The sequence below is a fragment of the Miscanthus floridulus genome, chromosome 1, assembly GCF_019320115.1.
Source record: "Miscanthus floridulus cultivar M001 chromosome 1, ASM1932011v1, whole genome shotgun sequence".
Classification (NCBI taxonomy): domain Eukaryota; kingdom Viridiplantae; phylum Streptophyta; class Magnoliopsida; order Poales; family Poaceae; genus Miscanthus; species Miscanthus floridulus.
The window spans coordinates 29887300-29958678 of record NC_089580.1 but is presented as its reverse complement, the minus strand read 5'-3'; the positions used below and the strand labels follow the sequence as shown (position 1 = coordinate 29958678).

The following is a 71379-nucleotide window of genomic DNA, read 5'->3' as shown; positions in this document are numbered from 1 at the left end:
CAATTTAAAAAATATGTTATAGAAAAGAAGAAAAAAATACTGAAAAAGAAACTTAATTTACCGAGTGCCTCACTTCTGACACCCGACAAAAAGGGGTTTGCCGAGTGCCAGATTTTGCACACTCGGCAAACCCCCACTCGTATACCCCCGCATCCGGCCGCACACAGCCACACACGCGCACACCCACCCGTGCCGCACACGCACACAGGCACACCCGTCCCCGGCTGCCGCCGCCGCCCCTACCCCCGGCCGCCAAAACTGAAGTGGCTTGTAATCCGACATCTTGAGCTAATCCCAGGATCAAATTCGTGCACCACTTGTTCCCCTCTCCAAAACTGAAGTTTTTATTTTTGTGTGATTTTCGGAGGCATTTTTAGTGATTTTTGGTTCGTCGAATTTGGTTGTGATTGGGGTGAAACTTCTTGAGGGATTTTGGTGCTAGGACATGTGTGATCAAGGCTAGGGTGATCCCCTAACAAATCCTTCACTTGAGCACCACGATTTTATTTTTGGGGATTTTTCGAGTTCTCGCACGTGATCTGGATTTTCTAGAGTTTGAGCACGAATTGAGCGATGATTTCTTAGGAATAGCTTACCTACTCTGTGGTGATTGCCTGTGCAAAGTTTGGGGATGAATCGTATTGTTTTGGTCGAGTTCCCGTCGAATTTTTGGCGCTCGCCCGTGTCTGTTTCTTGCGCTCGGTCCCAGTTCGTAATTCTCAGGTGCAGCTCGCAGGCGCCGGTGCCTTCACCGGTCAAAACCTGTGTGTGCTCGTGCAGACCCGAGCCTGCTCCATCCCTCTGTTTGCAGTTCGGCGCGGCAGTGTCCAGTCCTCGCCGAAGCTCACTCGCCTCTGGTTGGCCGTGCTCAGCTTCCAAGCACCAATCGGTGCTCATCCAGAACCCGTGCATGCACAGCACCAAGAGCAGGAGCAGCAGTTCACATTAATTGGATTTTCAGCAGCAGTAGGCTTTTGCTAATTCCATTTTCAATCGGCAACTTGGCTGGCTTCTTTCTTTTGCCACAGGGTGCAGGTTTGCAATGCTTTGGATTCAGAGCAGCAGCTGGACATGGATTCAGTGCTTGTGCAATATAAGCACCTTGCTGTGAATTCATCAGTTTGAGCAGGTAAGCAACAAGTTTCAGTTCTCAAACTGTCAATTGTTACTTTTGTGCTTCACCGACCAATCATCCAGTAATTGTGACATGTTTGCCTGCAGCTCTAATTAATTATTCTAGTGCTCGGTTCATACATGCTTGGAATTAAATACTTGTTTAATCCTTCCTAGCTTTGAAATAGGATGCATGTGTGTCGGCAGTAGAACTGCTTCTGTACCTTGTTAGTTCTCTAGATCGATTCTCTGTTTTGAAGTATTTCTTTGTACTGAACTTAGCATATCTACACTGTCATCTATTTAACCTTGCACATAATCGAAAGGACATGGATTACAGTACATTTGAACTATTTAATTGCAATTTATGCAACCTCTGGGCTGTTTAATTGGGCGTGATGATGTTGGTGTAATTTACATTTTTGTATATATGCTCCTAGACATTCACTAATTTGCTGCTTAATTGCAGCAGTATTGTAGTATTAGGTGAGTGTGTTTAAGGATAAGTTACCTTTTGCTGCACTTTATAACCAGAAACGAAATGGTTGTAGTAGGTGAGTGTGGCTAATGATTTGTGCTCTCTGAACTATACATTTTCTTTCAGTTCCACACATTTTATTCACACTCTCATGGTATTACAATTAAACTGAAATGATTTGTGCTATCTGAACTATGTGTCTTACCATATAAAAATTATGTGTTATGTTTGTGAGGACTCTGGGCAGTCCAGACTTCAGTACATGTTCCAGCACAGGACGTCGGTGTCGCAGGCTGAGTGGAGCATGGCGTCCAACGAGTCGCTCTTCAGCATCCAGGGCGCCAGCGACCTGTACCCCGGCAGCAGGTCGCACTTCGACTTCTACTACTACGAGGCCATGGCGGAGGCGGCGGACTCCAAGCTGCCGTCCCAATGTACTGCACTGCACCGTGATGCCCGTTCTTGATCTTGTCTTGTCGGCAACGACCGTGCAAATTAAGCAATCCATGGCTGGAACAGTAGTATATGCTGAGAAAAAAAATATTTTTTTTCTTTGGAAAATAGGTTTGCCGAGTGTAATATCAAAAAAACACTCGGCAAACAGTAACAGTACGCTGAGAAAAAAATATTTTTTTTTCTTTGGAAAATAGGTTTGCCGAGTGTAATTCCAAAAACACTCGGCAAACAATAATCCTTTGCCGAGTGTATTTTGGAAAAACACTCGGCAAACCACTTTTTTTTGCCGAGTGTCAAATTTGACACTCGGCAAACCATTTGCCGAGTGCGCGATAAAAAACACTCGGCAAATAGCTGTTTGCCGACAAAACAATGCCGTGTGCGGTTTGCCGAGTGTTACACTCGGCGAAGCCTTTGCCGAGTGTTTTTTGGTCTTTGCCGAGTGCCTGTGGCACACGGCAAAACTACTGTATCCCGTAGTGTATCGTATAATGCAATATTGGAGACCTGATGTGCCATGGAATAACGCTGGGGCACAATTTTCAATTTTGGATACCCTCTTCAGTTACATGCACTGTTACTGACGAACCACATCAGATCAGAGTTACTAGTTTCTCTATATTCAGCCATCACTGTTTCTTAGTTTTATTTACCACCCACACACGTCTTGTATGTCTTTCACTGTGTGTTGTTGTACTCCTATATACCTTTGTGTGTAGCTAGTAAGAAAGGGAGATTCATACAACTAAGGCCCCGTTTAGTTGAAGCCAAAAACCAAAATTTTTTTGCATAGTATCCGTCACATCAAATCTTGCGGCGCATGCATGGAGTATTAAATGTAGACGAAAAAAAAACTAATTTCACAGTTAGCTGAGAAATCGTGAGACGAATCTTTTAAGCCTAATTAGTCTATAATTGGACAATTTTTGTCAAATAAAAACGAAAGTGCTACAGTAGCCAAAAGCCAAAAAATTTTGGAACTAAACGGGGCCTAAGCAAAGTACTATACCTAAGCTCGTTTAGTAGGCATATACAGTTAGTGGTTGGAAATTGGGCCGCACGTGTGGTGGTGGATGAGCGGTGCAACCTGATCACTGGCTAATAAGTCAGGGCTAAAAATATGGCTTATTTATTGTGAGAGAAAAATATTGTTTGTTGACTAAAAAATACGGTTTATAAGCCAAACGAACGGAACGATTATGGGTCTCCAAATAAATAGCGGCTTCAGTACTGTTCGAGATAGATAAATGTACTGTTGCTATACTGTTTGCTTTGTCTCTTGATCTACTCCTACAGTAGGGTACAAGAACCCAAGCTATGACACACTTGAGTACTTGTCATATGTATGGTTGCTTGCGTCCTTCCTAGTCATTGGTAGCGCCGCTATTTCTTTCAATAACCATCTGCTCATGTAGTACTATAGTGATACATATAATAACAGTAATAGTAAATATAATAGTAATAAAATTAAGGAACCCAGGTTAATTACACGAAGATGTAATTAATGATAAGTTGATTTATCTTGTATTATAGTTCTATAATATTCTAGAACAGCTATGTTTGATATATACATGATACATAAATTACTTGTAAAGTTCATTCAAAATGACATTTTTTGTGACCATAGTGTTTACACGAAAAAAAAACAGTGGTAGTTATGCATTAGAAAAAGAATCCTGTCCGATTTTTTTTTCTTCTTCTACACATGCCTTTGTACTTCGGAGCATACATATGGTTTGCTGCTGCCCGCGCACTCTGACATGGTTTTATGCTTTGCCGATGGATAAATTCTTAAAAGAGTTAAATACACCGGTGGCCCTTGAACTTGTGTCTGCGCATATGGGTCCATGAACTTGGAAAATGTATTTCTGAATCCCTAAACTTATTAAGCGGTGCATCGCATGCCCATGCCAGTCACGTGGACATTTTTTACTGACATGGCACGCTAGCCCGGCATGTATTTTTCAATTAACCCCTCACATCAGTTATCCTTATTAAAAATAGACCCTTCTCTCTCTCTCTCTCACCGTCCCGCTTGCTGGAGCAACGCGCTGTCGAGACCGTGGCCGCATGTCGCTAGCGCTCGCCGTCGCCCACCTCACCATGGCATACAGCACCTCCTGCCACATGTCGCTCGCGCTCGCGCCGTCGCTCACCTCGCCAACCAAGGCCGTCGTCGTGTTCTGCATCGCCGGTGCCAGACTCGAGTGGCAGGGGAAGGGCCACCTCGTCTCCGTCGAGGCAATGTCTTCGTGTTTTGCATCGGCGTCACGTACGGCTTCCGCTCCCACTTCCTGCCCGGGCGAGGCACGTCGACGTACGACACCGCCGTCGCGTCCTCCTTCGAAGCCCCTGTCTACCTGTCGCCCTGCAACCATCTCGCCCACGTGATTGGCTGCTGTGGGAAGAGAACACGCAGCGAGGAGCTCTGGATCGGACGCCGAGGGTCCCCTGCATTTGTCAGACGTGCGTGGCGGCGCTAGAGCTGAAGCGGCATAATGTCGAGCACCGAACGCCGTGGGGGAACATGCTCACAAGAACGACGGACAACGACGATGCGGGACTCCTTGTGTGCGTGCATGACCGCGCAGCACGCGCCGGAGGCGGGCGTGGCCACGGTCGGGTACTCGGGTGCGGCTACGACCTGACGGGGGACCTCCGCCTGGGCCACGCCAAGCCTGGTGGCCGCCTCGTGGACCTCGACACTGCCGGTGCGGGCAGTGACACGTCCTCGCGGGAGCTGGCGGGCGTGCCGGCCTGGGTCGTTGCTGACAAGGGTGAGCGCACATGGTTCCGCACTTCCACTCCGATGTGCTCCCCTTCGTCGAGATGGCGGAGCAGGTGAACCGATAGCTGTCACAACGGTTGCAGCCACGACGCCTCTGCCACACGCAGCCTCTGCTTCGACGCCCGCCTCGTCGAGCTCTACAGCGTCCTCAAGGACCGAGTCAACCAAGCAGAACCTTCCGCCCTTCGAACGCGTGCAAGAAGCTAGCTAGCTGGCAAGACTCCAGAGGCCATGCATCTGGTCTCGCCGTACAACCCGCGTGCCCGACTGGCTACGCGCGGTGCGCCCTACGGCCAGCGCCCTGCGACCGTGCTCGCGCTCGCGGCAGGCAGCCCGCGCAACCTCCTAGCTGCAGCCCTGCGCGTCCTCCGCGCCTGAGTGCCTGCGTCCTCCCTCGCGCGACCTCCGTGCCCGTGGCTGGCGGCCAGCCCCGCGCGGCCCCCTGCGTCGGCGACCGGCGGCCCGGGGGCAGGTGACTTGGCCAGCGGCGGCGGCCGTGCTCCAGTCGGCAGCGGAGGAGCTCGCGCGGCAACTGCGGTGCCGGGAGGCTTGGCCGAGGGGCGTGGAGTAGCCTGCGGCCACGTTCTCGACAGCGTGCTCCAGCAAGCGGGACGGTGAGAGAGAAAGAAGGGTCTATTTTTAATAAGGATAACTAACGTGAGGAGTTAATTGAAAAATACATGCCATGCTAGCGTGCCACGTCAGAAAAAAAAACATCCACATGACTGGCATGGGCCTATGGTGCACCGCTTAACAAGTACAAGGACCCAGAAATGCATTTTGCAAATTCATGGGCTTAAGTGCCGCTGGTGTATTTAACTCTTCTTAAAATAGATGGCTTCGTTATAGGGTATGCAGTATCATGCATATTTTCTGGAGCACTTTTGTAGTATCACGTTGTTTTTTGGATCATTCAACTTTAGTCATGACGAGATTAGATCTAATATAGTATTTATAGTATTACGTAGATTAAAAAAAAATCCTGGATGCACATAATTTAGCAGTTCATATCTACACAGGGCAAAATAGCAAGTGTCTGAATTGTACGATGCACAGCCCTTCCTCCATCTGCTACTATACAATACAATCACATGTTCTCTACAATGTATTACAACTTTACAGATCTCATCAATTCTCATTACTTGCTTGCCCCCAAATCAAATATGGAACGAAATCTACATTATGTTTTTGCATGCTGCGTGAAAACTGAATGGCAATTGGGCCATGGCTTCAGGATAGGTGCCCAAACATTCGTCAGAACATATGTACATATACAACATTACTTGCAATCTGCATGTAGCTAGGCTTCTTCCCACAGTATTTTATTTGGTGAATAGAAGCATACTATATATGTTCTCTGACTGTATGGTTATTAATCTGCACTCGTTGGAGGCATATGGATGAAACGGAATAGTTTGTGAGACTGTTCTCCCATGTATGATTGCTTGATCCACAGTGAATGGCCCGTAATAAGAGAAAAGAAACACCTGGAATCAATGAACTGTTTGTTTACAACGATGGCACACCTAATGACCCTACCAAATAAGGATATGCACTTCCTTTATACAATAATAACTAGAAGGATACCCATGCATTGCATGCATGAGCTGGACCTGCATGTTATTGTATAGGTTCGGATCAAAACTGGGCAAGCTAATGGTATAATCCAATAAGAAAACTAATGGAGTACCAGACTGATTTATAAGACGATGGGATGGCAAATGCAAACAAAAAGCATGATGTAGATGCATGTCTTGTATTTTGATAGACTAAAAATAGTAATTGCACATAGCGGGGATGATGTGGACTGTTTTAGCCATTGGTGGGGGATGAAGTGGATTTTTTGCATGGAGAGATCGAAGGCGGCTAGTGGGGAATGACGTGGATATATTGCATGTTGAGATTGAAAGTTAGTATGGTTTGCTTTTATAATAGATATAGATATAGATATAGGATAGAATGCAGATTTTTGACAAATTGAAATTAGTAATTGTACTTAGTGAGGATGGTGTGGACAGTTTGAGCATTTATTTGTGGGGGATGAAGTGGATTTCCTGCATGAAGAGATCTATAATAGATATATGTATTATCTAATCAATAGTTTGCTTTTATAATAGATATAGATATAGATCTAGATTGAAAGTTAGTGGAAGATAATGTGGCATTTAGTAGGAAATAACATGGATAGCTTGCATGTTTAGATTGAAAGTTAGTAGAATTTGCTTTTATATGAATGATTATAGTATAATTTTTTGATAAGGAATGTGTAAATTTATATGTTATCATTATTAAGGCCCCAACTACTAGTGATGTTAAAACCAGTACATATCGTATAAAATCTTTCATAGGCTACCGGTTTATCCATATATTGGCTAATAATTGTTAACTGGTGAGTTGCTATGAATCAACCTTCATCCTAAAAACATTATTCGAAACAAAAAAATCAAAATATTAATCATTATTTAATGTTTTGCTATAACACTGTGTACCACTACCTTATGAAAGTGGGACAATATAAATAACGCTAATATTGGATGATTTGTATGAAGTCTAGGCTATTTATATAAAGTACAAGGCGGCTTGATGATCTCAAGCAAGTTCAGAGATAGAGATGGAAACCAATCCTATCCTACTATATCAATGCATGGGATCCTTTCAAATCCATGTCATATACTCTAGCATTCCCTCCTCCCCCGCTGTCATAGTGTGAGCAAGGCAGACGCTTAGAATGGAGGGGAAACCAACAAAGTAGACGATAATAGCCCTTTTGTTGCCAAGGTAGCCGAGAACAGTGCATTGTGGACATCGCCATGGAGGAGAGAGTTGCAGGTCCAAAGCACCAACACTAGCATACTCGTGCATAGAATTAGTGTAATCTGGTCAAACGCCGGCTTGACTAGTAGTGCGGTGATCTCAATGGGACAACTTTGGTAGCTAGAGAGCAGGAATGTGCTAACTCAAATCAATACCTTGCACGATGAAGAGGACTAGCGGCATGAAGCACGACTACTGCCCAATTGGGTAGCTATCGTGTTGATAATGGCATGGTCACATACCGTTGGTTCTCGGAGGTGCGATGGTTTGTATTAGTCATCGACGACAGACCAACGATGATGATCTAATGTGACAATAATCGAGTAGATGGGTTCTCGATTGGTACAAAGGACGTAGTCTTGTTGACGAGGGTCAAGCCATGTCATTATCTAGAGGTGGACATGAAATGTGATCGTTAATGATCAACAGTGAGATGCAACCCAATCTGTGATTGAGATATAGAAAACCCCATCTAGAAAATATTAGGAAAAACTGTAGGCCGAACAATAGTAGACAACATGAACACTAAACTATGGGTTGCAGACCCTGGGAGAGTGATGTGATCATCTTTCGAGGGTTGATGCGGTGGATGCTACCAAGGCAGTGGCTTTGGAACACCGCCAGTTCTGTACCATGTGAGGATGTGAATATTGCAAATATTAGATGATTTGTATCAAATGTTGGATGATTTGTATTAAGTCTCATAGGTTATTTATATAGAGTACACAGTTGCTCGAAGGGAAGTGTTTAAATTGATCTCATACTTCAATACACACCACAACGAAAAGAAAACCAAATTATTGGATTAGGACATCAATATGCACCACAAAAACAACCAAATTATTGGATTAGGACATCAATATGCACCACAAAAACACAACACAACCACACAACCACCTTTCACCATTGCCACTTCCAAGAAAGAGAAAACACGCCAAACTACACACAGCGGCGGTGGCCTTCATACTGCAACATCGTCATCAAACTATAGGAAGCCAACATGTCGATAAGAATTCATTAGCGCCTGTGTCGTGAGACAATATGTCTCGCCCGATCTAACCACTACTTTGCATGGCTAGCGGCCATAGTCCGCTATAAAGAGTCACACCATATCGTTGTCGCTTGTGCATCTACTGATAGTGTCCTTCACTGAACTGAACCCTGCCATGCATGTAGGGCTAGCTATTGTAGAATGCTACAAGACTCCAAGCTGGTATGCAATGGCTTCCTCTTGACACCACCAAGTCGCCACATCCTCTAAGATTAGCTAGGCTACCAACAAAGCCACAAGCACCATGGCACCGGTGTTCTCAACTCACACAACATAGTTATCATCTGCCTTCTCGCTAGATTAGTGTTGTCATGACTATAATTGGGAAATATGATGCCATCACTTCTTAATTAAATTATTTTTGTATGAGTAGAAAAAATTGTGCTTATGATCTAATTGGAACGGCATAAGTGCTGAAGAGTTTAACTTCATAGGGGGTTTAGGTCACCGTCGTAGCATTTTATATTTCAACGCACACATCTTCTGACAAGGACACTATTAAGTTGTTGGTTTAGAGGAAATTTAATTGACTTCCATTTCAATTATACTAGTATAGTGCTCGTGCTAACGCTACGGCTTTATTTCAGGGATGTACATGGAAACAACCAAACAACGATTTTTGTTTCTAGAGTTCAACTTTCACACAATTGTATATGACCATGTATATACAATCTGAGAAACACTTACACGTAACAAGGCATAATAAAGTTATTTCTCGCATTAACCATATAATTTACAATCTGCCTAAATCCTTAAACATGTCTTGGGGATCTTCATGGCCACTTCATGCAAATTTCATCCCAAATAATCAAAGATGTCGTACCAAGCTTCTTAAAGTAGATATAGCTTCTTAAAGTAACTCTATAATTCACTTTTGATAAATGAAAGAAAAAAAATGTATTTGATCTTTTCTAAAATTAAATAGTAGATATAGTCGTAAATATATGTGCGCAACCGCAATGGATATTTATCTGGTTGTTCCTTGGTTTCTCCCTCTCTCCCATCCTGTTTTTCTTTCTTCAGATGATTTTCGGGTATTAGAAAGCTAACTAATGAAAATTATTGGACAAAAGAAAAAAACATTTCTTCTTGGCATAATCAACTAATTTATCAAGTAAGTTTTAAGTACACCATCTGTTTGAAATTGTAAGTCGTTCCAGCTTTTCTAGATACATACTCCCTCTATTCCAAATTATAAATCGTTTTGACTTTTTTGGTTCATCCATTTTGCTATGTATCTAGACATATTATTGTGTCTAAATGCATAACAAATTAGATGTACCAAAAAAATCAAAACGACTTATAATTTGGAATGGAGGAAGTAGTTTTTACTATGTATATAGACATAATATATATTTAGGTGCATAGCAAAAGCTATATATCTAAAAATTAGAACAAAACTAATTGTCTCTAGCTTGCGTGTTCTATTTCATAATGGCCTTTTATTTTCATAATCATGTGTCAAGTCGGTTCGTTTATTTTGTAAACTCGGTCGGGGCGTATAGTGTGTTACTTCTAACTTCTCTCTTTGGAGGATGAAACCGGATATTTCTTCTATTTTTAAAAAAAAAAATAGGCAAAACCAAATGTGCTAAACCTCTTCATTGATCTCCTCTCTGTGGGCTCGGACTGTAAGTGACCCGTTTTGCTTCCTTGTCCGCCGTTGGTATTTTATGAGAAGAAAGGGGTAGACCTTTCCAGGTTTAGCCACGCTGCAGACGCTCCACTGCTCCTACTGACGTATGGGGTCACCAAACCAGGTCCCACGTGTTCTTGACGGAAACATGCGAGTGGGTATGTTGGCAGGTCTGTCGCCATTACTTATTGACGCAATACCAGAACGGCACGGAGAGTTTTGGAAGGGGCGCGTCAGATGGAGCCGGGATCGGTGTGGGTTTTTCCATTATAATGACAATTCTAAAAATTGCCTTGATCGGAGTCACGTATCTGTCCTTCCTATTTGCCTTGGCTGACTTCCATATTTGTCTTGATTGACTTCCATTGGTTTCCATTTTATCGTAGACTACGGGATGTGCTGAAAATTGCCTTGATCGGAGTCACGGATCCCTCCTTTCTATTTGTTTTGACTGACTTCCATATTTGCCTTGATTGACTTCCATTGGTTTCTATTTTACCGTAGACTGCGGGATGTGTGAGGCGTGCGTTGAAGCCTGGGTGGGGGAGAATACTGTATATATGTGCATGAGCAGTATTTGATCAGAGCAAGACTGTTCATTCGTACCATCACACCACCTATCTAAACAGGCTGAATTAATTGGGAGCTTGTTGGCTTGTAATTCGTGTGGCCCTTTGGTTACCACACAAACGTTGTCAGAAGTGGTCTAGCTAATCTTTATTATCTTTGGAACCAATAATTAAAGTGTGGCAAGCAAACTTTAACCAACTTTGTTGGTTGCTGATCATCATCTTTAACTGCAGACAGTAACTGTGAGGTGTCCGGGTCGTCCGAGGATGAGCAGGACGCGAGCTGTCCTGAAGAGATCGATCCCTGCGCCGAGGACATGGAGCTCAAGCACCAGCTCCTGAGGAAGTACGGCGGCTACCTGGGCGGCCTTCGCCAGGAGTTCTCCAAGAGGAAGAAGAAAGGGAAGCTCCCCAAGGAAGCGAGGCAGAAGCTGTTGCACTGGTGGGAGCTGCACTACAAATGGCCCTATCCTTCTGTAAGCTAAACCCTATATATATCCATCCATGCATTACTAATTCAAGCTCTTCTTGTATGGCAACTACTGTGTTGCATTGCCAAAGAAAAACTGAAGCTTTTGATGCATGACTGTTGTGAGTACGTACTCATCTATTGTCAGGAGACGGAGAAGATGGCGCTGGCAGAGATGACAGGGCTGGACCAGAAGCAGATCAACAACTGGTTCATCAACCAGCGGAAGCGGCACTGGAAGCCTGCGTCGGAGGACATGCCGTTCGCGATGATGGAGGGCGGGTTCCACGTCCCGCAGGGCACCGCGGCGCTGTACATGGACAGGCCGCCGCCGTTCATGGCGGACGGCATGTACCGGCTGGGGTCGTCGTGAGGGCCGGGACTCTCAGCTCGTGTGTGTCTGCTGGTGCGTGTCTCCCATGCGTGTGCATGCTCGATCGGATCGACGTCCAGCAAAGTTGCCGGCCGGCCGGTGGTGTATGTTTAGTTTGGGTTACCGTGGAGAGTAAACTCCGATCGATCCATGGTAGCGGCATGCAAGGTAAAATCTTAAAGCAGGTCCCGGTAAGACGGTGATTGTTGAGGTAGTAGTGATTGAAGTGACGGTGGCCATTGCTGCTATTCGGCTGTAAATATACAGTTTCGGTTTGATACTTTTTGCTCTCGACGATCTGTAGTAATTCTGCAAAGTCGTTGTAGGCACCATGTTTTTCTCTCTTTTTTCCATAAAGACGACTGATAATAAACCTCTATGCATTGCATCGGTATATTCTCAGCTTGTGCCCTTCTGGTAAACCGGAGGGGAGAGGGATGGAACGGTACGATTTGTAACTGTTAGTCTGTTACCCAGATGAGATCCAGATCGATGGACCGACCATTTCTTTGCGCAGCACAGGTGCCATGCCATTCTACCTGCAGTCCTACTACACACATGTCGTTGCTCTTCGCTAGTAAACCTGTGCTGCGATTGCCGCCCGCGTCCTGTCATCCTGTGCGACTCACGTGGTGCCCGTGGGCAACCAATCCGCACCGAGCACGGAGCTAATAAGCTGCCCGGTGCCCGTACGTGGGTGGTACGCCTGGCCACAAATGCTGCACCCTTCACAGCGCGGCGGAACAGGCGAACAACAGCCAGCATGCAGCGCCTGATCATGATGACCGATCCATGCATCCATCTCGCGTCAGCATGAGTCGTCGGGGCGTTTTATGCCTGCCGCCGCGCGCGACCGGCGGCACTGTGACTGTAGCACGAACAGTACGTGGCCGGCGCGGCAAAGACGGCCAATGAACTCGGCAGCGCTGTCGTAATGACGCGGGCCGGACCGCGCGGCGCCGGAGCGGGCCAACGCACGGCTCTATCCGTGTGGACTGTGGGCGACGGCAGGCGTGTACTTAAATCTCCACTGTAGATGCGCGGCAGGCCGGACGCCCCTGTGACAACAACGTTGGAGCTGCAGCATTAACTGCGCCCCGGCCGGCCGGCCGGCGCCCCCGCGTCCGTCCTGGCCTCCTGAGTGTGCGGTGTGCCCCCCGCCCCCCCCCGGCGTAGGGGTCACGACACTACTCACAGGTGGAGGAACGGGAACGTACATGACGTTGGTCGTCCGTTCCTTGAGCGCCGGATGACATGCGCAGCTGCTGTGTCTCACAGTCTGAGTGTGACAGACTGACAGTCTCCGTGTGGTTGTGCCGTAGGAATTGGAAAACACAGCAAGAGACTACCTATCACATCGAATGTTTACGGCCCGTGCATGGAGCATTAAATGTAGACGAAAAAAAAACTAATTGCACAGTTTGGTAAGAAATTGCGAGACGAACGTTTTGAGCCTAATTAGTCCATGATTGAACACCAATTGCCAAATAAAAACGAAAGTGCTACAGTAACCCCAAATTCCAACTTTGTGAAACTAAACACGCGCTATATAGATTTATAGATGGCTAAACATTTAAACAACCCTAGGCCCATCAGCCAACCCATGGTCTCTTGTTTTGTCCTGGCCTAGCCCGACACTGCTCGATGCATAGTATGCCCACGGCAGACCAGCCTTTTCTCGGTGCCTGGGCTGATTTCAAGGCACGACGTGTCAGCCTACCCAATATGATTAACAGCAGGCTTAACATGGCTCACTAAACCCTGCACTATATAATCCCTCGTCGCTACGCCTCTTAATCCTAGGCTCCACTTTGCCCCGCACCCGCATCACGTACCCTGCTCCTTGTTGTGTCTCGGTTGTCACTCTCTCATCTTGCTCCTATGCCAATGACGGACGAAGGTGCTTGTTTTTGTTCTCATCTTTACCCACCTCCTCTCCTTTATGTCCCTCTCGCCTTCCCTCTCTTTTTTTGGCTCCTTGTAATAACAGGGCAGTGATCCATGAGCTAATAGCTGGATCCGTCCCCCTAATCCTAGTCTCCCTCTCCTCTTCTCCTAGATCCATGGATATTGGTCTTCAACGGCATCTCTGGTGCTCTCTTCTTCTAAATCCATGGATGTTGGTCTTCAACGACATCTCTGGTGCTCTGGTAGCGCATGCATGCAAAATCCTAACACTAACTTCTTATTCTTCTTCCTTTCTTTGTATTTGTGTTGTCTTAACAGTAACTTGTTATTCGTCTTCCTTCTTTTTATTTGTGTTGTCTGCCTATCCACCTTACCTTTTTCTTGTTCTTGTAATTTGTTGGCCAATGCTTGCACCGTGTGGATGTGGCAACCACCGTTGAGGAATCGATCCGACTTCCACTTACTACAAACTGATGATGATAGGGGAGAATAGTGATGGAGATGGTGATGGTGACTTGCAGGCCATTCAGCATCAAGTATGTAACATATCGTGTTGCGTCATCTGTTTGGCCATCTATAAATTCGAGCTTAGTGGGGGTCGTGCACGTCATCCTCCCCCAGCCACCACTGCCCACCACCCGCGACACGAGATTTCCTTAATATTGGCCTTGCATACGGAAGAAACATGAAATCCAAGTAAGATAAAACAAAATTGATTACATCAGTACATATGCTAGCACTTTGAAACTTAAAAACCATAGTGAAGTATCCAAATTAAATTTCAATTGCATCATTATGTTTGTTGTACTAAATGCTTCAACCATATATCCCACTTTGGTACATTTTGATAAATTTTCATTTGAAAATATTTTTCTCATAAAATAAAATATTTTCTTTTGATTAATGGGGTAATGTTATAAGTTTGAGATAACATGTTCCGCCTTCACAAAAAAATATTCTAAGTTCAAGAGAATGATATTCTAGAATTAGCTAGGACAATAAAATTCTAGATTCAAGTGAACGATATTCCACAATATTCAAAAAGGAATAAATCTCGTAGTAGGCCAAAATTTGTGCGTGAAAGGCCTTCGTCATCCACCTAAGCCACGGCTACCCAGACTAAAGATGAGATAGCTAATTTAGGCTGAACATACTTATCTCGGCCACACAAGAAGAGTGGTCGGAGCCTTACTCTGAGATCCGGCCTGGGCAAGAAATGGGTGGTATTAGGCCCAACACAGATGCCATCCGCACGCGGCCCACTCCCGCCACAAAAGTACTCAAATTGATCCGCGGATGGAGCCATGCCCATCAGCCCATGGAGTGGATACTCCTCCGAACACGGTAGTTGTTGCAGGCGTGGAGCAGCACACAGAGCGTTTCCTTGATCATTCAATTCAAATAAATAAAAAGAAGAGCATTTCCTTGCGCCGCGGCCCAATCCGCGACGACAAGTCTACAGGAGAGGAAAGCGACATCCATTCTTGGCTGCCAACGATTCAGACCGGTCCGTCTCGGCGGGTAGTGCCAACTGGCATGTCGAGTCAAGTCAACCACCGACGAGCGGCGGCGTATCCACCACATGATTGGAACTGCCACTGTGGAAGCCTGCGTCTGGGTATGGCACGCCACAGTATTCTTGGCTGCAAGCGCGGATCTCAATTAGGAGTTCGGCCGATCTGAATTGCCAGAGTATTCTTGGCTGCTTGCTGCTATGGTTGGCTTGCGGCATGCGCGGTCTCTTCTCGCCCCCGGCGTCCTCCTCGCCGGCGTCGTCGCCGTCCTCGGCGCCAGCGGGGACGACGAGCAGTTCGTCTACTCGGGCTTCACCGGCGCCCCGCTGGCGCTGGACGGCACGGCCGCCATCACGGCGTCGGGGCTGCTGGAGCTCACCAACGGCACCGCGCAGCTCAAGGGCCACGCGGTGCACCCGGCGGGCCCGTGCTCTCCTTCTCGGCGTCCTTCGTGTTCGGCATCATCCCGCCCTACGCCGACCTCAGCGGCCACGGCATCGTCTTTTTCGTGGGCAAGGACAGCTTCACGAACGCGTTGCCCAGCCAGTACCTGGGCTTCCTCAACACCGCCAACAACGGCAACGCCAGCAACCACGTCTTCGGCGTCGAGCTCGACACCATCCGGAGCACCGAGTTCAAGGACCCCGACGACAACCACGTCGGCGTCGACGTCAACAGCCTCACGTCCGTCAACGCCACCACCGCCGGCTACTACGACGACGGCACCGGCGAGTTCCGCAACCTGACCCTGATCAGCGCCAAGCCCATGCAAGTCTGGGTGGACTACGACGGCGAGACCGCGCGGATCAACGTGTCCCTGGCTCCCCTCGGGACGCCCAAGCCTTCCAGGCCTCCGGTGTCGGCCACGCAGAACCTCTCGGACGTGCTCGTGGAGCCGGCGTACGTGGGCTTCTCGTCCGCCACGGGCATGGTGAGGTCGGAGCACTACGTGCTCGGCTGGAGCTTCGCCATGGACGGCCCTGCTCCGGACATCAACATCGCCATCCTGCCCAAGCTACCGCGGTTCGGCCCCAAGCCGCGGTCCAAGGTCTTGGAGATCGTGCTGCCGATCGCCACCGCGTCGTTCGTCCTCGCCGTGGTGGCGGTCGTGGTCGCCCTCGTCCGGCGTCGGCTCAAGTACGCCGAGCTGCGAGTTCGGGCCGCACCGGTTCACGTACAAGGACCTGTTCCGCGCGACGGAGGGATTCAAGAGCAAGATGCTGCTCGGCGTCGGAGGATTCGGGAGAGTGTACAGAGGAGTGCTCCCAAAATCGAAGCTGGAGGTCGCCGTCAAGAAGGTGTCTCACGAATCGAGGCAGGGCATAAAGGAGTTCGTCGCCGAGGTCGTCAGCATCGGCCGTCTCCGGCACCGCAACCTCGTGCAGCTGCTCGGTTACTGCCGACGGAAAGGCGAGCTTCTCCTGGTGTACGACTACATGCCCAACGGCAGCCTTGACAAGTACCTATACGGCAAGGACGACAACAAGGCCACGGCCACGCTGGATTGGACGCAAAGGTTCCGGATCATCAAAGGCGTCGCGTCAGGGCTGCTGTACATCCACGAGGACTGGGAGCAGGTCGTCATCCACCGAGACATCAAGGCCAGCAACGTCTTGCTCGACAGCGAGATGAACGGACGGCTAGGAGACTTTGGTCTCGCAAGGCTGTACGACCATGGAGCCGACCCGCAGACAACCCATGTCGTTGGCACGATGGGGTACCTTGCGCCGGAGCTGGCGCGGTCAGGGAAAGCGTCCCCTCTCACCGACGTGTTCGCCTTCGGGGCGTTCATCCTCGAGGTCGTGTGTGGACTGAGACCCGTGGAGCAGAGCATGACCGACAGCCGGCTCATGCTGGTGGACTGGGTGCTCGAGCACTGGCAGAAGGGATCGCTCGCCGAGGTGATCGACCCGAAGCTCCAGGGGAATTACGACGACGACGAGGCCATGCTGGCGTTCAAGCTGGGGCTGCTGTGCTCGCACCCGCTGCCCGCCGCGAGGCCGAGCATGCGGCAGGTGATGCAGTATCTCGACGGCGACATGCCTTTCCCTGAGCTCACGCCGTCGCACCTCAGCTTCAGCATGCTGGCCCTGGTGGGATACGGCGATCCACGGATACTGGGATATCCACGATGCATTTTAGTTCAATGGACCGGACGAGTCATTTTTCTGTTAGGTTGGATGGATGAAGGTGGATGTGGTGAGAATATTTGACTAACTATATCTATTATTTAAAAATAATAATAACTAATTAGACACTAATAAATATGCACTAATACTAATTTTATCATGATAATCACTAATTTAAAATAAAATATGTTAATTAGCACCATTAATATCCTAATTAGCACACTAAACATGCACTAATTAACTTATTAGCCCTTATCAAAACTAATCCTAATACTATAATTACTAAGTAATAATATAACATACTAATAACCCTTAATTTATTTACTAATGGTAAAGATTACAAGACATGAATAAGTTAGTCCGTCAGATTTTCCATCATATTCTCTATGCATGGATTTGTTGCTTATCCCAGTAATCCATCTAACCATCCCGTCCATGGATTAGTCTAGAAGTCGATGGTAGGAATCTGAACGCATGTGACTACGTGAGGTGAAGACGATAGAGATAGTAGCAGGTATGCTTGAAAAATACGTAGTCTGGACTCTAGAAGTGCCTGCCATAAGTCCAGAATCATTAAATCATAGTCGAAGAAGGATGGCATCGGGCGGCCTCTCTTCAGCCTCAGCCAAAACTATCAGACGTGTGAACGGAACACTGGTTACGGCTTTACTTGTGACTGTTCTAGAAGGTCACATTATTTGACTTTCCAACCCCTGTCTTTGTCAGTCGTGCAGAACACAGAAGGTCACATTATTTGACTTTCCATGGCATTGTTTAGTTGGCGAAATTTTTTGGAAAATAATACTGTAGCACTTTCGTTGTTATTTAGCAATTAGTATCCAATCATAGTCTAATTAGGCTTAAAAGATTCGTCTCGTGAATTTCGTCTAAACTGTGTAATTAGTTTTATTTTTAATTTATATTTAATGCTTCATGCATGCGTCCAAAGATTCGATGTGACGAGGAATCTTGAAAATTTTTGGGAACTAAACACTACCATGGTTGCAAACTGCACTTAGGGCCTGTTTAGTTCCCAAAATTTTTGCGCAGTACCCATCACATCGAATTTTGTGGCACATGCATGGAGTAGTAAATGTAGACGAAAAAAAACTAATTACACAGTTGGGTGAGAAATCGCGAGACGAAACTTTCTGTCGGGTACCTTAGAACGGGGTACCCCAAGCAAACATCAAATGGGTCGCTAAAGTCCCATCTAAAAAAATAAAAGCTAGAAGGTAAGTCGTGGGCCCCTCGCCCGCCACGACCGAGCCCACTGGGTCCTCCTCCTCCTCGTCTCGAGCCTCGAGCAGGAGGTCTCGGCATCCTGACGCAAACTCCGCTTCGTGCGAGGCTCCCCAGGTAAGGCCTCGGCAGGGAACGCCGTCTCCGCCTCGCCCGAGGCTCTCCACGGAAGGCCTCGGCAGGAGGTGCATTCTCCGTATCGCGCGAGGCCTCTCGCGCAAGGCCTCGGCAAGGAGCCTGATCTCCGTCTCGCGCGAGGCCTCATTCTCCGTGTCGCTCGAGGTCGGCTCGTCCGCGGCCCGTCGCCCCCCGCCTCGGCCGACCCTCCCGACGGCGCGTCACGTCTCATTAATACTTCAACCACTCCCGCAATCTCAGCCGGACGATGGCTCGACGCCACGGAAGGGCCGACGGGACCCGAGGTCGCATCAGCGCCATACCGGCCGGGACAGGGCACGGCGGGGGTTACCGGCCACTGTGTCCTATCGCTGTGCCCACGATCAGCCGCCCACTCCGGCTGGGACAGGGTACGGCGGGGATTACCGGCCACTATGTTCTGCCGCTGTGCCCACGATCAGCGCCCATACTACACTGTGCCCTGCGATCCCCGCCTCGAAACAACATCACGCGGACAACTTGGCCCGGATCATCACCGCCTCCAAGCCGATGCATCAGATCAGCCGCCCACTCGGGGCCTCGGCACCGTACGCCAAGGTCTCGGCTATCTTGGGGTTCGTGCCCGCCGAGACCCCCCACTGCGGTGCGACCTCGGCGCCGATCAAGCCTCGGCCTCGCGCACAGTCCGTCCACAGTGGTCTGCACGTCCGCCGCCGCACCCACTCCGAGGCTGTCCTGGGGCTCCCACGACGCACAGGATCGGACGGGACGGCCATGCCGCCCCAGTGCTCCAAGGACGGACCACTCTGACGATCACGCCGCCACAGGAACAGGCCACAGGGCTCGGACATGCCACCCCTGTTGGCACGACGCCGCATAGTAATACATGTACTGTCCTTGTCCTCCCTTCAACTATAAAAGGAGAAGACTTGGGCCACTTAGAAGGGGGGAGACAGAGAAGAACATCTTGTAACACACGCACACATCCCAGCCGCCTGAAAGCAACGTCTCAGACGGTCCACACGACTCCCAACCGAGACCTGGGACAAGTTCCCTCTCTCCCTTAGCTTGTAACCCCTTATTACGAGCACTTCGGTGCAAGGAATACAAGATCGACCTCTCAGACTGGACGTAGGGCTTCGATTGCCTGAACCAGTATAAACCTTGTGTCTCTTTGCATCACCATCCGGGATTGGGAGCACGCAGAACAAATTCACTAGTTGGTTGAGGATCCCCCGGTCCGAAACACCGACACTTTCGAACCTAATTAGTCCATAATTAGACACTAATTGCCAAATACAAATGAAAGTGCTACAGTAGCCAAAATCCAAAAAATTTTGCATCTAAACGCGCCCTTACTTCAAAAGAGTGGCAACACATAGCACAGAGACCGGCCACCTAAACATTCAACCAAGGCAATCAGTTACTATGGTGGTCTGATCTATTGGGCGGAACACAAACAGCTGATCCGGAACATAGAAATCAAATCATCACATATACGACATGGAACATTGGAAGGAAAGATGCCGACGAGTATACGGCAACAAAGCACTAACGGAGATACAACTAGTGGCTGTAATCAGGCAAGAGGTGGCTGCACTCAGGCAGGCGATGCAGATGGTGGACGCGCTAACCGGCATGGCTTGATTTCTATCTTTTTCATCCTTTCCTTTTCTGTTATCATCCCTTATTGGGTCATAAGACATTAACTACTAATGTACATTATTCAATCCCTACTGAAATGAAAAGACAGAGCACCTGCCATTGACCTAAAAAAAAGAATTCGAGATAGGTAGCAAGTATGGGGGATTAGATTGGGATCAGAGGTACATCATGGAAAGCTTCAGGTAGATGGAAGAGAGTAAGGCAGCAGGAAATAGAGCGGCATGTAACTGCATGTACGTGGCTTGGCTTATCAGCCAGCCAACAGTGTTTTTCTTTCACACCAAACCAGCCAGCAGTACTTTAGCCCATGGCTTATAAGCCAATCCAGCCGAAACGAACAGGCTGAGATGTGTTCTATTTCTGAATATGCCATTCTGAATCGCCGCTGCTCTGATCTTACAAGGTGTGTTTGGGTTGAGGAATGAGTTAGTCCATCATCTATTCATTTATCACTTTTTTGTTTGATTTGTGGAATGGAATAGGTTGGTGCATCGTCACCTTATTTCTCACGAGCTAATAATTAATATTAATATGGGGAATGGAGTCATTCTATCAAATTTGAGAAATTGATTCATGATATAGACCACCTCATCTAGGATAAACAGCATGTTCGTTTGGTCGTATTCGGCTTATAAGCCATGACTTATCAGCCAACGAACATTATTTTTTTTCTCACACCAAATCAGCCAACAGTGCTTTCAGCCATGGCTTATAAACCAAACAAGTCCAAACGAACGGGACAAAAGTAATTCTCAAACCAAACACACTCATAGTCTCAATCAGCCAAAAACTCAAGTAGGCCATAGCCCATATTCCTCACAGAGTGCTCTGAACTATTGAAATTGAAACATTAGAAAATTATGAGAAATGTGGCATTTGCATGGATACAGGCATACAGCCAAGATGAGTTTGGTTTTTATAGATACATAATTTTTACTGTGCACCTAAATAAGCAATGCAAAGCCAAATAATTTAAAACTGGAATGGATGTAGTACTCTACGATGAAATCATAGTTGTTACTTTTACCAGATTTATCGTCATTTCTAGTTTTAGTAAAGATTCGTGCTTCTAGTTAGTTTTTTTTTCAATAGCACAAAGTTGGATATAATTTGAGCTGTAGAATTTAAATTGAGATGACTGGAAAAAAAAATAAGCGTTGTTAGCCTCGAGAATATTCCGCGGAAGTTCATATTCTTAGGCTACGGAAACTACTAAACGTCAAGGAGATTTGGAGATGTGAGAAGTTTAGGCCTAAAATAGCATGATACGAAATTGCAAACACTCATTTGAATCTTCTTTTAACCCCGAATAATAGAAGCTTAGTTTTTTTTATTATAAGGAGTACTAAAGTTTGAGTATAAAACATGCTCTCTTAGTCTAGACATATTAAGTTTGATAAAAAAATATAAAAAAAGACTAGGAAACAAACGATGATTTACTTCTCTAGTCTAGAAATAAGAAAAAGGAGAACACTCAAGTCATTGCACAAGTCAATCAACCAACCAGTTGGAGTAATGCTTTGAATGGACCGGTTGTTCTTTACAGTACAGATGTGAACAGAATCGATTCATCCTAGTAAAAACAACATTTTTTTCTCGAATACGTAAAAACTTTGCGTATCATTATATTAAGTAGAAGAGTTTAGACAAATATACAATACGTTTGTATCGAGCGCCGCAGGAGGTCAACCTAACACAGCCGTAGCTGGACCGTCCAAGCAAGAGAGCTCTAGATTCGATATTACATTAAAGGAAGCAACCAATACCTACACAACGGGGCGACCTAGCATGTGACCTTGCGTCTTCGCAGCTACCTGGCCTGAACAGTCGGGAAGAGCTCGTCAAGCGCTTCGGTCTCGGATGCAATCAGGTCGCCGCCGAATAGCTTCTCATAGGCCTCCAGATTCGACGCGGATGGCGTTGATGGACCCTTAGTGAAGCTCATGCGCTGCATGATCAGCAGCTCACCTCGCTTGGAAGCAGGTACTTGAGAGAGGGGCTAAACCGTCAACCGCCTGCTCCGCCACGGTATCACTGGCTTAGCAATAGGCTGCTTTGGAGGCTCACATCAGTGGAGAGTCTCTCTTACGCACCACTTCGTTGATGAAGCTATCGAGACGGCGTTTGGTGGAGTCGTCGATGTCCTCAATCAGGTGGGTATCCACCGACGCTGGGAGGGGGTGAGTCCACAGCCCAATAAATAGGGCGCGGAGGTGGTGTCCGCAACGCACCGGAGACTACTGCCGCTGGGTCCTCATCCTGCAGTTGGGGGGCCGTCACTGCCAGGGCCTCAACTGTGGTTGGAGGGCCACCCGCGGTGACAACAGGCGCTCAAGAGAAGGCCACGCGGTGATACGACTGCTGGCGAGCGAGGCAACGTACTCATCCAACGTCGGGTCCTCCGTGATGTCAACCTGCCATTTCTATTGCCGATAGCAGATTGCACACTAATGCAAAAAAAGCATCATTCAGTTTAGGCCCTATTCTGTACATCCACCATGCCACTGCTTGTGCTCCTCCTCTGCGTTAGCCTCAACCTTGTGCACTCCTCCGGCGGCGCAATCGACTTCATCTTCAATGGCTTCGCCGGTGCAAACCTCACCGTCGACGACTCGGCCATGGTCACACCGGACGGCGTCCTCGTGCTCACCAACGGCACGTACCTGATGAAAGGCCACGGCGTGTACCCAGCCCCGCTCCACTTCCGCTCACCATCGGGCGCCGGTGGAAGCGTGCTCTCCTTCTCGACCACCTTCGTGTTCGCCATCCTCTCGGAGTACGCCGAGCTGAGCGCCTACGGCATCGCCTTCTTCATAGCCCCTACCAAGAGCTTCACGGACACGTTGCCGAGCCAGTTCATGGGTCTCTTCAACACGAGCGATGTCGGGAACGCCACCAACCATGTCTTCACCGTCGAGCTCGACACGGTACTCAACGTGGAGTTCGGGGACATGGACAGCAACCACGTCGGGATTGACATAAACGGGCTGAGGTCTGTGAAGGCCGCCTCGGCAGCTTACTACGACGACGGTGGAGTGCTCCATAACTTGAGCCTGATCAGCGGCAAGGCCATGCAGGTGTGGGTGGACTATGATGGCCCGAGCACGGAGCTCAACGTGACGCTAGCACCCCAGCGGATGCCGAAGCCCAAGAAGCCTCTTCTCTCCCATGCCGTCGACCTCTCGACGGTGATCACGGACACGTCGTACGTCGGCTTTGCCTCCTCCCTGGGCTCCATGTCGTCGCGGCACTGCATCCTTGGCTGGAGCTTTTCCTTGAACGGATCATCAGCTCCTCCACTCGACTACTCCAAGCTGCCGATGCCGCCGATAGCTGGTGGCGGAGGTGGTCGGTCAAACACGGTCCTCGAGGTAGCGCTGCCAATCGGCGTCGTGGCGTTCGTCCTCGCCGCGGTCACCAGCGTGTTTGTGTTCGGTTGGAGAAGGGTCAAGTACGCCGAGCTTCGTGAGGAATGGGAGGACGAGTTCGGGCCGCGCCGGTTCTCGTACAAGGACCTCTTCCACGCCACCGGCGGGTTCGACGACAGGCATCTGCTCGGCGCCGGCGGGTTCGGGAAGGTGTACAAGGGAGTGCTCCCGGTGTCCAAGCTCCAGGTGGCCGTAAAGAGGGTGTCGCATGACTCGCGCCAGGGGATCAAAGAGTTCGTCGCCGAGATCACAAGCATCGGCCGCCTCCAGCACCGGAACCTCGTCCGCCTGCTCGGCTACTGCCGCCGGAGAGGCGAGCTCCTCCTGGTGTACGAGTACATGCCTAACGGAAGCCTCGACAAGTTTCTGTACGATCGTGGGAGGAAGCCGACTCTGGACTGGTGCAAGCGCTTCCGGGTCATCAAAGACGTCGCCTTGGGCCTCTTCTACCCCCACAACAACTGCGAGCAGGTGATCGTCCACCGTGACGTTAAGGCGAGCAACGTTCTCCTCGACGACGCGATGGCCGGGCACCTGGGCGACTTCGGGCTCGCCAGGCTGCACGACCACGGCGGCAACCCGCGGACGACGCGGGTGGTCGGCACCATCGGGTACCTGGCCCCCGAGCTGGCGCGCACCTCCAAGGCGACGCCGCTCACCGACGTGTTCGCGTTCGGGGTGTTCCTCCTGGAGGTCACGTGTGGGCGGCGGCCCATCGAGGAAGACGCGCGCGGCGACGGCGACCGCGTCCTGCTCGTGGACTGGGTGCTCGGGCGCTGGTCCGAAGGCAGGATCAGCGACTGCGTGGACGCGAGGCTCCAGGGGGAGTACGACGCCGGCGAGGCGAGCCTGGCGCTCAGGCTGGGGCTGCTCTGTACGCAGGCCTCGCCCGGTGCGAGGCCGAGCATGCCGGAGGTCGTGCGCTACCTGGAAGGCAGCCTGGGGCTCCCGGAGCCGTCCCCGTCGGAGCTGGATTTCGGCGCCATGGCTTCGCTGCAGAGCAACGGGTTTGACTCGTACGCCATGTTGTATCCGACGTCCTCGGCAGCGTCCGACGCGAGCCACGGCACGGTGTCTGATCTGTCCGGGGGACGATGACACGTTTGACATGTTGGAGCGGCACGTACGGTTGTCGGTTGGTGTATCTTCTCTTGTCTGTCAAGTGATGAAATTGATGGCCGTTGGGCGATCGCCGGCACGGTGTCTAAGTGCGTGTTTAGTTCGCGAAATTTGAAAATTTGGCTACCGTAGTATTTTCGTTTTTATTTGGCAATTAGTGTTCAACCATGGACTAATTAGGCTCAAAACGTTCGTCTCGCGATTTCCAACCAAACTATGCAATTAGTTTTTTTTCGTCTACATTTAATACTCCATGCACGTATCGTAAGATTCGATGTGATGGCTACTGTAGTACTTTTTAGAAAACTTTTTGGGAACTAAACACAGCCTAATTTGGTCGTTGCACGCCCGCGGACCGCCCGCCACCGACGGCTGAGAAGTATTGAAGTCTCGTCAGTTCGTAGAAAGTTTCAGACGACTTGGAACAGGTTAGGACGAAGCATTGTCGCATTGATTGTCATTTAAGCCTTCTCAGACTTCTCTATCAAGAAGTATGAATACTGGTGTCTGGTGTCAAACAGCAGTGCTATTTGGACTTTGGACTTCAGATTATGACAAGATCCTGCATATATACATTGTACAACCATTTCCTTCCGTTAAAAAGTTCAATCCTATATACTAAAAGAAATGCTTGTACAATCATATTTAACTTGTGCAAGCATTGTCCTCATATACGAGTCACGCAAGAGGACTTCTGCAAGGTGGACCACACTTAAATTCTTGCAATTGATACACTTCAGAGGGTTCTGGATAAGTGGATATAGCTACCCTGGATGGCACGCTTTCGCCATTGAGAGGGCGCAATGCCAAGCTGCGACTGTCGCTTTATGCCGATGATGCGGTGATTTTCATTAATCCGGTGCAATCTGAGGTTCTCGCTCTCCTCAACATATTGAAAAATTTTAGAGAAGCAACTGGTTTGCGCCTCGATTGGGAGAAGTGTACTGTTTCTCCAATAAGATGCACTGAGCCTAACCTGGAAAATATTCTGGAGTCTTTTGTGGGGGGAAAGATGAGGTTTTCCAATGACATACCTGGGTACGCCGTTAACACTTGGCAGACTGAAAGTTGTGCATGTGCAAGGTATTGTCGACAAAGTGAGATCGAGACTTGCAGGCTGGCAAGGCAAAATGTTAAACCCAGCTGGTAGACGGGAACTTGTGAGATCGGTTCTTAGCCCTTTAGTTTCACCCCAACTTCTAAAAAGTTGCTACAGTACCTGTCACATTGAATATTTGCGGTCTGTGCATGGAGCATTAAATGTAGACGAAAAGAAAAACTAATTGCACAGTTTAGTGGGAAATTGCGAGACGAACGTTTTGAGCCTAATTAGTCCATGTTTAAACAATATTTACCAAATAAAAACGAACGTGCTACAGTAGCCCCAAAATCCAAATTCCTATACCTAAACAAGGGCTTAGTGCCATCCCGATGTACCTGCTGACTGTGCGCTATGGGCTGGAAACTCTGAGGTTTCGGGAGGTAAGTGCAAAGTAGCGTGGACGCTGGTGGCCAGACCATTGGAGTTTGGGGGGCTAGGGTCTGGGGACATTGTCCTGTTTGTTTGGGCTAGTTTGACTTATAACCTGTACTTTTTCAGTCAACGAATAGTATTTTTCTTTCACATCAAATTAGCTAACAGTACTTTTAGCCATGACTTATCAGTTAAACAAGCCCAAACAAACAGGACGATTGGACTCGGAGAGATTCGGTAGAGCACTGCACCTCATATGGCTATGGCTGGCGGACCTATCCGGAACGCACCAGGAATGGAATGGAGCTACCGGTCGACGCAGTGGATACGACCATGGGCGGATCCAAGGGTATTCCCCAGTATTCCTGGGAATACCCAACTATTTTGGTACACCTTTATGTATATATGTATGTATACTTGTATATACATATGTATAATGCAATATTCTATAATACTTTTGCTCATTCTAGCCCAAAACAGCTGAAAAAACGGCCTTTCAGCCTAGCTTCCGCAGTCTCCACTGACCACTCTCCACTTGTCAAGGCTCCATGTTGTTCACCTTTTTGTTTATACAGCTGCAATTTTCAACCAAAAATATAGATTCTAGAAAGTATTTTTTTTAATGTAGAAATAGGAATACCCAAGTTTAGAATCCCTGGCTCCGCCACTGGATACGACCTTATTCACTACTGCCACAAGAGTAACAGTTCATAATGGTGAAAAGGCATCCTTCTGGAACTCGAGTTGGATCGATGGCCAGGCGTCGGCGATCATGTGCCCCTTGCTTTTTAGCCACAGCAGACGGAAAAACATATCGGTATTCCAAAAAAATTTTCCTAAAAAATACTGCAGTAGCCATCATATCGAATCTTACGATACGTGCATAGAGCATTAAATGTAGACGAAAAAAAATTAATTGTACAGTTTGGTTGGAAATCGCGAGACGAACGTTTTGAGCCTAATTAGTCCATGATTGAATACTAATTGCCAAATAAAAATAAAAGTGCTACAGTAGCCAAATTCTCAAATTTCACACAACTAAACAAGGCCAAAATTTTACTCCTATATCTAGTGTTAGCTCCTCAAAAGGAAGCAGCCACCACGTCACCTTAATAACGGTTAGCCGTGCGATCTTCCCATCCGACGACCCAAATTTCGTAAAGCAAATTTTACCGAAAACGACTTCTCGTGATTCTCCTTACCTTATCCAGCTTCTCACTTGCTTCTCATTGGACTCTCCTGCTTCTCGTCCGAAGCTAGGTGTGGCAGAACCGCCTAATTTAATGCCTCACAGGAGTGCTTGTCTTCCATTAGACACTAAGCACTCAAGGGAGAACACTAGATTACTCGGTTTCGTCGGGCACACCCCAGGGGAGAACCCGAAAATCCACATTTTTGCCATCAGGATCACAAATGAGAGAATAAAGCTTACATCATTCGTAACCATTTCTTACATCACTTTTAATACAACATCCGAGTATAATATTTATTAATATAACAGCGGAATGAAATCATATTATCAGAGTTATAAACAATTTAATTGAACAGCGGAATAAAAACATGTGAACAGAGTTACAGCAGAAATAAGCATCTATTAATGACATGATGAAGTATTGATATATAGACTACGGCAACAGATTATAAAACTTTCATTTATAAAAGTATTTGGTGAGAGTTATAAGTAACAACTACGATCGCAGCGTAAAGGAATCCTAGCTGAGCCCACCATGAGGAATCCACACACAAAGGTCAGCACAAGCCTCCACCTATTACCTGCAACAGGGGGAATAAAACCCTGAGTACTCAATTGTACTCAGCAAGACTTACCCGACAGGAGAAAAGAAAAGACTCTAAGGATATGCAAGGCTATCTGGCTTGGGGGTTTATTACCTTTGCAGGAAGCATTACTAAGCGTGCGTCCTTATATTCGATTTTTATTAAAGCCACATTGGTTCATTAACTAACCATTCTATGTAAGCACATGGGCTACTTTCAAGCAGGTGGTAAGCAATCAGATTTTCTTTGTCCATCTTCTATCATTCATCTTTCAGTTCTTACTACGATGCTAAACCGTAGACAAGTCATACCGGATAGCCCGGCGATTCACGAATCAATGCCCCCAGCTGGGTACCCCGAAAACACACGCCCCGCTTATACCCCGGGCACAAGCAGGACCAACCTATCACTCTCCTGTCCCGGGTGTCCAGGTCCCCGTCCAAACTGGGACTCCAAGCCTCTGCCCCTGAGTCTCGGACTCAGCGCGGTGCAAGGACCTCCTCCACCAAAATAAAACCCTAACAGTCGGTCCGGAAAAAGCCGGATCCGCGACAAGAGAGCAACAAGTCTTCCAAGCGCCTATACACAAGTATGTGCTCGGGATAATAAGTCTGTGACCTGCCTAGAGTCATATGCAACGATCGGTGCTTAACCGACCAAACAGGAAAGAACGGTGTAACCAAGCTATGAGCCGCCTCCGCGGTGACACAACTTCTTACACCCATCAATACCCAAACCATATCCCTGCCCGGTCACCATTTTCCTTTCCACTATTTTCATATTTTTCTAAGTAATAGTAATCCAATAATAATATATTTCCTACAGACAATCACTCGACTTCTACCGGAGTCCTGTAGCATAGCATTCTACATGATCCTGTCGTACTAGTAAGACTCCTAGGATAAAGATATATATGCAAGTGGTTTTCAATCAACTCTTTAAAACTTAATGCACAACTATAATTTAAACTGCAGAAAGTAGGGGTTATGCACCGGGGCTTGCTTGGGTAAGATATATTAAAAAGTTAGTGTCTGCATCTTCCGATTATCCACCATCAACTGGATAGAAAGCCCATCACATCATCTTCGGATTCCCAATCATCCTTCGATTGATCCGTTGATCCATCATCGTACCTATATGATATACATGCGATGTAATGCAAAGATGTAATTAATCAACTGCAATCGTGACTCGTAAAATACGACGTACGCCTCTCGAGTTAACGGGCTAATTCTAACGACGACCGTACTTAGGCTACATATACACGTTGTCGGATAAGGCGTTATTTCCCAACAATTAGTTTAGTTATATAAACCCAAGTTGTTTCTTTATTTCTATCTATCAATTTAATCGTTATTCGAAATAGAGCATCATTAGCTACCTAGCAAACTAATTATTATTGAGCTACAAAAATTACAGTTGATAGATTATAATATTAGTAGTTTACTGTCAAATTTTTAGAGTCGACACTATTACCGATTTATCCGGAAAATTCCTACAAGTTCATCTTTGAACAATATTAAGCATTTTAAAATAATTATATAGCTCCCAAAAATATTGCCAAACTTTGTGAATAAAATATACTAATAAATAGAGCATGATTTTAGGAGACTAACAAAACTGGTTTTATAAATTTTGGATCACTACATAGATTTATATTGATTTTACAGTTTTGCCTTACAAGCGAATTTAGAAATTGCTTAAGAAAAATAAAGAGGCCAGCAATCACCCACTCGGCCCAACGGCTAGATCAGCCCAGGCGAGCACGGGACTGGCCCAGACAGGGCAGGACGCGCGCGGCCTAGGCGCGGGGACAGGGCGCACGGCCCAGCAGAGCGGCGCAGCCCAGTAATGCGGCGACACTAGCCGGCCCAGCACGGGCGAGCAGCCGGCAAACTGGCGCAGTCGGGCTAGAGGTGCAGGCCATGGCCCAACAGCTAGCCCATGCGGCCAGGATCCAGAGAGGCCATGAATTTATGCAAAAAGGCCCCTGTAGTTTTACGAAATTGATCCGCAATCCTGACTACACTATTCATTTGAGTCATGTATTAGCAGTAAAGACCCTGTATTACGTTCCGGCTTGGATACTTACCCTTCGTCTTCTTCCACAGCAGAGGAGGCCAGCCGCCGGCAGGCGACAGTGAGCGCGGCCAAGCGGTTACCGAGGTGGAGCGGCCGTACCAGAGCGGCGTGGAGCTCTAATGGAGAGACGCGGGTGGAGGCAAGGTGCTGCTGCCCGGGCGTGCCACGGAGCAGCAGACCCGCGTGGAGCCAAGGCGGGCACGGTGGTCATGACGCCAGGGGCGTAGGGGGGCTCGACGGTGGTGAGGTGTTGCGGTCGGATGAGCAGCGTGGGCGGTCGCGGGAGCTGCACGGCGGCGAGGCGCACCTGCAGACACCCGTAGCGTGGTCCATGACAGCTCGTGGCTCTCTGGCCACGCGAGCCAAGGCGCACGACGGTGGCTTCGCCTCGGCGGTAGCACGGTGGCGCGGCCCGGCGACCGGATGGCAGCGGCGTGAACGGCCTGGGTAGGGTGATGCGGAGCGGAGCTCCATGGCGGCGGATGCTGGCGTGCAGGGCCAAGGAGCGGACGCCCGGCGACGGTGGGGCACGACGGCGAAGCACGGGCGCACGGGACACTGGAGGCGAGGTGGTGCAGCGCTGGCAGGGCGCCTCCGGCCGCAGACAGCATCCGGCTGCGCCACGGCGGCACCGGCACGGACCGAGGGAAAAGGGACGCGCTCGCGCGTCGTGCTATGCTTGGCGTGGCCCTATGCGGAGTCAGGGAGGGGCGCACAGCGGCCGAGGGACGCGGATGCGGTGCGGCTGTAGCTCCAGCGCGGAGCCGTGGGGTGCGCACGCGCCCGCGGGGAAAAAGGAAGGGCGCCGGTGAGGGCAACGCTGCGGGACCAGCTTGCGCTCGCGCGAGAGAGAGGAGAAAACCGCCGCCCACGGACTGGAGTTCCTCCTCGACAGCAGAAATAGAAAAAGTATGGAGGGGAAAACAAGGACGGAGGCAGGCGAGACAAGACAGGTCCGGCACGGCTACGTGGGGCATGGCCCGACCTGCCCGGCAGTTCACATCTGCCTGCTACGACGTGCAAGGCAGCAGCGCTTCTCTCTCTCGCAGTTGAAATTGCATCTAGCCCTTTAGTGGGTTTTGGATGATTGAATGACAACGTGATTAAAGAACTAACCCGTTTGCTAAGTGTGGACAGGTAATAGGTTATCTCACAGGTACTTAATGAAAGCCAAAATGATGTGTTGTTGTATAAACAATCTAGTTCAAGCACAAGACAACAATACAAATGGAATTCATGTGAAGGCTTATTTATTGTGGGATTTCCATGTACTATGTGAAAGCAAGCTCGTGATTATTAGTTAATGAGACATGAGGGATTGCATATGGAATGGTCTTATATTTGAAGCTTGCTAAAGTAAAATGAAAAAGATAACAATACATATGAATGGATGATTCAACAACAAGATGTGACTTGATGGCTTGAGATGGTGAAGATAGCAAGGAAAGGCTTCGAGGTACTAAGCAAGGGTGAAGGGCAAGCGATGGCTTGGCGGCCGAAGAACCTAACTAGGGTGAAGAAGAAAGTACTTGCATTTAGTTGAGGTACTAATCAAGCTAAGATGGTCATATTGATGTGAAGAATCAAATCTATAATGAAGTATTTGATGGAAGTGACTTGATACATTTAGGATTATTCAAATTTGATGAATGGAATCAAGTCACATGCTCAAGATGGCTTTGCTCAAGTGAAAAGATCAACATCAACTTGTTAGCACCCTTACTTGATGAAGATTGGAAGGGACGACATCAATTCAAAAGAACAACTCAAGTGGTACAAATTCATATTTCCGTTTATCTTGAGTTTAATAGGTATGCCGTACTACTAAAAGGGATGCATCATGTTGATAGATAATGTTTCATAAGTGCTCAAGCCAACCCATGTGAGGTTTGATTATTTGAGCGACAAAAGTGTTAACTGATTTTTTGCTGGTCGGTATTCATACCGGACGTGTCCGGTATTTGTCCAGCAGCTGTAAAATTGTTGTTCTCGGGTTGGTTCATCGAGAGTTCCGACGTAGGTCGGGAGTCCCGGCATGGGTCGGGAGTTCTGACGTCTCACACTTCAATAGACTTGGAGGTTTCACTGTTCTGGTCATACCGGACGACCAAGAAGCCAACGGCTAGTTTTCAAAAGTCTTGAGGGTCGGGAGTTCCGACGTAAGTTGGGAGTTCCGACGGTCGGGAGTTCCGATATACGTTGGGAGTTCCGATACCTCACTAACTTTAACTCAGTTACATGTTTTTCAAAATTGCTAAGGGTCGGGGGTTCCGACTTGAGTCGGGAGTTCCGACGGTCAGAAGTCCCGGCATTCTTCAGGAGTTTCGACGCCTCACAACATAACTGTAACTTAGTTACCGTTGGCGCAGTGTGAGTCATACCGGACGTGTCCGATATGCATACTAGACGTGTCCGGTATTGCAACGGCTATAAAACGGCTAGTTTTTCAAGGGGGCTATAAATACCCCCAAGCCTCCACCTTTGGAGGTTGCTGATTCTGCTGAGATAGACACACGTTTTTGAGCCTTGCCAACTCTCCTAAACCCTCTCTTAGTGAGTGTGTGATCCAAATTGCAAAATCAATTTGTGGGTTAAGAGAGAATTTGAAAAAGAGAGCAAGCCACCACTTGAGCACTTGTGCATATTGTCAATCTCGTGATTTGCATTTGTTACTCTTGGACTCTTTGGTCCTAGACGGCTAGGCGTTGCCGGAGAGCAACCGAGAGATTGTGGTTGCTTCGGAAAGTTTGTAACGGTTGATTCCGCCGCCTCGGAATCATTTAGTGGAAGGAGGAAAAGGAGTTGGAAAAGACTCCGGCTAGAGTGACCTTCGTGGTATCCTCTAGGGCTGACCTTCGCTGGGTCACCCACAGCCCCCTCAACGGAGAGTAGGACTCAAACGAGTCCGAACTTCGGTAAAACAAATATCGTGTCTCAATTCGCATTTCATTTGATATTTGTGTTGCTTTAGCTATTCTGCAGGTACTCTGTGTATATTACTATCTCTAATAGTTTCCTGCAGTTTGGATTGAAGATAGAAATCAAAAGGAGCAAATTCGGGGCTGTTCCACTGAAGTCGTGAATACCGGACATGTCCGGTATACATACCGGACACGTCCGGTATTAGCCCCTGCGCCAAACTAAATTGTATTGTGTTCTAACTCTTTGGTTGCAGGCATTTGGCTCCTAGATTTATTTAGTATCTTTTATATACTCTGTGGCTAACTTGTGAGGGGTGGTACTACTCGTTATTTGGAGTTTCCATTTTTGGAAACTCTCTTTACTTATCGTTTCCGCATTTAAAGGTGTTAATTTTCAGAAACACCTATTCACCCCCCCTCTAGGCGGCATCCTAGGTCCTTTCAATTGGTATCAGAGCGAGGTTCTCACCTAAAGCTTCACCGTCGTGAGAAAAGGATGTCGACGCCTATCGAGTTGGAGCTGGTGCTTCTCCAAAATGATGGTTCAAACTTTCTACCTTGGTCAATACATGTACTCAATGCTTTTAGAGATATTAGTCCTCTTGTTGAGCATATTGTGGATGCAAGCATACCTCTTTCTATAGTTGATTGGAGCAACTACAAAAATTTGTTAAAAGAGGAAGAGATATGCGTGCAACTCAATGCTCAAGCTATTAATGTCATTTTGAGTACATTAAGTGTAGAGGTTCAAGATGAGGCAATATTCAATGGACAACCACCTCCGGAGAGTGCTCATCTCATTTGGACTAGACTTTTTGATTTATATGGAAAAATCCAAATGTGATGATGCACTTGAGATCGAGTCAATGGAAAGTATATCCATTGTGTCTTCATACAGCGAAGAAGCCTCACAAGACCTCAAGAGTGCCGAGCCGGAGCAAGAAGTGCAAGCAGCGCATGACCTGCTGTCTGCCTGCATGTACTGAACGTGTCCGGTATGCCTGCCGGACGTGTTCGGTATGGCCGAGGCAGCAGACCAGCAAGCAGCTGTTTGCAACGATGCTCAAGCCCGGTGGCAACCAAGTGATGAGTCAATCTCAGTATCTCATGATACTCATCACTTGTGTCTCATGGCCAAGAAAAGCAAGAAGAAGGCTAACAAGAAAGATCAAGAAAAGGAGAAGGCTCAAGTGGATGATCAAGATAAGAGTGATATTGAAGTTGAAGACAACTATAACCTTGATCATCTCAACCATAAAGACAAGTTCATCATCATGAAGATAGTTGAAAAGAATGATGAGCTTGAAGAAGAGATTGAGAAGCAAGAGCAATCGCTTCAAAATCAAGAAAAGTTTCTCATCTCCAAATTGCAAGAGCTAAAGGCAATAAATGAGAGGTATGAAAAATTGTCAATTGAGCATGCTTTAGTTACTAACTCCTCTTCTAGTGTTTTACAACTAGAGAAGGAAAACTTCGAGCTCAAGGCAAGGCTAGATGAACTATCAAGCAAGTATAATGAGCTACAAGCAAATTATGTTCATCTTAAGTGCTCTCATGAGGAAGTAGTAGAATCAAGCATCATGCTTGAGGTGGCTCATGAGGTTGTGATTACATCGGTAAAATTCTCTCAACCTCTCACACATCCGCTCACTAGTACACCATCTCAATTAAATATTTTTTGTACTAATGAATGTGCTTCTCAAGCAAGCCAATCTTCGATTGAGCTAAATCTTATAGAAAACATAGAGCTCAAAGAAGAAGTGCAAAGATTAAAGAAAGATGTGATTCGGTTGAAGCGTAAGGAGAAAGCACAACCTTCTCAAGATAACCGTGATAACATGGTGAAGAAGCTTGAGAAGGGTTCAAACCTTGCTTCCTCCAAAGCCCAACAAAAGAATCACATCTCAAACAAGGCCAACACAACCAAGAGCAAGAAACATGGAAAAAGGATGTGCTATGGTTGTGGATTGTATGGACATGAGTGGGCTATGTGTCCACACAAGAGTTGGGCCGACAAGGTTGAAGCCGCCATTCAAAAGGCTTCTACCAAGGAGGCTAAGCAAGTGAAGAGTCATGGACAAAGTGCTTGTCTCATGAGCAAGAAATTGGGGCATCTTACCAAGAAATGCCCAATGTACAAAGAAGCAAGAAAGGAAGCCTAAGTTGCAACTAGAAGATGCTATGGGTGCAATGAGATGGGCCACAAGGTTGATAGATGTCCATACAAGCAAAGCAAGCATAGAGCACACAAAGGCCGCATATGCTATGTGAAAGGTCCTTGTTGGTTTTGGTAATTGAGTGACAACCTAGGTGGACTAATTGTGTTTATGTGAGATACACAGGTGATTAGTCCACAGGTACATGTGTGTGAGCAACATATGCCATGAAGGTGAAAATGGCTTGGAGATGTTGCAAAGCTCACACATGTGATGATGAAGGAGCTTAAATGCACATGAGACATGACATTGAGTCATGTGATCAAGGTGGAGAAGATCAAGACAAGACTTGGCTTGATGGACCGGTTGCAAGCATGAAGGGCAAGTCGAAGGCTTTGGAGTGATGGACCGCGTGGCGGTGAAGCTTGAGCAAGACTTGGCGCCGATGGACGATGGCAACGGTGAAGAGCAAGTGAAGTCAAGATCGATGAACCAATATGATCACGTGATGATATGAAGTGGATCATATCATTGTTGATCGTGTTGGTGCATGTGTTGCATCGACATTGAAGGAGATGGAATGGAATGCGCAAGGCAAAGGTATAACCTAGGGCATTTCATTTCACCGGTCATAGGTGTGTAGAGAAGTTTATGACCGGGTTTAGGATAGATGGCCGTACTATCAAGAGGGGCAAACTTGTTTGCATATCGGTCATCTAGTGCCACTCGAGTGATCTAACTTTGCATTGTCGCTAGGATCGAGTGGCGTGGCAAGTTGAGTGGCTAACATCCTTTGGGAAATGATTGTGAAAATGCTAACACACATACACATGATGGTGTACACTTGGTGGTGTTGGCACATTTACAAAGGAGGTGGTGTTTGCAGGGGTGAGATGGGTTTCGGCGCTTTCGAGAAAATGAAATGCCTATTTTCTATTATGCCGGATGCAAACTCTTGGTGGTTAGCACATTGGACCAAGGGTGAAGAAGATAGAGAAGAAAGGAATTCGGTCTCACTGTTTAATAGTGACCGGACGCTGAGTCCGAAACGACCGGACGCTGAGGTGGTGCGTCCGGTCAGGCTGTCGGTCGGCACAGTGCTTAGGGTTAAGCACCGGACGCTGGGCTGTGTCCGGTCGAGTTGACCGGACGCGTCCGGTCATGCTCAGGAGCTTACTGGAAACGACCGGACGCTGAGGGTCCAGCGTCCGGTCAGTTGAAGTGCTGCGTCCGGTCGGCAGATGACCGTTGGGATCGGAAGATGACCGTTGAACGCAGGGGACACATGGCGAGTATCGCGTGACCGGACGCTGAGGTCCAGCGTCCGGTCGATCGGACCGGAGCGTCCGGTCGGCCCGAGTTTTGCCCAGTGAAGGGGTAACGGCTCTATTTGCCCATGGGGTTATAAATAGAGGCCATGGCCGGCCTTGGGCCGGGAGCTGAGCACACTAGAGCCTTGGTGGCTTGTGTAGTAGTGCTTGGGAGCCCTCCATCTCACACATACATGATAGTGTTCATCCGATAGTGTGAGAGAGTGATTCTAGTGCGATTGCATCGTGAGGTTGCATCGAGTGGCACTAGGTGATCGTGTTGCAAGCCGGTGGTGCTTGTTACTCTTGGAGGTTGCCACCTCCTAGACGGCTTGGTGGTGGTCTCCGTCGAAGCCCGCAAGAAGATTGTGCGGAGCTCCGGAGAAGAGCTTGTGAGGGGTACTTGTGCTCGCCCCGCGGGAGCCACGAAGAGCAACTCTAGTAAAGCGAGACGCGAAGGGCGACAAGTGGTCCGGCCGGGTCAAGTGCTAGAGCTTGTGGTAAGCACTCCACGTGGGAGAGTGTGACTTGTGAGTCACCACTAGCAAGAGGACCGGCGGCAACCTTGAAGCTTGTCTCAACGGGGACTAGCGTGTTGGCAAACACGTGAACCTCGGGAGAAAAATCATCGTGTCAACTTTGTTCTTCCCGTTGGTTTGCAACCCCCTTACACAAGCTTGCGTTTACTTTCACATACATTGTGCTTGTGTAGTTGCTCTTGTAATTAGTTAGCTTGTGTAGCTCACTAGTTACCTTCTAGCTTGTGTAGCATAGAAGTAGCTCCCCTGAGTGGCTAATTTGGTTTTAGTAACCTTGTTAGTCACATTGCTTAGTTTGTGTAGCTAAGTATTTGCGCTCTCTAATTAGGCATTGGTTGCCTTGTTATTGAGCTTTGCTAGTGAGCTTAGTTGGCTTTGTGCTTTTGCTTACTAGCATGTGTAGGAGCTCCCTTGTTGCTTAAAGTACTAGTGGCATAGGTTTGTGTGACCTTGCTCCTAGAATTGGTTAGGAGAGCTCTAGCTAGCCTGGCACCTTAGTTGCATAATTAGTATCTTTGCAAGGTGCTAGTGAACATATATAGAGGGGTGTAGTCTTGGCTAGACCGATTGTTTTTATTCCGCACTTATATCGGTTAGCCGACGCGATTAATTTTAGAAAAGACTATTCACCCCCCCCTCTAGTCCGCCATCTCGACCCTTCACTATGCTTGTAGAAGAAAGGGGCATCTAAGCTATGAATGCCCAAATGGTAAAACTCCTAAGCCAAACATATTTGTTTATAATGATATGCTTAGGAAGACCACAAATGGAGTTAGCACTAGTAAGATGATGTGTTCACCACAAACTAATGCTAAAGCCATTTGGGTGCCTAAGCACTTATTGACTAACTCAAAAGGACCCAACAAGAGTTGGGTACCAAAGTGTGCTTAGGTTAATGATGTAGGTACTTGGTGATGAGATGAAGGTTTCGGGGTGGTTGAGCAAGCAATTTGATAATATTCACTCAATCTATCAACCAATTCTTATCATAATCCCTTATATAGCTGACCCGAAGATAATTCAATGAACATATCATATATTTCATCCTCACCATTGGTAACAAGTACCTAAACCTTATAGGATAGCCACTTTGTTTGTTTCGTGTTCTATAGTTCACAAATAGGTACATTTGTGAAATAATGAAAGTGGCTAATAAGATTCAATTAAAAGGAATTCTACTTTGCCATATGATGCTTTTAACGGCTCTCTGGTAAAGCAATTCATTTGTTGAGATGCAAGTTTACAATAAATACTAGAGCTAAAATTACAAGCAGTGAATTAATTGGTTCTGTCCTGAACCTATCGGACGTGTCCGGTATTACTATCGGACATGTCCGGTATGGCCAGGGACAGAAAGTCAGTGCTTCTATTCTGTGTATTCCGGACGTGTCCGGTATTGCATGGACCAGAACACTAATTGTGTTGCAACTGAGTATTCGATCCATACATTTTTCTTATATCCCTAACATACTCAGAAGCTTGTGTTTTATCAAATCTAAGTGGATTGTGAGCATCTCTTAAACTCACTTTTAAATATGGCAATCTTATTTGGTTTATGGTCAAAATGAAAATTGGCTCTCAATTTCTTATCAGAATAAAAGTGCTTGTTGAAAGTCATTCAAAATACTTGAAGCACTTATTTAGGGGGAGCTAAATTTCTATTTTGCACCATTGTGGACTAACAAATTTATCTAGCACTCTTTGTAGTCCTTTGGATGAAAAATTGAATTTGTATCAAGCATGATTACTTGGCAATCAAGGTCAACATAAAGATTATCATGCCATGTATCTTCTTAGTGGTATTCTTGTGGGCTCAAGGCAAAGGTATGTTTTTACATACATGTATTGTAAGTGCATCTAAGGCCCTTTACATGTTAGAATGTGCATTTGTGTGACATAGGAGAGATGTTTTTCAAAACCCATAACTAGCATGTGTAGGTGGTGTGAATTTGAAAAACTATTTGAATCTTGGTCTTTGCGACCTAGCCCTGTCATGTGGTGATTATGGCTCTCCTTGATTGTTTGATCGGCTAATCACACATGACATGGTTTTTCTTAAGTCCACAATCTACTTTGTTTCACTTTATCTCTCTCAAGCAAGCAAATTATTGATTATGCCATATATTTGGAAAAGAGAAAATAAATTGATGGCATTCGATAAGAAAAGTGATAGTACTCGGTTTGGATCAAGATCATACATCTTTTTGGACTGAGCAACAACAGAGAAAGGGATTGGAAGAGTGAGAACACATTTTGGAATTATTTGGGCCAGCCCACGTATACCGGACGTGTCCGGTATTCTACCGTACGTGTCCGGTATGAGCGGGACTATAAAAACAGAGCGTACCCCTTCGGCCCAAACAGACTTGCCTCCTCCAAACCAACCAGCCGACGCCCTTCTTCCCACCTAGGGCGACCAAGGATTTCACCAAGGAAAAGAGAGAGAGGGAGATTGCATTGGAGAAGGCTTGAATCAAGGATTGAAGGCCCGTGGATTTGGATTTCACATCGCTCTCTCTTCTCTCCTCTCAAGGTACCCTAATCACGGACCTCGTCCGATCTACTTGGTCAATACATGATTTGAAAATTCCTTCGGTTAATATGCTGCATTGGTGATGGAGAAGCAATGCCCAAAGTTTGGTATTAATCCGTGTTGGTTTGAATCAAGGAACCCTGGTTAGGGTTGCTGGTCGCCCATACCGGACGTGTCCGGTATGCTACCGGACGTGTCCGGTATGACCCAGCAGAGCAGGATCTCTGCTTCCTTTGATTCAATGCTATCCTAGAATTGTTTATTAGGCACAGTTTCTTCTGTATTTATGTTTTGCAAACCTTGTGACAATGGTGTGTCGAGGTGATTGTAAAACCTTGGATAAAAGAATCTATGTCTAATTACAATTCAAGAATAAGCTATGGGCATGTATCTAAAATTCTTTGGAAATCTTTGGATACAGGACAGCAGCCATGAGTGGACGACAGGAGCCGAGGTCCAAGCACAGGCATGATCCAGCACTTGAGAAGTACAAGAAGGCGAGACAGGATATGCATCCTGGATTTCAGCCGACCAGCAGGAGGTCCACCAGGGCTGCCTCTAGTGCAGCAGCTCAGTATGTAGAGGGGTCCGGGAGCTCTTCTTCTGACACAGACACTGATGAGTTCAGAGTGGAGTCTAGAGATGAAAGAAAGAGGAAGAGCACTAACATAGGATCAGATGGTGACAGCTCAGATGAGGAGCAAGAGATTGAGGAGGAGGAGTAAGTTCCTCCAGTTCAGCACCAGCCTGGTCAGGGGATGCATTATGGTCTTCTTGAGACACGTCTGCCCAATGTGCCCTCCTATGTTCCCAGAGTTGATTACAGAGGAAAGGGTATGACCAGGAGAGCTAGAGATGAGCGAAGGGTTGATCCGAGGGGCTTACCTAAGGTTCAGTACGATCACCGCTTCCAGACAGCCTTTCACCTGGACTTCTACTCCAGTGTGATTCTCACCAGGAACCCTATGATTGCCAGGTCTTAGTGGATTGACTGGCAGTACATTATAGAGTTGCAGAAGGCCTCAGTTGATCATGCCATTGCCATTTGCCAGCGCACTGGGGTTTATGAGATCGTGGAGTTCCAGCATGACTGGAACATAGAGGTAGTAGCTCAGTTCTATGCTACTCTGTTTGTTGAGGAGGATGAGCGGCGGATGCACTGGATGCTTGAGGGCCAGTGGTACAGTGTTGACTATGATGTTTTTGCTGCCCAGCTTGGCTTCTCAGAGGACGATCTCTAGAGGGACAGGATCCACACCGAGCAGGTGTTACCCCCTGAGTAGCTTGCATATATGTATCCTCCTGATGGTGAGAGAGGAGCTGTGGGGAAGGTTCTAGGTCTTCACCCTACCTACAGATACCTGGATAGGATGTTCAAGAAGACTATTGACTGCAAGGGTGGAGACAAGGGCAACATTGCAGATTATTCCAGGAACCTACTCCATAGGATGGCACCTGATGCTCGGCCTTTCAGCGTGTTTGACTTTATTTGGTCTGAGATCAGGAGTGTGGGAGAGAGGCCCCTCAAGGGCTGTGGTTTTGCTCCTTATATCATGCATATGATTGAGCAGGTGACTGGGCACACATTCGAGTATGATAAGATTCACAAGGCCCTGAAGATTATTGCAGATCTGCCTGAGACAGGGTTACCTCCAGCAGGACCAGGAGGAGGAGCAGCAGCACCAGAGGCAGATGCACCTGGGAGTGGTGCACTAGCAGGAGCTTCACCTTCACCACGTGCTCCTTCACATTCTACTTCACGCCGTGGCAGTCCTCCCTCACCTATCCGCAGGCTTTTTAGCTCCATATTTGGGATGTGCCGTGACATCCAGACTAGGCAGCAGAAGGAGAGGGAGGCTAGGAGGGAGGACACTCGGACTTTGAAGCAAATTGCTTCTAATCTTGAGCTTGATCCTCCTAGATCTCCTCTATCAGATGAGGCAGCTAGTGAGCCTGAGGCCGAGGAGCAGCAGTAGGCTAGATATGATATAGAGTATGTTGAGTTCATACAGCGACAGCAGCAGCAGCAGGCACCTGAGCACCCTGACACTCTACCACTTCAGGCTCGTGTGCCTACTCACTCTCAGCCACGTCCCAGCACTGCCGACGACTATGCTATAGATTGGTGGAGTGACTTGACAGGTGGTAGCGGCTACTACGGCTCTGGTGGCTATGACCCATCTGGTGCCGGTGGTTCTCGTCCGGCTGGTGTTACCCGCTCTGATGACGAAGATGCTGGGAGAGATGATGATGATGATGAGTAATGCCAGAGATTAGTGACAGCTTGTAGCCCCTTTGTCCTTAGTATGTCATTGTTGGACCTTTATGGTGATAGATGACAAAGGGGGAGAGAGACTGATTAAAGCTTCAGGATAGTTTCATTTGCTTATCTTTGTACCTGAAGATATGTACTGCATGCTGTAGTTTGTTTTTGAGCTTCATTGATTATATCTTGTGAGAGATGAGACTTATGCTTTATCTATGTATCTCTTGAGACATGATCTTTATCTATATATCAGTGGTTTCTGGACTTGAGAAAATTTATAATGAGTGCTATGTGTGAATTACATGTGTCATATTTATTTTCATAAGGACTATGCATGCTAGAATGAAAATATTTGATGTGATGCCTTTATATTTATTCTTGTATGATATATCTTGTCATATGCATCACGGTTTCTCTTTGTCACACACACATGCACTCCACGGATGCAATGATTTAGGGGGAGTCTCCTATTTGTTTTAGTATGTGCAATTGACATTTGAGGTCAGTTTGTGAATTCTAATCATAAGCACATATTAAAGGGGAGCCTCTCATAAATCATTGAACCCAAAAGTTTAAATATTTATATCATTTTGTAAGCTTTAATCAAGTTGTCATCAATCACCAAAAAGAGGGAGATTGAAAGTGCATCTAGCCCTTTAGTGGGTTTTGGATGATTGAATGACAATGTGATTAAAGAACTAACCCGTTTGCTAAGTGTGGACAGGTAATAGGTTATCTCACAGGTACTTAATGAAAGCCAAAATGATGTGTTGTTGTATAAACAATCTAGTTCAAGCACAAGACAACAATACAAATGGAATTCATGTGAAGGCTTATTTATTGTGGGATTTCCATGTACTATGTGAAAGCAAGCTCATGATTATTAGTTAATGAGACATGAGGGATTGCATATGGAATGGTCTCATATTTGAAGCTTGCTAAAGTAAAATGAAAAAGATAACAATACATATGAATGGATGATTCAACAACAAGATGTGACTTGATGGCTTGAGATGGTGAAGATAGCAAGGAAAGGCTTTGAGGTACTAAGCAAGGGTGAAGGGCAAGCGACGGCTTGGCGGCCGAAGAACCTAGCTAGGGTGAAGAAGAAAGTACTTGCATTTAGTTGAGGTACTAATCAAGCTAAGATGGTCATATTGATGTGAAGAATCAAATCTATAATGAAGTATTTGATGGAAGTGACTTGATACATTTGGGATTATTCAAATTTGATGAATGGAATCAAGTCACATGCTCAAGATGGCTTTGCTCAAGTGAAAAGATCAACATCAACTTGTTAGCACCCTTACTTGATGAAGATTGGAAGGGACGGCATCAATTCAAAAGAACAACTCAAGTGGTACAAATTCATATTTCCGTTTATCTTAAGTTTAATAGGTATGCCGTACTACTAAGGGGGATGCATCATGTTGATAGATAATGTTTCATAAGTGCTCAAGCCAACCCATGTGAGGTTTGATTATTTGAGCGACAAAAGTGCTAACTGATTTCTTACTGGTCTGGCAATACCGGACGTGTCCGGTATTTGTCTAGCAGCTGTAAAATTGTTGTTCTCGGGTTGGTTCGTCGGGAGTTCCGACGTAGGTCGGGAGTTCCGACGGTCGGGAGTCCCGGCATGGGTCGGGAGTTCCGACGTCTCGCACTTCAATAGACTTGGAGGTTTCACTGTTCTGGTCATACCGGACATGTCCGGTATTCATACCGGACGTGTCCGGTATGGATGACCAAGAAGCCAACGGCTAGTTTTCAAAAGTCTTGAGGGTCGGGAGTTCCGACGTAAGTCGGGAGTTCCGACGGTCGGGAGTTCCGACATACGTCGGGAGTTCCGACACCTCACTAACTTTAACTCAGTTACATGTTTTTCAAAATTGCTGAGGGTCGGGGGTTCCGACTTGAGTCGGGAGTTCCGACGGTCGGAAGTCCCGACATTCTTCGGGAGTTCCGACGGTCGGAAGTCCCGATATTCTTCGGGAGTTCCGACGCCTCACAACATCACTGTAACTTAGTTACCGTTGGCGCAGTCTGAGTCATACCGGACATGTCCGGTATGCATACCGGACGTGTCCGGTATTGCAACGGCTAGTTTTTCAAAGGGGCTATAAATACCCCCAAGCCTCCACCTTTGGAGGCTGCTGATTCTGCTGAGATAGACACACGTTTTTGAGCCTTGCCAACTCTCCTAAACCCTCTCTTAGTGAGTGTGTGATCCAAATTGCAAAATCAATTTGTGGGTTAAGAGAGAATTTGAAAAAGAGAGCAAGCCACCACTTGAGCACTTGTGCATATTGTCAATCTCGTGATTCGCATTTGTTACTCTTGGACTCTTCGGTCCTAGACGACTAGGCGTCGCCGGAGAGCAACCGAGAGATTGTGGTTGCTTCGGAAAGTTTGTAACGGTTGATTCCGCCGCCTCGGAATCATTTAGTGGAAGGAGGAAAAGGAGTTGGAAAAGACTCCGGCTAGAGTGACCTTCGTGGTATCCTCTAGGGCTGACCTTCGCTGGGTCACCCACAGCCCCCTCAACGGAGAGTAGGACTCAAACGAGTCCGAACTTCGGTAAAACAAATATCGTGTCTCAATTCGCATTTCATTTGATATTTGTGTTGCTTTAGCTATTCTGCAGGTACTCTGTGTATATTACTATCTCTAATAGTTTCCTGCAGTTTGGATTGAAGATAGAAATCAAAAGGAGCAAATTCGGGGCTGTTCCACTGAAGTCGTGAATACCGGACACGTCCGGTATACATACCGGACACGTCTGGTATTAGCCCCTGCACCAAACTGAATTGTATTGTGTTCTAACTCTTTGGTTGCAGGCATTTGGCTCCTAGATTTATTTAGTATCTTTTATATACTCTGTGGCTAACTTGTGAGGGGTGGTACTACTCGTTATTTGGAGTTTCCATTTTTGGAAACTCTATTTACTTATCGTTTCCGCATTTAAAGGTGTTAATTTTCAGAAACGCCTATTCACCCCCCTCTAGGCGGCATCCTAGGTCCTTTCAGCAGTCCATATCAAAGCAGCACATGCATTAACTGCTCGGCAGATGTATACATATATATATATATACATATATATATATATACATATATATATATATATGCATATATATATATACAACGATCAAGTCCTGAGATGGCGTACCGCAGTCGATGGTCTCCTGCCACACCGATGAACAAGCAAGCAGATAAGCCTACGATCTGCTTGCTCATAACGATTAAAATAATCATACTTACTTTGGATTGCATGCATATATGCATATACTACGTCATCAAATCATGCACATGGGGAATTTTCCCTTGCAGCCAATCTATTTTCCCGTGATCTGACTCCAACAACGGCTGGAGGCTTCACCAATCTACACGTGACAACAATCACCCAGAAAGCTTAAGTCAAGTCACGTTCTAATTAATATATATACACATACACCGAAAAGTGCTGGCAGTGCTGACCGCTGAGAAACCAAGGTAGCCGAGTGTGTATATATATACACCGAAACGTGCAGTTGAACGGTGACGTTTAGCGGAGCGGGAACACGACCGGGCCAGGCAAACGGACACGCCATGGGACAGGGACGTGATGGTAATAAATGCAAATCAACGAGTACGCTGTACGTCAAGAAAAATAAATGAACCTGCTGCGCTTTCTCTCTCATCCGTTCGTGCTTATCAAAATAAACCCACGAGTATGAAAAACAACTTAATCTAACAGAACAAACCGTTCGCTAGCATCGTCGTTTGACATCCCCAATTATTTCTACGCACTGCGAAATTTAACTTGAGCGTGTATTCGAGTCCACGAAACTAAGCCACACAGGATTCGCTTATCGCCTCAAGTACTTTTTATTTAAAAAAACTGAGAGACTCGTTTCGAAAATTTTACTTAGGCCTAAATTGTGGTGCTAAACAAGCTCGTAACACTAGGGGTGTTACACCAGGCAACCAATTATATGTCCAGCTTCTACTTCTTCCCGAAACTTCTCAGAATATCTCGGCTCCTCCTCTCATCTCTCACCCCGTCGCTCCTAGCCCCGACGCGGAAGCGCGACACGGACACGGACACGACGACGACGGCGGCCGCAGCCCTCCTCCTCCTCCCCCCCCCCGGCGTGCCGTCCGGCCCAGCATCGCCGCTCACTGCGCCAGGCGCGGTCGGGGCGCGACGGCACGGCTCCGCCCGTGGCCACCGGCGATGGTCGTCCCCGGCCACGACCCGACGCGACCGCCACCCCCCCCCCCCCCTCGTTGCCCGCCGGCATCACTCCCCCCAGCGCCGCCTCCTCCCTCTGATCCGTGTGTGCTACTATGCTCCAGGAAACCCTAGCTGTCCGTGCTACAGGTCCAGGCAGCACAGCGCTGACCCCACCCCGGCGGCGGTGCCCTGCTCCCGCATCGAGACGCTCGCCGGCGACAGCAGCGGCGGCCATCCTCTGCTCTATTTCTTCCTCCTTGACCTCCCTTGGGCTTGGTGCGGTAGCCTAAAAAAATCACCTTTAACTCCTTTGCCACCTTATGTCTCTAATCCCTTGATTTCACTTTTTGTATGTATGTATTATTTTTGCTTACGCATACAGTTCGTGTTCTGAAAAAGAAAAACCTAATCATGTCTCAAAGCTTTCTGTTACTGTTGTGAACATTTTCAAAACATATACAAGCGTATGCCATTGCTCATCATGTACGTACACGAGCAGAGGTCACTGTCTTTTGGGTATGTCTAAATACCAAACTCATTTCTGCTCTGATGAATGTGATGCCTTTGGTGCCTTTGGAAGCAAAGAAATGCCGTTATTTTCAGAGAGAGCAGGAAATTGGAGCACGCCATGTTCCTAGAGATTAAAGAGACGTGTCACCTTTGGTCGTTAGCAGGAGGGTAAGTGCTTAAGCTCCTTTCAGTCGCTCAACTCCCTAGCGAGTAATAGCCCTTTGTATGTTCTGAACCTCGCGCATGTAAAAGTTGTATGTTAAACTTTTCTTATGATAAATCAAAGCCGGACCACCGGTTCTTTTTTTTTAAAAAAAAGCTTGTACAAGCATTTCCTTCCGTTCAAAATTTTTTAAAAAATACTTCTGCTTGTGTAGCTGTGGGCGTTCAAGCATTTCCTACCATTAAAAAGTAAAAAAAAATACTTATGCTTGCGTAGGCGTTCATATTCGATCGCTAAGATTCGTCAGTACTAGCTCTGGGGACGCTGCCCCACCATCTAGATACTGCACAACTTGCCTCATGCTCGGTCTTTCACTGGCCAGAGGGTGTGAGCAAAGCAATCCAAGCTTCAGAGCTAGGCACACCTCTTGCGCGTCATAGTCACCCTGAAGCTTCGAGTCCACTACTTCCATTAGCGATCCACTGAGCCAGTGTCCAAGAACATGGTCCACGAGTGCAAAATCCTCCCTCTCCATGCCCTGCTCAATGGGTCTTCTCCCACATGCCACCTCTAGAAGGAATGCGCCGAAGGCGAAAACATCCGTTGCCGGGTTCGCCTTCCCCGTGCGCATTAGCTCAGGAGCTAGGTACCCCGTGGTGCCGACCACACGAGTTGTATACGACCTCGTACCATGGTCATACAATCTTGCGAGGCCAAAGTCACCGAGCCGGCCGTTCATCTCGTCGTCGAGGAGCACGTTGCTTGGCTTGATGTCTCGGTGCACGATCACTTGTTCCCACTCCTCGTGCAGGTACAGCAGACCTGCCGCGATATCTTTGATGATCCGAAACCTCTGGTCCCAACCTAGGGTGATCTTGCTGCCTTGGTCATATAGAAGTTTCTCGAGGCTACCGTTTGGCATGTACTTGTACACCAAAAGTAGCTCCCCTTTCCGCCGGCAATAGCCAAGCAGCGGCACGAGGTTGCGGTGCCTTAGCCGGCCCATGCTCGCAACCTCGGCGACGAACTCCTTCATCCCTTGCCTCGACTCGTCCGACACCCTCTTCACGGCGACCTCTGCTTTGCATCGTGGAAGCACGCCCCGGTACACCTCGCCGCTGCCGCCTTGCCCGATCAGTCTCTTGTCCGCGAAGCCACCAGTGGCACGGTGCAGGTCCTTGTACGCGAACCGGTGCGCTCCGTACTCGGCCTCCCAGTCCTCACGCAGCTCCGCGTACTCCATCCGCCGGCGAACGTAGACCAGGACGGCGGCGACCGCCACGACAGCAGCTGCCGCGACGGCCGCTATTGGAAGCACGATGGCCAGCACCTTCCGTCGTCTTCCGGGCTTCGAGCTGGGGCGCGGGTAGTCGGGCAGCCGGGAAACGTCGAGCGGCGGCGCGGCGCCGTCCAAGGCGAAGCTCCAGCCGAGCACGTAGTGGCTGCACGCCATGACGCCAGTCGAGGACGAGAAGCCGACGTACGCCTCGGCGGGCACCACTGCGGCGAGGTCGACGGCGCGCGAGAGGAGGGGCTTCTTGGGCCTGGGCATGCCGACGGGCGCCAGCGTCACGTCGAGCACCGTGGAGCGGCCGTCGTAGTCCACCCACACCTGCATCGCCTCGCGGCTGAAGAGGCTCAGGTCGCGGAACACGGAGCCGTCGGCGTCAGCGTCGTCGTAGTAGCCAGCCCTCGCGGCGGTGACGGACCGGAGGCTGTTGACGTCGATGCCGACGTGGTTGTTGTTGATGTCGCCGAACTCGTAGTTGAGCACCGTGTCGAGCTCCACCGCGAGGATGTGGTTGCTGGCCGCCCCGGCGCCGTCGGTGGTGTTGAGGAGGCCCAGGTACTGGAACGGCATGGTGGTGGAGAGGCTCTGGGTGCGCGAGATGAAGAAGGCCAACCCGTGGCTGCTCAGGTGGAGGTACTGCCCGACGATGGCGAACACGAACGACGCGGAGAAGGACCGCACCGTGCCCGTGCCGTTGGACGTCGGCTGGCGGAACAGGAGCGGGGACGGGTGCAGCGCGTGGCCCGTCATGGCCACCGTGCCGTTAGTGAGCACCAGGAGGCCGCTGGGCGCGACACGTGCGGCGCCGTCGAGAGCGAGGCTCGCGCCCGCGAAGCCGTCGTAGGTGAACTGGTTGGTGCCGGCTGATGCCGCGTGCTGCGGGCTAGCTACTAGGAGGACTACAAGCGCGACGAGGGACATGGTTGTAGTGTTCGTTCAAAATGGTTGCGTAGGTAGTGTGCTTCTCTTCGTTTCAGCGTGACGTTCCATGGTTGGGCTCCCGATTTTACAGTCTTGGATTGCTGCACTGCTTCTAGTCAGCATAATCTAGCTTTTCCGGATTCTGAAACCCAAGAAATTTCTGTGGAAAGTCGTTGGTCGGAGGCTGTGAAAAGGATATTGTTAGACTCTTGTGATCGAAGGTCGAAGGATCAACGACAAGGGCCGATCACTGAAGATGCTTTGACTACACTACCAGGGCTGAAATGCTAGGGGCAGATGTCCACCTGCCATGAAGTTATGATACGTGTTCATGCGTATGACGATATGAGACCGTCGCATAAGTACAAAAAGAGCAGTTAAAAAAATTGCATCTCATAAGTTGGATCCTTGCGTATGGTCATGTGTTGTGAATACGTGGGCAGGTACATATGGCTGCCTCACGAAGACAGTTCCTTACTGATTTTTTTTCTTCTTCTCAACAATCCTTGTTAAGATGGACAGTTAGTTGCTACAAGGAAACTATGACTCGTGAGCGTAACATTGTTTGTCGGAGTGGGACTAGTGGAAACAAACTTCGACAAAAATAGCTCCTAAATCGTGGTCTATACATTTTATTTGAGAGTCACATATTTTTAAGCTTCTATTTTACTTAGCGTTTGCTTGAGAGGAGTGAAACGATCATGTCTCTGTTTTTGAAGGATGAGACGGTTCAGTTTCTTGTTTGGTTGAAGGGAACATGACCATCCATGTCCTGCATTTGGGTTGAGGACCCTGAAAAATAGATGAAACTATGATACGTGGAGCCCACATGTCAACATTTTTTTATATTTTCTCCTCTTCTCCGCCTCACCCCTGCTCGCTGAACTCTGAGCTCGGGCTGCCGCCCTCGGTCCAGCGCCGACGAGCTCAAGCCGCCGCCCCCTTGCACCACCCTTAGCCCCGTCACCAGTGAGCTCGCGCTGACCCCCTCCCCCCTCCCCCCAAGCGAGCTCGGGCCGTTGCCCTCGGCCTCACGCCGGCGAGACGTCCTTGGCCCAAGCACCTCTCTTCCACCTCGCACGCGCGTGTCCAGCGACGCTCGTCTCACTTGGGATGACTATGTTCATTATTTTCTAGAGGCATGGGATATCCTACCTGAGATGTCTCCGTTTCTCGAACAAACACAACCTTAGTAGCCAACTTGGGATCAATTCGTGGCGAGAGGACGGTAGGGAACGGCTGAGGTTGGGGCAAGTTTGAAGAGAAGGACGGCAAATAGTGAATGGCAACGCAAAGTCTAGATTAGTAATCTCAAGCGTCAGAGGAACGAGGGAACCAGTGTAAGTTGTAACAATATAAAATAAAAGTATTTTCTTAAATAATTTATCTGGTTGGATAGCAGTAAAGTAAGAACATCTCCAGCAGACACTCTATATGCCATCCTCCATATCTTAATTTGGCTATCCACTCCATAAGATTCTCTATCCACAGTTCAGCATACTCGACTAGCTAAATCTTGTTCTACATGTTTTGTTTGGTATTCAAAATAGCATTAATTGATATCTTTTCTTGATCTTTGAGAATTCAATCGATGTTCTAAAATTCAAATAAATTACAAAAAAACATCCAATTTTAAGGAATTTTAATTTAGGGTTCTTAAGAGGTTTTAAATTATACTACTTGAAATGGGTCCTATGTTATTCATTGTACTAGCAGAAAAATAGGCGTGATTTAGAAGCTTAATATAGTAATGTTTTGTATTCCATCCATTCTAAATTATAAGTTGTTCTGACTTTTTTGTATATCGATTTTGCTATGTATCTAGACATATTGGTATATCTAGATACATAGCAAAGTGGAATGTACTAAAAAAATCAAAATGACTTATAATTTGGAACGGATAGAGTATCTATGAAAGAGGTGACAAATAATGATCTTTTGAAGAAAACAACTTAAACCATCGACTGCCCTATCTGTCAGGCTCATGTCAAAGAAGAACATTATAATTTACTAGCTGTTCTCTTTTGCATAATGAAAATCGTGCGGACTCCAAGAGGCTTTGAGCTCCGCTAGTAGTGTCTTTAGCTTAAATGGACCCACGTGTTATATTTTTTTACGAGACTCAGTTCCAACGTAGATGCTCACATCCACGAGCGTACACTTACCCCTATGAACAAACACGCACATACATCCTATTTTTATGAGCACCTCCGAATAACTAAGTTGGACTTGCAAATCTCGAGATTGACGAAGTCGACGCAGACGCTCACATACACGAGCGCACACTCACCTCTATAAACATACACTGACAAATCTCGAGATTGACGAAGTCACCACAGGCGTCTCGTTGTCGACGGGCACATCGCCTACCACTGAAAGAATGACGTCGTTAAATCCTGATATAAATAAATCCAGAAAAATACTAGCACCACTCGTATTAAATTAAGGACTTAAACACGAATGATAAGGTTCTGCCACAGAGAACCCAACCGACCGAATACACTCAGTTCCCAACTCACGTATCATTGACTCGCCATACATGCAGTGTCCCCATACATTTATCATACTCGTCAAAACGACCAATCATGAATCTTCCAATTCGTTTTTAAAGAACCAAATTTTATTTATTTATCTGGTAACGGACACTGAAATTAAGCCATGAACAATGATTTTTCCTCTGTGGATATTTTCCCTTAATTTTATTACAAACATCTTTCATTTACTTCTTCCCGGTGAAACATTTTTTTTTCGACTAGGAACAGATATATGTTGTGGCAGAAGGAAAAAGTACAAATAGTTTTTTTAGAACAAAATACAAATAGTTTTTTTTAGGGAACAAAGTACTTCCCTCCGTTTTCATTTACTTGTCACCAAACTTTTACTGTAGCAATTTTGACCATACGTTTTTTCCTGCAAAAGATTTTTAAGATACATCAAGTTTTCACATATATGATTCTTCATTTTACATACTTAATTAATGTTATGTACTTTGAAGTATCTAAGATTTTTTAGAAGAAAAAAACAGTCGGTCAAATCTGCTACAGTAAAAGATTGGTGACGAAAACGGAGGGAAGTACAAATAGTTGAGAGGTCAACGGTTTTGAGGTGGCTGCTGCTGTCGGATTACGTGACTTAGCATAAAGCCCACGGCCCAAAAAAAGGCCCAGATTGCTAAGCCCACCAAAACCAGCGGATTAAGAAGGCTGCGAAGGCACTAGCCAGGTCAGCCACGCTCCCCGGAACGAACGACGCAGCCATATTCTCGACTCGTTCCCCAAAAACCAGCGGCACCACCCATGGCTTCGGCGGCGGCGAGATCCGGCCTCCGGTCGCTGGCGGCGCGCGCCGCCCCGTTGAGGCGCCGCATGTCCTCCTCCGTCCACGACGATGCCTGTGCGTACATCTCGCCGCCGTGGTCGCTGACCCCTTTCCGTTCTTCTCTCCTTTTGCGAGACCCGATCGGTTCCTGATTTGGGTTTGGTGCCCTTTGTTTTCCGCGTTCGCAGATGAGACGGCCAAGTGGGAGAAGATCACCTACGCCGGGATCGTGACCTGCACCCTCCTGGCGGCCTACAACCTCTCCAAGGGCCACCCCCACTTCGATGAGCCGCCGGTCAGATCTCGCTCCCGAGTTCTCCGAATCTCTGATTAGATTTGGCCTGAGAATGATATGTTTTTTTTGTTGTTGTTGCAGGCGTACCCCTATCTGCACATCCGCAACAAGGAGTTTCCCTGGGGTATGGACTGTATACCTCATCATTTCGATTTGGCTGCTTGTTTGATTTTATGATATTTGTTCCGTTCCCTTCTGACATTGTTTGATTGAAATGCGTCAGGGATTAATGTTTGATTTGGTGACATGCCATCGGATTAATGTGTAATAGTTTGTGTATCAGAGGCCTCGTATGACATTATAACCTAGCATTTAGTTGGCAGAGTTCTCCAATTGGATATAGGAGTATCGACTTGATTAATTGATTGGATGCATCTGTTTGATAGCTTCACAAATGATATTAAGGTTAAGGGTGCACATTGACATCTTCATTTTCCCCCTTATTTTAGACTGCTTTGTTTTACACAAATATTGCAACACCAGGTGACGGTGTTATGGGATTGTTATCTGTATGACTGTATCTGATAATGAGTGTACTGGCCAGGAACTATCTAGGGAGTAGATACACTGATGGAATTATTTTCATTAGTTTCTCCCGTGTGGCTGTGTGACACTGCAAGAGGTTGTCTTGTCATGTATGACTGTATACTAAAATTCCTTTGCCTCATCTTAAAGGGAAAATGATGGCTTAATTGGGGTTTTGAACATTGAGCGAGTTTTTCAGTATCATTACGGGCTGTTCAATAATTTAGAATTCAAATGGGTCTGGTCCTCTCATTCCATGTTTCACACAAACCACTACGCCATGTGACCTTCTACTATCTACTTCCTCCAAAGTGATGTTTTACTAAGGTTGTCTGAAGTCAACCACTGTAGATTTTGATTGCGACTTCTAATGTAATGTGTCTGTGAAACTACGTTTCAAGATAAACCTATTCGTATCATGTTCAAACGTTCCTGCAAACTCAACACGTAAAAGGTATTTTGTAGTTGAAGTTTGGAATGGTTGACTTCAGACACCCCGAAAGCGTCAATTATTTGTGACTAAGGGGCATAGTTCAATCATGTACGGTTGTTATTATGCAGAGCTAAGCATTTGTTTGCTTGTCATCTTTGATTATTTGCTCTGTTGAGTTACCATTGTACACAGCACTGTACAAATGATAACAGTTGAGCTAATGTCCACCCTGGTTGGTCATTTAATTTGATCCTATCATGTATATGTTGGCAAATTGGCTCTTAACTCTTGAGTACAAACATCTTGAGTACAAACATTCTGTCCTAACAGTCCTGTGGTATCCCATAAGAGTTTAGAATTGAGGCATTCATACATGCTATGTGCCTATATCAAGTGTGTCTTACTTTCTTTTCACCCTTACGTCACACAAATTCCAAAAATACCTCGAAAAGCATGCATTGGTATTTTCATTGTAATCTGTTCCAATGTTGTACTACCTCCATCCCAAAAAGATGCAATTCTAGGTCTGGTCAGAGTCAAACTAACTTAAGTTTGACTGTTATGGAAAATAGTATCCATATTTAAGACTCCAAATAGGTATATTATGAAATATATTCCATGGCAAAGCTAATGAACCTTATTTAGTATGATAAGCATTAATATATTTCTATATAAATTTAGTCAAACTTAGAATTGCATCCTTTTTGGGACTGAGGGAGTAGTATGCAATATATGTTCGCTCCAAACTGCTTTTCCATTATTGTTCATTAAGCACTGCAGCTTTTGTCTTGTATATTTTAATAGAAAAATGCCTTTTAGAATCCAGAGAGTTCTTTTGTATCATCTATGTGAGCAGTAAATATTATTGTGATTTTGGACTGGTTAGAGCAGAAGTGCAGAACACTTCATGTTACCGATTATGAATATTTTTTTTCCATTTCTGATACATCATACAATTGTGTAATGCAGGTCCTGATGGCTTGTTTGAGAAGAAGGACCACCATTGAGCCCTGATTACCACACCTTCAGGAGCTGGTGCATGCTTTAAAGAGTTATCTCGTTGTTTCGGTGATTTTCTTTTCTTTTTGAGACCTATTTGCTGCAACAAGAAATAAGAATGGCCAAACTCTTGTATTCACAGTCAGGTTTTAACTATGTTGTTAGTTGTTACCGGCTTGTTTTCTTTTCTTTCCTGTCCACATCAAACATCACATGTAAGTTGGTCTGTCTTGCCCGGTTTCAGTAAATGGTGTCACAATTATCAAAAAGCTGTTATTACATTCTGATGGCTTCAGATTGCATCATGTGCTCGTGATAATTTCCAAGTTGCTATTGGTACCAACTATCAAGGCAGAAAATAATTGTTTGTTTTGTTTATTTCCTGCAAAAATCCCAACTTAGGACCCTTTTGAAATGCTGGATTTCCACCCCCCCCCCTTGTTTTCTGCGTTTTGTTTTCATTGAAATGTGTCGTTTCCTGTGCTAAATTGTAGTTTAGGAATGGTGAGACATCGTCAGGAATTATTGCTGCACGAAAAAGACAATGCTTCGGACAGTAGCATCTCCCATTCTGGTGGTAGGACATCTGAGCAAAAACAAAAATAACCGGTCTGTACAAGGTGGAGAACTGGAGATAAACTAAATTCAGTTTTGTAATGCGCGCTTCTGTCTGAGCACGCTGTACAATCAGCATGAAAAAATAGAGTTCTCCCGTTCTCGGTAGCATTGTGCGTTCTCATGTCGAGATGCCATGTCCAGAGTCATCCGTGTTGGTAGGTTTCTCCTCTGCTCCAGGTACCCCTAGAGCGAAACTGTTCGCAACATCACCAGCTGTTCCGGGAAAGTTTTAACCAGTTGTTCCTCTGTCACGCAACGACGCCACATCAACAGATGAAATGTTGTTCAGGGCAGAAGCAGAACCACTCAGGGTTGGAACAGTGCCATTGCCATCTGCTGCACCTGCACCGCCAGTCGCATTGCGCAGTAGAACGTCAGCACCATCTTGCACAGTGCCGGTGCCGTTCACCGGAGGAACAATGCTTATGTTCAGTCCATTCTGAGTTCCTCCTTGCACGGCCTTGGGATCGTCCTCACGGCTGCCGTCTTGTGACTGGAAATCTATGCCATCGTCCTCTTCATCAGCGGCAACGGCGAGGCCGTCGTCCGCGTCGTCAACGTCACCATCATCCTCATCGCCCTCTCGGTCCTCTTCGTCGCCAGCCTTGCTCAGAGGATCATCCGACGACTCGCCGGCCCCAGCAATGCCATCGACGGAGGCGTGCCCTGCGAAGTGGACGAATCCCTTCCTGCCCAGCCGGCGCCGCGACGGCTCGGCGTCACTTCTGCCGGTCTCCACAGACACTGGCCGTCGCTCGCCGTACGAATGCGTGAGCTGGTACACGATCCAGATGGCGACGGCGACGAGCAGGAACGCCTGGAAACTGTGGCTTGCCCGGAGCTTCTTGCTTCTGTGGCTCCTGCCTGACGATTGCCTCAGCATGGTGTGCTGGTTTTCTTTCAACAGTCGTTTTTTTTTGTTTCAGCCAGGGCAGTCAATAGTGTTTTTCTCTCACAACAAACCAGTATCAGCAGGACTTATCAGCCCAGAACCAACCAACGAACAGGCCGAGTGTGTGGAGACTGGAAACTTGTACTTCAAGTGTTGGCTCTGCACACCTAGCTTCAAGTACCATGCAAAGAAAAAAAATTCAAGAGCAGCAAGAAACATGTGAACTTCAGTCTGACGATGAACTATATGCACTGCACTCCAAGTCTCCAGAGAAACTATTACATGCTCAATGTCAATGCTGCTCAAGCAATGCAGGAGAATCAAAGACAGAGTGCTTATAGCTATGTTCCCTTAAACCCGGCTTGATCCGCTTCTTTTTTCCATCCAGAATAGTATTTTCCTCTCACAAATTTCTCTAGATTCATCTAGATTTCTTCAAATTCCTCCAACCGAACGGGGCCAAGAAAAAACTAAACCGAGCTAGGAAACAACTAGTAGTTGTAAAAAAAGATGCAAGTTAACCGACGGAAAGAGTGCTTACCAGAGAGCACGGAAGGACTGCTGAAAAGCTTTGCTGCTTTCCTGGATCACATTCACCGCAGAAGCGCAGATCAGGGAGAAATGTGGGGTGTGGAACTGCGGTCCATAGGAAGACCCTGTCTTCCTGCGTTCCTCGCAAGGACACTGCGACTGAGAGGAAGGAACTGAAGTGAAACCAACCGCCTTCACGAGCTGATGCTCCAGGCCTTTACTGGCTCTGTGTGCCCTGTCGGTTTGGGAGAGGACGAAGACCAGCAAGACACCATGAATGCATGCCGACCGAGAAGCGAGTACGGAGCTAGCATATACTACTACTACTGTTGCGATGAAGCCCAGACAATCAGAGTAAACACATGAGACAGAGGGAGAGAGACAGAGCTAGCGAGGTCTGAACCGATGGTGCCCCAAACGGCGTGTGGATGACCATGAGCGCAGCGAATCGGATCGAGCAAGGTCACCCGATCTCCAAAAGCTGGAGGCCCAGAGCTCGAAAGGAGGAGGGTTTGGTTTTAGGTGACGCGTGTCGGTCAAACCGTCAAGGCAGCGGGGTCGGTGGTGTGGTGGTTCTGGTTCGGCACCGGCATCATGTGCTCGCCATGACGCCGGCCGAGGAGGAGAGACGAAAGAGGGGACATTTGTTTTGTGCGTCCGATGCGCATTGCATTTGCATGTCAGGTGCCGAGGTGCCACCACTTTCAGCTGCGTGAGTGAAAGATCATGATCTCTCTGTGGCGCGTCGCAGCTTGGACGAAGTTTCAAGCTCGACCATGGTCTCTGTGCAGAGGAATTACACAGCTTTGCCCTCGTGCACTGCATGTAAAATTGCCTGGCAATAATGCCATAACCTGAGACACCGCCCCCCTACCCTCCCTTCTCCCTCCCATGCGTAGATTCAATGAAATGGTGCCTACCCTCTCGATTTCATCTGGGTTTCTTCCTTCTCACTTCTGTCCCTGTCCTGTCCTTAGGCTACAAGGGGTACCCTGTCAGCCCCCTCACTTCCCACCTTGGTCCATCTTTTGCCCCTACACCTTCATTGCCACCCTTAACAATCAGGTGATACGAGCAATTATATAGTGGGTGAATAGGTTGCTACCCTTGGAAAAAACTCGCAGACGTAGACAATCATCGAATGATCAGCCTAGGTCACACAGTCCTCTGTCTGATCATACGTTGTTCACCTGGTCACTGAGACAAAGTCACCTCTGCCCTAGAAACAATATCAATGGACAATCCGCCGAGGTGAACCCTATCATTAGGTACATGCTCTAGAGCAGTTTGCCAGCGCATTTTAAGTCCGATCTCGACCAATCCAACTTATTTAATATCCTGGGGCCACTTTCCACCATGAATTCAGCTAAGAGTTAGCCTCTTATGCATCCACATGCTTTCGATTCGACTCTCTCAAGTTAACCACCTTGGACCCCCTTAATAGTATAGCCAAAGGAAAACAAAGCCATAATACATACACTACTACCTAATGCTCCCATGTATCTAGCTTGGATTCACTCTACATTGTCCTTAGTCTTCACAACTATCCTTTGCGCCATGCTTCGATCAATCACCAAGTCTAGGGGGGCAGGGGGCCACGATATTTGTGGCCATTCTCATTGTTACTAAGTTAGTTGCATTAACCACTTAATTAAAAAAAATATGTTAGTAACAATGTGTGTGCTCATCAAAATCCTATAATCACCAAAATGGGGCCAGACGCGTACATCATCATAGTCCAGGTCTCCTCGAACTTCAAAACCGAGGCAAATTGTCTCCCTCGACTCTCAAGACCGTATAAGTTACCTCCCTTGTCTAGTTAAAAGTGATTTTCAAGGTAGTCTTGTCATTTTTTAATTAAAAGGATCGTATAAACACTTAATAAGTATATAAAACACAAAAAATACCTATTATCTTTTAAACATTTTGAGAAAAAAAATCCTCGAGATTGGGACATGAGAAACCCGAACAAAATATTTAGACAACACAAAAATATATACATAAGCTCCCAAAAAATAATTTCTACTCTAATAAAATGGAAAATATATCCACACAAAATGGAAAATTCCCAAAACATTCTAATCAATATCTAACCGTGGTTTAGAAACTTTCCTCGATAAAAATATAAGATGTGGCTAGCATGAATGCAACATAATGTTGAATGAATTTATTCATGTTGGTTGCAACTTATGTTCTTGTTATGGAAAGTTTTTAAAACACGTTTAGGAATTGATTATAGTTTTTGAGATATTTCAGTTTTTTTGGATATTCCCTATTTCCCTAGAGCCAAACCTAATTTCTTGAAGCTTCTAGATATATGTTCACGAGCTCTAAATATTTTATTTGATTTGATCATGTTGAAATCTATCTCTAGAATTATACTCAAAACTTTTATATGCTTACAAATATTTTTTTGTGACTTAGAAAACTTATCAGATATTTATGAAAAGTTTTTAGTTTTAAAAATAATAGATCCACCTTGAAACCTACTTCTAACCGGGGCAGGAAGGTAGGTTAAATGGTTTTGAGAGTTGGAGGATGTCGCTTACAGGGTTTTATAGTTCAAAGAGAAAGTTTGGACTATGAGATAGTCCACGTGATAAAAAAGGATTTTTCTCGCATCCTAAAACCTTTTTCCTTTAAGGTGATGTAGATATTGGACAACTGGCATTGAATTGGGCACCGATATCAAATCCGATTAGTATTGGAAATGAGCTAGGTACCAAATCTGGATGTAGATGAAATTGTTATTTGGAGTCTGGGACATGAAAAATACCAAATCATGTTTGACAGTACATTTCATCAAATTGGGAATTCAGCTCCTTCGACGAGATGCGTGAGGACGTACGACGGCAGGCACGGAGAGGCACCTTTTTGCGTGGAGCTCGGAAGGCACGAAGAGCGGCGGCGGCGGAGCGGGGTCCCGCGTGGAGCTGGGATTCGCGACCCTCTCCGTGCCCCGGCACGGCCCAGACAACATCGAGCGCGAGGAAGAAGCGGATCCAGATGTGACCGGACTTGAGGAAGAAGGGGATCCCGGCACTCGGCGGTGGCCGGACTTGAGGAAGAAGGGGATCTCGCACTCAACGGTGCCCGGGCTTGAGGAAGAAGGGGATCCCAGACTTGAGGAAGAAGGCCGGACTTGAACAAGCTCCTCCGTCCTCCCTCATGCGAGCTCTCCCGCCGGGAGTCGGCGGGGAACAGTCGCGGCGTGAGCTCTCCTCCGTCCTCCCCTCAGTGAGCTGTCCAGCGCGATCTCTGGTGGTGGCGGCGGCGGTGGTCCAACGGTTATGGCGGTTCGATACTGCTTCATGGCTTTGGTTTCTGTCCAATATGGTATCGAGGGGGAGTAGTTTTAGCTGTAGGGGTGTTTGGTTTGGACGTCTAAAATTTTTATCACATCGAATGTTTGACACATGCATAGAGTATTAAATATAGACTAATTACGAAACTAATTGCATAACTTACGACTAATTTGCGAGACGGATCTTTTAAGCCTAATTAATCCATGATTTGACAACGTGGTGCTACAGTAAACATGTGCTAATGATAGATTAATTAGACTTAAAAAATTCATCTTGAAAATTAGCCTCCATCTATGTAATTGATTTTATAATTAATCTATATTTAATGCTCTTTATTAGTATCTAAATATTTGATGTGACATGAATTTTAGGAGCGACTAAAGAACCAAACATCCCGATAGTCGAATGCCTTGTACTGAGGGATCAATGCCATTTCGCGATGCCAAACACACCCGGCCTAAGTTTTAAGTTTTTTCACCCTTTCTCCATCACATTAATTTTTGGACGAATGCATGGAGCATTAAATGTAGGTAAAAAAATAACTAATTGCACAGTTTGGTTGTAAATCACAAGACGAATCTTTTGAGCCTAGTTAGTCCATGATCGGACAAAGTTTGTCAAATACAAATAAAACGTGCTACAGTATCCAGATTACAAAAAATTACGATCTAAACAAGGCCCCGAACAGTAGAATTGGAAAAACTCAATTCCAATTTCAAATTCCACATCCAAACGGAGCATTAAAGTATATCTAAGAGTACTCAATATTTTCTTCTAAAAACATAAAGTTTTATAAGAGTTCTACGTAATAGTCGGTTGTTTTAGTCCTTCAAACAGTCGGTTGTTGGCAGAGCGAAAAACAACCGGATTCTATCAGGACCCAGAAACTGTTGGAGCACACAAAAACATACGAATTTTAAACCCTACGACGGCCAAACAAAACTACAGGCAAATAAACACATCGGCAATCAATCTGACAGCTGAAAGTTACTAAATCTGACCACGTTTATTAAAGGGCAGCAACTAAATGTTTCGCTTACACCGTCTTATACTAAAACTAAAATAACATTAAAAAAACTTAACTGAAAACTGAAACTAAGAAATAAAAAAAAAATTGACTAAAAACTGAAAAAAAAAGAAAACAAACTCAAATAACTGAAAATTTAAAAAAACCGAAATAATGAAACTGAAATCGACAAGCAATAAATAAAACTTAAATTAACAATGATAAACTAAAAACAAAATTAGACAAAATGAAAAGAAAAATACAAAATAACAATAAAAAGAAAAAAAAAGTACCAGGACAGGCGTGTGCGGACTGGTTGTTAGCATCTTTATCGGCTTTTTGCGTTTCCTCTACAGCGATAACTTTTGCGTTTCCTCTACAGCGGCTGCATGCGCCGCCTGCCTACTGACGCGCACGTGCATGGGCCCCACGCCCTTCCCCTCTCTCTCTCTGCAAGCTAAACCGGTCCCCACGCCTGCCTCCTGACGCGCGGCTGCATGCGGTTGCCCTTCTCCCTCTGCAAGACTGCAATGCATCTATCGGAACCCACGCCTGCCTGCTGATGCGATCGCACGGCTAGATCCGGGTGCTGGAGCCGGATGAAACAACCGGGCACAAGATAGCAATTCTGTTTTACAACACTAAAAAAAATATTGGAACGAATAAAAAAGGTCATCTCCAAGAATTTCTAATAATTCACTCCTAAAATATAGAAGACAATTTAACATTAGGAATCATATACTATTTCTAAATTATCTTAACCACTTTTATATATTCTCTCATGTACATTTGCATCAGGAAATATTTCCTACTCTTTATTCTTTCCACGTCCTTCCACCTTTAGATTGGCCAACAAACTAGCACGGGGAGAGAAGATACGCACGACTCGGATACGCGTAACTTTACGTGGAATAGGGTGATTTTTCCCAAGTTCTAAGAGATTAGGAAGATGAATTAGGAGTTGTTGGAGAGAGGTTTTTCTATCTTATAAAAAAACAAGGATTAAAAAGGGATTTAGTGAACTATCGGAGATGGTCCTAGAATTCCCAACATCCCATCCTAAAACGAGAGAACTCATGAGCCTCGATGACATTTGTTGGGCTTGGCCCTCTTATTAAAGTGGCGTAAGCTTAGCCACGGCCCATTCCATGGCAGAATATGCGGGTTGGCGAAATGCTCCTAAGATGGGCCCAGCAAGGGGAGTAAAAATGCAGTTGGCGAAACCGCTCCATCCAAAGCGCGACGCCAGTCGTCCAGTGCGCTTCCGGCCTTCCGCTCGCCGACGCAAGAAGACACAACGCAGTTGGCATCGGCACGACCGCACGAGCACCATCCGCTGCAGCGTTTAGCTGTCACAACTCACAAGCTCGGCCGGGACGGGACAGGACGGTTCTGCTGCCGCCCTTGCCCGCCGCACCGTACGTCCAGCACGAAATGAATCTGTACGCGCGCGCCCATGGCCCATGCAGCCCACGCTGTCGAAAGCATTACAGTCCCCTGCAAATGCCTAGCGGTACGTACGGTAGCCCATATCGCGGTGCCTATCCATCATTCGTTCCGTCCATGGCCGACTGTGAACGACAGATATATAAAAAACCAGAAGAACGGGAAAAAAAATTCGTTTACCTGCGCCACGCCGACGCGCACCCGGGCCGTGTTCGAGTGGAGTGGCTACAGACGTGGGATGCGGGGAATGAATGCTACAGACGTACGTACGGCACGTCTGCAGCCCCCGTTGGAGGCCCCGAGGCGAGGCCGGCACGCCAGTACGGCGTACGTGTACGTGATACAGTGCTGACGACAGCCACAGGGATCGGATCTGCCGCCTGCGCGTGCTATGTCGTCCGTGGCCGTGGGCAGTGGCGACGCAACGTACGTAAGGCGGGGACCGCTGCGGCGGTTCGGCCGTACTCCCTCCGTAAGGAGTCACGTTTTTTATTTCCACGTATCGTGTTTGACCGTTCACTTTATTTAAAATTTTTATGTAAATTATAAAATAAATAAATTATTATAAAGTTTTTATAATAATAAAATAAGTTATAAAAATATATGATATTTATACAAAAAATAAATAAATAAAATAGATGGTCAAATAAGATGTCTGAGAATAAAAAATAACTTTTTTTTTTTGAGACTGAGGGATTACGTAACGAGCAGCAGCCAGCATGAGCTTGGGTGTGGCGTGCGGCTTCCGGGGCACGTCCGTCCAAGCCGGGCCCGATTGGCGATTACGGTACGACCGGACCAGCTAGCCGTCCGGTTGTGGGCATCGTCGGTTTCTTCTCGTTATGATCCAGAGCGGCGTGAGCTGTCGTGATTTGGATGTGCAATGTGTACCTGGCTGCTTAACGACCAGATATACTACTTGCATGGGCGGATACAGAGGGTATTCCCCGTATTCCCAGGAATAACCAACTATTTTAGCACATTTCTATGTATATATGTGTATATACTTGTATATGTATATGTATAATGCCATATTTTGTAGTATTTTCACTTATTGAAGCCCAAAACAGTAAAAAAAAACAGTCTCTCAAATTGTCTCATATTTTGTAGTATTTTCACTCATTGCAGTTAAAAACAACTGATTTTTTTATTGACGTGGAAGTAGAAATACCCAAGTTTGAGATCCTGGCTCCGCCACTGACTACTCGTACAACAAGGGCAGCTCTCAGCGGGGTCTGCTGCGGCTTTTGAGGCCTCGTTTAGTTTCTTCCTTAAAATCTTCCATCATATCACATCAAATATTTGATACATGCATAGAGTATTAAATATAGATTAAAAAATAACTAATTACATATATTATGACTACTTTGTGAGATAAAATTTTTAAGCCTGATTAATTTATGATTTGATAATATGGCACTAACACATGTGCTAATAACAGATAAATTAGGCCTAATAAATTCGTCTTATGATTTATTGATGGATTCTGTAATTTATTTTTTATTAGTATCCGAACACCACATGGCATACCACCGTATAAAATCTGATGTGAAACACCCTGATCTAAACAATGCCTGAACTGTCGTCTCGACGGCTGCCGCCCGCCTCCAGCTCGATCACGCGCACGCATCGATTTCTCCGTGATCAAGCAAGAATAAGGAGGGTCCGCATGCATGATTACTGGCGGGACGACCACAAATTAGACTTAAACCCTTGCATATACACACGATGGCACCCGGAACCTACTCCGCCGTTCACGGCAAAAAAAATTATCATACGCCGGCACTTGAGCTGTGCATTCTACTCTGTCCAGATGGAAATGTACGGGTTTTTAGTTAGACATGTGGTATGGGTAACCTACGCACGGTTATACTCCTAGAATTCAGCCACATTTATCACCCACAAAAAAATGTTTTCGGGTGATGAGCACCTCCGCGACTTTATGTCTATGCACGCTGCATAAATTTAGAAAAAAAAACCAATTGGAAAGAATAGTCTCAAATATTAGATGCTTAAAACGGGTTGTTTGGTTACTAACCATAGTTTGTCACACTTTATCGTTGGCAAGTTTGACTAAATTAGCAAATGATTGGTCGGTGATGTTTGAAAAAAAAGTGTTTGTTTGACAAATCTTAGAAAAGTTTATTTTGGGTTTCACATGTCATAGAGTATGGCAAGATTCTCTTAGGCTTGACAAAGTGTGACTTCTAATTTTCTAGCCACACTTTTTATGATTTGCCACACTTACATAAGGTTAGTTGTGATAGATTATGACCGGGAACCAAACAATCTCTAAATTCGTCCACATCAGTGCATGAGAATAGTCTCCATCCAATTTTGTCCCCCTCCCAGGTTGCCACCACTACCCCTTGACGCCTTGAGCCGCCCATCCGAGAGGGAGATTGTGTCAAACCATATAGGATATAGTAAGTGTGTGTGTTTAATAAGAAATAGAAAGGAGAAGAGAAGACACGTCAGGATAGACAAAGCGCACACAAACAAGAATTAAGATGTTAATGAAATTGTTATCATATTGTCATAAAATCCCTTACATATTGTACAAGTAAGGAAGTCAATTAAGTATGCAATGAAGAATTTATGCTAATATAACAAGATGCAATATTGCTACCGCTTTAACCCAACCTCTTAGGACTCATTTTGAATCTATTTTGTCCCTCCACAAGAGATAAGATGGGCAGAGTAAACAAAACTGTACACAGTGTACATTCAGAAACCTTACTAAAGACAGCATGTCAAGGATGGAACTGCTTTTGTTTTTTTTATTTACAAGTTCGAAAGACATGAACACTCTCTTCATATTGGTGGCAGGGTTGTTTCAAAGCTGAGGATTTGTACCCACAATAGAAGAAGCACTTGTGGAATTGGTGGAGAATTGGCCGAGATCTGGTGCGAGAAGCTCAAGTTGCTAGGAGACCGGGCATGTGTCGAATCATCGTACCTCTAAAATCGTACATCAGAGGATAAACTTGACTTAGATGGGGAAACTTGGTCATGTACCTCGCCCTAGGGTAGTTCTGGCCATGGCATGGTAGCGACTTGGCCGTCGGTGTCGTAATAGCATAGGCGCGGTGGAGTCCAGAGGACGGGGCGGTGCCGGTGGGGCTTCCCATCACTTGCAGCGCTGCCCATGATCGGAGGGGCCTTCTAGGGTTACTTTGGTGGGTCAGTGGCGGCGTCGAACCTCATCTCGCGTGCCCTGGTCCCCACATTTCTCTTTACTTATAGCACTGTGTGACAGGGCCCGTCGACCAGTGGTCGGCTAAGCGTCCACGATCAGGACGCGGTCAAGGGGTCTGATTGGCCGTTGGGCCAATCGTTGGAGATCAAACTAACATTCTCCCCCTTGATCTCACCTTATGACTTAAACTTAACTTACTTACTTTATCTTGTTCCCATTCCATCACAGATCAGTGCATAGAACGTGCCTCATCGTCATGGTCTGTTGCCATTATATTTAACAGCTACAAATACACCTCTCTGTTTTGAAACAAATACTCAATTAGGCCCTTAGTATCCAGAAATCATAGGCTTTCCCACAAACCCATGTCGACTGTGTGTTCTCTAAATGCACTGGGTGGTTAGCCTTTGGTAAGCAGATCCGCAAGTACTTACTCGGTACTTATGTGCTCAATGCTTTCAAAATAATTCTTGATTTTCTCCTTTACAACATATACCTTAGTGTCAATGTGTTTGGTAGCACACTTGACTTGTTGTCTTAGGAGTTAACTTACTTTAAATGGTTATTGTTGTTTTCTACCATTGTTAAATCCGGGTACAAATTTCCTTAACCACCTTTTACCTGTTCCTTAAGCCTCGTGTCAAGCTATACTATGGTATGCATCACTGATGACACCACAACTGTTTCTTTGGAGCTTTTCTACAATAATACTCCAACTACGAGTGTTAGCAACAGTTATGGATTTCACTACACATCTTGCCAAGACTTAACATTTGTATCCTCAACTATTCGAGAGTACTTATTTTTTCTTACTCAGCATGAAGCCTATGATACTTTGTAAAATTGCAAGACATTCTCAACTCCATTTCAGTGATCTATATCTAGACTGGACTTCTGCCAAAATATCCTGGATACGTAAACTACGTCAGGGTAAGTTCTTACTTGTACTTGTACACTCATCAAGCTTTCAACAGCTGAAGCATATGGAACTATATTCATTTGATCGATCTCATATCGGTTTCTGGAACACTTAAAGTTTCTAAATCTATTGCCCTTGACTGTAGGAGCAGGCGTAGGTTTACTCGCATGCATACTTTATTTCTGTAGAATCTTTTCTAAGTATGCCTTTGCGATAGTCCTAGTACTCCATTTTCTTCTATCTCGGTGAATTTCGATTCCTAAAATCAATGACGCTTCACCAAGATCATTCACATTGAAACTTGAGGATAAAACTTCTTTTTCTCTGATGACAGATTAACATCACTACTAGTGAGTATAATGTAACCTATTCACAGGATGCGGAAAATGAATTGTCCATTCTTGATCTTCGCATAACGCTATGGTCCTTCTCATTTTCTTTAAAACCCAAACTTTTTTATCGTTTCATCAACTTCAAATACTACTGTCTAGAGACTTACTTTTAATTTATAAGTGGGTTTTTACAGGCGGCATCCCTTATGTTCTTTTCTTCCATGACAAAATTCTTTTAGGTTATGCCATGTAAATGTTTTCATATAAATCCTCGTTGATGAATGCCGTCTTTACATCCATCTGATGTATTTCTAAATCATAATGTGCCATGAACACCATTATAATTCTAAAAGAATCCTTGCATAAGACTGGATAGAAAACTCTCATTGTAATTTATTCATTTTTCTTTGCGTAAAGCATATTGCTACAAGTCGTGCTTTCTATCTTTCTACATTCCCTTTGGAGTCACATTTTGTCTTGTAGACCCATTAACAACCTATTGTTTTGGCTCAATTAGGAATTTCTTCTAAGTCCCAAAACATCGTTGGTATTCATCGAATTCATTTCAACTTCCACAGCTTCTTACCATTTAAACGAGTAAACACTTCTCATAGCTTCTTCAAATGAAGTGGGATCACTCTCCATTTGAATTTCTTTACTAACATAGACCTCATAGTCATTGGAAAAACCAGTTTACTAATTCTTTGAGACCTTCTAGGGCCTCAGCTACTGACACTTTCATATGGAGCCGTTGTTGCTCTTTATTGCCAAGAGACAATTGATTCTACAGGCTCATGTGTAATAAGATCCTTATTTACATTATTCATCTTCTTCGAAGAGCTAACAACAGGTGTTGCTTTGGTCATACAACATCAACAGGTATTGAAAAACTTGTTGCTCCTGAGTCACTAGAGTGGGCACATAGTCCCTTTTCTCTTCAAGTCTTAGGTCTCTACATACCTCTACATACCATGCTCCCCTAGATCTTTCCATCTTTTCTAAAGATAGTGTATCTTCAAATTTCTTATTTTGGGTTTAATCTGTTAAAACCTCATATGACGCTTTAAGCACCACCTTAACAGCTTTGACGCGGACTACGCTATTTTCCTGTCGGAACTTTAAAAGGTCTAGGAATGTAGCTATTTCTCTGCTTAGGGGTATCATTGTTGTGACCGTTGTACTCCTTCGACGATCGCATACATCTGAATTAATCTTTATCTCACTCTTAATGAAGAGTATATTTCTTAATTAATCTTTATCTCACTCTTAATGAAGAGTATTTTTCTTAATTAATCTTAATATTCTCCTCCTCGAAATATGGTACGAACTTTACTGCTATAATTTCGAGAACCATTAAGAAAACATGTGAACGAGGAGACATATATCACTTACTTCATTCACATGATTATGTCATGCGAACATAGTTATTTCTTTATTCATATAGGAAGTACACTTTCCTTATTTCACTTCGATAACTCAACGAGGTCTTTCATTAGCAGCGCTTTTGCAAGCCACTTGCATTTTTTTCCTTATCTTTTGGTTAGTATTGACCACGACGATGCATTTCTACTGTGCCAAGGTCAATACTAGGACAGCATAAGAGCTACCCAAACTTCTCTCGCTATGCGGGATACAAAACATGTGAATCATCATAAAACATCTCCCGCCATGCAGGATTGACTAGCATAAGCACTATGCCAAAATATCTCCCCATGCGGGATACATCTATATGAAAACTTAGTCATGACGACTAAAACTTCACTTATACTTTATTTTCCAATTAAATCTTTCTAATGGTTCCAATTTAATCAGAAAATTAGTAAACTAACAAAAAATTGTCCTAAACGGGCTTGACTCAAGCCTTTTCATTCACATACCCCAGCATTGCAGCCCATTGGCATGCAGTCGAGTGATCTCGTCAGTTAAAATAAAACATACAATATGCTTCTACATCAATTCTATATCACCGTTGGGCAGAAAATAGAATTAATGCATAAAACTCATAAATTAACTTGAAATCCATATAACTACTCTTCAAAAGTAAATTCTCCCGTTGGTTCGAATTTAATTAGAAGATAATTAACATCATTGCAGCGAAAACTTAATAATGAAATACATTCTTTTAGTTCAGGAGCATTTCTTGGTCCTAATCTACTCTCTAAAAAATTCACCACGTTGGTGTAAAAATTTTCAGAGATTTAAACTTCAAACTTAAATTCATTATAATATTGTCATCATCAACGTTGGTCAGAAAATGACAATACCATAATCTTATTTAAACTTCAAACTTAAATTCATTATAATATTGTCGTCATCAACGTTGGTCAGAAAATGACAATACCATAATCCTACTTAAACAAAAACGGACTACTCCTCTAATTAAAATTTTCTGTTGATTCTAATTTAATTAGAGAATAAGTATAATCATGATTTACTAAATATAACTGCTCTTCAAATTCAATTCTCCCATTAGTTTGAATTTAATTAGAAGATAATTAACTTTAAACTTTGGAGCAAAAACTTAAACATAATTTGTGAATTTTACCCACGGGAAAATTCTCTTTACTAATTTTTTCTTTGAGCCATTAATCATTTTTCAGGAAATAACAATTTACTAGAAAAAGAAAAAATAGAAAAAATAGAAAAGCAGAAATGAACTCCATTCAGTACTGCTCCTTCGGCCCGACCGACAAAACGGCTTGGCCCAACTACGCACGTGTGTGCCCGTAGCGCCTCCTAGGCCGCAACCTGGGTCCGGGCTGGCAAAGAGGCCCAGTGCATGCACCCGCCTGGTCTTAAACTCGGCCCAGTTGATCTGCGCCGTCTATTTTCATCTGACGACCACGCGGTGATCTCGGGCGAACAAAAACTCCACGCGGCATCGTCTCCCCCAAACCCTAGGTCATTCTGTCTCCCTCCCCTTCCTCTCTCAGCCCCGCGACGAAGAGCAGAGAGCAGTGGTAGCCGCCTGAGTTCGTCAGAGGAGGGTGACGACGCCGCCGTAGGCCCCCTCACCGGTGCGCGCGTTCGCCCGAGGGTGACCACGCCGCCGTCGAGCAGCCATGCGGCGGTGCTCTGAGTCTGAGCCAGCAGGGTAGGCTCTCTTCTCGCGCTCCGGTGAGGCGACAGAGTGGTCATCTTCCCGCGCGACGGCGGTGGCGACAACGGCGAGGAAAAACCTAGGTAGGCTCCTCCCTGAAAGGGTCGAGATGGCGACTAGAGGGGGGTGAATAGTTCTTTTTAAAACTTAATCACGTTGGCTAACCGAAACAAGTGCGGAATTAAAACTATCGGTATAGCCAAGACTACACCCCTCTATCCATGTTCACTAGCACCTTGCAAAGATACTAATCAAGCAACAAAGGTGTCGGGCTAGCTAGAGCTCACCTAACCAATTCTAGGAGCAAGGTCACACAAACCTATGCCACTATTACTTTAAGCAATAAGGGAGCTCCTACACATGCTAGTAAGCAAAAGCACAAAGCCAACTAAGCTCACTAGCAATGCTCAATAACAAGGCAACCAATGCCAAATTAGAGAGCGTAATTACTTAGTTACACAAACTAAGCAATGTGACTAACAAGGTTACACAAACCAAATTAGTCACGCAAGGGAGCTACTTCTATGCTACACAAGCAAGAAGGTAACTAGCAAGCTACACAAGCTAACTAATTACAAAAGCAACAACACAAGCTCAATGTATATGAATGTAATCGCAAGCTTGTGTAACGGGGATGCAAACCAACGGGAAGAACAAGGTTGACACGATGATTTTTCTCCTGAGGTTCACGTGTTTGCCAACACGCTAGTCCCCGTTGTGTCGCCGCTCACTTGGTGGTTCAGCGGCTAATTGGCATCACCCGCCAAGCCCGCACGTCGGGCACCGCAAGAACCTACCCCGAAAGTGAGGATAGCTCAATGGCACGCTGAAAGGTCCTAATATGGCTAGAGGGGGGTGAATAGCCTATTTAAAATTGTACAAATCAACTAGAGCAATTTGATTAGCATGACAAAAAGCGTAATGCAAACTTGCTCTAGCTCTACAAGGGTTGCAAGCCACCTATCCAACAATTCTAGTTGTAATGATTACTTAGGCACACAAACTTGCTATGTAATTACTCACTAAGTGCTCTCAATCTTGCTACTCTAAAGAGCTCAACTAGATGAATGTAAATAATAAAGCAATCTCTCAATTCTAATTACACTAAAGAGCTTGTATCAACTAGTTTACAAGAATGTAAATAAGTGAGTAGGGTGATTATACCGACATGTAGGGGATGAACCAATCACAAGATGAATATATAGCCAATCACCGGGAGAATGCTAAAGACAAGAGACAATCGATTTTTCTCTCGAGGTTCACGTGCTTGCCAACACGCAACGTCCCCGTTGTGTCGACCAATACTTGGTGGTTCGGCGGCTAAGAGGTGTTTCACAAACCTCGTCCACACGATTGGACACCGCAAGAACTGACCCACAAGTGAGGTAACTCAATGACACGAGCAATTTACTAGAGTTACCTTTCGGCTCTCCGCCG

General features: G+C 46.2%; 5 protein-coding genes and 1 pseudogene across 7 annotated transcripts in view; 4 read left to right on the top strand and 2 right to left on the bottom strand.

Moving 5' to 3' along the window:
• Positions 1 to 2593, top strand: part of LOC136471987 (homeobox protein rough sheath 1-like) — a 6355-nt gene extending 3762 nt beyond the window's left edge. Inside the window, exons 4-5 of one of the 2 annotated variants that reach the window (XM_066469808.1) lie at positions 1029 to 1129; positions 1839 to 2593. In XM_066469808.1, the coding sequence (XP_066325905.1) occupies positions 1029 to 1111 (83 nt within the window). In that variant the 3' untranslated portion in view covers positions 1112 to 1129; positions 1839 to 2593. Of the gene's footprint in view, positions 1 to 1028; positions 1130 to 1826 lie in introns of both variants that reach the window. The other variant, XM_066469766.1, reaches the window with a different exon arrangement.
• Positions 2594 to 4117: 1524 nt separating this feature from the next.
• Positions 4118 to 12071, top strand: LOC136453868 (homeobox protein knotted-1-like 12). Its single transcript, XM_066454419.1, has 4 exons — positions 4118 to 4319; positions 4639 to 4824; positions 11140 to 11381; positions 11523 to 12071. Exons 1-4 carry the CDS (start codon positions 4118 to 4120, stop codon positions 11745 to 11747), a joined length of 855 nt encoding a protein of 284 aa, XP_066310516.1. The 3' UTR covers positions 11748 to 12071.
• Positions 12072 to 15185: 3114 nt separating this feature from the next.
• Positions 15186 to 24939, top strand: LOC136453860 (uncharacterized; annotated as a pseudogene).
• Positions 24940 to 47046: 22107 nt separating this feature from the next.
• On the bottom strand, positions 47047 to 49040 carry LOC136477232 (L-type lectin-domain containing receptor kinase SIT2-like). Its single transcript, XM_066475339.1, has one exon. It carries the CDS (start codon positions 49022 to 49024, stop codon positions 47093 to 47095), a length of 1932 nt encoding a protein of 643 aa, XP_066331436.1. The 5' UTR covers positions 49025 to 49040; the 3' UTR covers positions 47047 to 47092.
• A 3214-nt stretch (positions 49041 to 52254) lies between these two features.
• On the top strand, positions 52255 to 54875 carry LOC136477227 (cytochrome c oxidase subunit 6a, mitochondrial-like). Its single transcript, XM_066475330.1, has 4 exons — positions 52255 to 52417; positions 52531 to 52637; positions 52719 to 52761; positions 54565 to 54875. Exons 1-4 carry the CDS (start codon positions 52321 to 52323, stop codon positions 54600 to 54602), a joined length of 285 nt encoding a protein of 94 aa, XP_066331427.1. The 5' UTR covers positions 52255 to 52320; the 3' UTR covers positions 54603 to 54875.
• Positions 54876 to 55157: 282 nt separating this feature from the next.
• LOC136477217 (uncharacterized) lies at positions 55158 to 57426 on the bottom strand. Of its 2 annotated transcripts, none has more exons than XM_066475311.1 (2): positions 56646 to 57426; positions 55158 to 56275 (listed from the first exon to the last, which is right to left on the bottom strand). In XM_066475311.1, exon 2 carries the CDS (start codon positions 56093 to 56095, stop codon positions 55442 to 55444), a length of 654 nt encoding a protein of 217 aa, XP_066331408.1. In that variant the 5' UTR covers positions 56096 to 56275; positions 56646 to 57426; the 3' UTR covers positions 55158 to 55441. The 2 variants fall into 2 exon arrangements, with proteins under 2 accessions (XP_066331408.1, XP_066331417.1); XM_066475320.1 differs by having other exon boundaries at positions 55158 to 56271.
• Between the last annotated feature and the right edge of the window lie 13953 nt (positions 57427 to 71379).

Coding starts and splice junctions, on each gene's coding strand:
- LOC136453868 (XM_066454419.1), top strand. CDS start 4,118: ATGTCGCTAGCGCTCGCCGTCGCCCACCTCACCATGGCATACAGCACC. Junction 4,825..11,139: donor CTGGGTCGTTGCTGACAAGG/GTGAGCGCACAT, acceptor CTTTAACTGCAG/ACAGTAACTGTGAGGTGTCC. Junction 11,382..11,522: donor ACAAATGGCCCTATCCTTCT/GTAAGCTAAACC, acceptor ATCTATTGTCAG/GAGACGGAGAAGATGGCGCT.
- LOC136477232 (XM_066475339.1), bottom strand. CDS start 49,024: ATGTCCCTCGTCGCGCTTGTAGTCCTCCTAGTAGCTAGCCCGCAGCAC.
- LOC136477227 (XM_066475330.1), top strand. CDS start 52,321: ATGGCTTCGGCGGCGGCGAGATCCGGCCTCCGGTCGCTGGCGGCGCGC. Junction 52,418..52,530: donor CTCCGTCCACGACGATGCCT/GTGCGTACATCT, acceptor CCGCGTTCGCAG/ATGAGACGGCCAAGTGGGAG. Junction 52,638..52,718: donor CCCACTTCGATGAGCCGCCG/GTCAGATCTCGC, acceptor TTGTTGTTGCAG/GCGTACCCCTATCTGCACAT.
- LOC136477217 (XM_066475311.1), bottom strand. CDS start 56,095: ATGCTGAGGCAATCGTCAGGCAGGAGCCACAGAAGCAAGAAGCTCCGG.